Source organism: Osmerus eperlanus, chromosome 8 (genome assembly GCF_963692335.1).
Source record: "Osmerus eperlanus chromosome 8, fOsmEpe2.1, whole genome shotgun sequence".
NCBI classification, from domain to species: domain Eukaryota; kingdom Metazoa; phylum Chordata; class Actinopteri; order Osmeriformes; family Osmeridae; genus Osmerus; species Osmerus eperlanus.
In genome coordinates, this window is record NC_085025.1 from 13,703,732 (window position 1) to 13,757,733 (window position 54,002).

At 49.0% G+C, this 54,002-nt stretch overlaps 5 protein-coding genes across 8 annotated transcripts in view; 1 reads left to right on the forward strand and 4 right to left on the reverse strand.

The window, feature by feature from the left end:
* Window positions 1-2,312, reverse strand: part of slc35f1 (solute carrier family 35 member F1) — a 31,202-nt gene extending 28,890 nt beyond the window's left edge. Inside the window, exon 1 of the mRNA XM_062467618.1 lies at window positions 1,873-2,312. Within this exon, the coding sequence (XP_062323602.1) occupies window positions 1,873-1,982 (110 nt within the window). The 5' untranslated portion in view covers window positions 1,983-2,312. The remainder of the gene's footprint in view (window positions 1-1,872) is intronic.
* A 2,712-nt stretch (window positions 2,313-5,024) lies between these two features.
* Window positions 5,025-12,504, reverse strand: nus1 (NUS1 dehydrodolichyl diphosphate synthase subunit). Its single transcript, XM_062467602.1, has 6 exons — window positions 11,940-12,504; window positions 10,571-10,702; window positions 9,315-9,467; window positions 8,869-8,968; window positions 5,542-8,418; window positions 5,025-5,286 (listed from the first exon to the last, which is right to left on the reverse strand). Exons 1-5 carry the CDS (start codon window positions 12,307-12,309, stop codon window positions 8,328-8,330), a joined length of 846 nt encoding a protein of 281 aa, XP_062323586.1. The 5' UTR covers window positions 12,310-12,504; the 3' UTR covers window positions 5,025-5,286; window positions 5,542-8,327.
* Window positions 12,505-12,901: 397 nt separating this feature from the next.
* On the reverse strand, window positions 12,902-15,946 carry LOC134024878 (nephrocan-like). The gene is made up of 3 exons (XM_062467603.1): window positions 14,870-15,946; window positions 13,678-14,579; window positions 12,902-13,499 (listed from the first exon to the last, which is right to left on the reverse strand). Exons 1-3 carry the CDS (start codon window positions 15,068-15,070, stop codon window positions 13,043-13,045), a joined length of 1,560 nt encoding a protein of 519 aa, XP_062323587.1. The 5' UTR covers window positions 15,071-15,946; the 3' UTR covers window positions 12,902-13,042.
* A 209-nt stretch (window positions 15,947-16,155) lies between these two features.
* gopc (golgi-associated PDZ and coiled-coil motif containing) lies at window positions 16,156-25,617 on the forward strand. 2 transcript variants are annotated; one of them, XM_062467605.1, is made up of 9 exons: window positions 16,156-16,439; window positions 19,002-19,169; window positions 19,397-19,420; window positions 20,261-20,436; window positions 20,568-20,733; window positions 21,773-21,868; window positions 22,637-22,801; window positions 23,193-23,367; window positions 23,783-25,617. In XM_062467605.1, exons 1-9 carry the CDS (start codon window positions 16,167-16,169, stop codon window positions 23,899-23,901), a joined length of 1,362 nt encoding a protein of 453 aa, XP_062323589.1. In that variant the 5' UTR covers window positions 16,156-16,166; the 3' UTR covers window positions 23,902-25,617. The 2 variants fall into 2 exon arrangements, with proteins under 2 accessions (XP_062323589.1, XP_062323590.1); XM_062467606.1 differs by lacking the exon at window positions 19,397-19,420.
* Window positions 25,618-26,726: 1,109 nt separating this feature from the next.
* On the reverse strand, window positions 26,727-47,844 carry dcbld1 (discoidin, CUB and LCCL domain containing 1). Of its 3 annotated transcripts, none has more exons than XM_062467617.1 (16): window positions 47,428-47,844; window positions 43,828-44,046; window positions 43,096-43,239; window positions 42,610-42,661; window positions 41,928-42,000; window positions 39,567-39,700; window positions 37,221-37,261; window positions 34,777-35,031; window positions 33,289-33,398; window positions 31,008-31,155; window positions 30,527-30,631; window positions 30,332-30,416; window positions 30,208-30,254; window positions 29,515-29,634; window positions 27,288-28,996; window positions 26,727-27,246 (listed from the first exon to the last, which is right to left on the reverse strand). In XM_062467617.1, exons 1-15 carry the CDS (start codon window positions 47,498-47,500, stop codon window positions 28,416-28,418), a joined length of 2,187 nt encoding a protein of 728 aa, XP_062323601.1. In that variant the 5' UTR covers window positions 47,501-47,844; the 3' UTR covers window positions 26,727-27,246; window positions 27,288-28,415. The 3 variants fall into 3 exon arrangements, with proteins under 3 accessions (XP_062323601.1, XP_062323599.1, XP_062323600.1); XM_062467615.1 differs by having other exon boundaries at window positions 43,096-43,248; window positions 47,428-47,843; XM_062467616.1 differs by having other exon boundaries at window positions 26,727-28,996; window positions 43,096-43,248; window positions 47,428-47,843.
* Between the last annotated feature and the right edge of the window lie 6,158 nt (window positions 47,845-54,002).

Sequence of the window (54,002 nt, forward strand, 5' to 3'; positions counted from 1 at the left end):
TGCCAAATGACGTTGTGTCCTTGGGCAAGGCACTTCACCCTACTTGCCTCGGGGGAATGTCCCTGTACCACTGTAAGTCGCTCTGGATAAGAGCGTCTGCTAAATGACTAAATGTAAATGTAATATTTGATGACTAGGTGGTTGAAATAATGGGTCTTATTCAGATATAGACAATGCTGTCTTTGGGAGCTGTGTACCCAAGGGTCAAATACAAAGAAAACACAGCGACACATGCTGAAGCAGACGGACTGTTTCTGTGACAGATGGACTGTACCTCACACATTGTTCAGAAAAACCTCCTCAGATCTGCAAAGCTGTGAAGTCAGCACAATGTGGCAACACTAATATCAATATTTATATGGGCAGGTTCCTCAAGTGTTATTCTCCCTCCCTTTTCCCTTTCTCACTCTCTTACTCTCTCTCTCTCCATCTGCCAGTTAAAGCTTTGGGTAAATATGAGCTGAGTACATATCTTACTGTGCATAGCTTTTGGGAACACACTGTCAATCATGGACAACTTCCTTGTGAACCACTGACTACTGCACATTCATTTGTTAACTTAAAAGTTGTGTTTTAGCTCATTTGCATGGCCATCACACTTTTATTGGGGGGTTTTCATTTGTCAACAACATATTTGATATTCCTATGTATAGTGCGTTGATGTGAAATATGAATAGATTCAAGCATCTTTACACTCAAAAATGATTGTTGCGAACCAACAGTTAGTAAACTGTTTCTTCCCTTTCTTTACTCTCCACTCCTCTTTTCCCCTCTCTCCTCTCCTCTTTTCCCCTCTCCTCTCCTCTTTTCCCCTCTCCTCTCCTCTTTTCCCCTCTCCTCTCCTCTCCTTCCTTCTATTCGCTCCTCTCCCTCTGTCTTCTCCTCTCCGTGACAACAATACCCCCTCAGCATCACCATGGGCAACTTGATCTGACTCCACCTCCAGAGACATTGTTCCTGGAGGGAGAGAGAAGTAGCCAGGATGAAAGGAGCGGCAGATGGCAGGGAGAAGCAGGAGCAGGTCGAAGGGGGAGAGGACATAGCGCTAGATGGAGCGATAGGGAGAAAGAGTCCCAACATTAGCGCCACCAGCTGTCAACCAGAAGTGGAGCCTTTCTTCTCTCAGCTGGACCGCAACTGCTCCACATACACACCCGCACGAATACACACACACTCGAACACACATTTCACCGGAGCCCAAATGCAACACAAACCACCGCTTGAATCGTCCAGATGCACACAGATAGCATACACACACACACACACGCACGATAATTGTGGGACACTTGCAGCAGCAGTTTCTGTGGCAAGAATTACTTCACAGTAAATCTGTCTTTTCACGGCAAATTCCGACTGGTCTTCAGGGGCCTGAGAGTGAATGGGTCGCGGTGAAAGATCCCCGGAGGCGCAGGAATGCGACCTCAGACGGACGAGGACACACAGCTTGAGACAAAGGGGCGGGAGGGGCATTGTCGGCTAAAGCAGACCCTGCACTGACATGACATGATGCTGGCCAAGTCAACACAACGCGTTAACCGAATATGACCCCTCATAAGACTCCTTATTCGCGTGCAGTTAAAGTTAACGTATAGCGAACCTAACCAAGACACCACTGTTTCGGTAGATGAATATGACGTTTTTGATAAACGTGCACTGACTTCTAAACTTGGACCGAGAGAGAGGGAGAGAGAGAGAGGGAGAGGGAGAGAGAGAGAGAGACGGAGAGAGAGAGAGAGAGAGAGAGAGAGAGAGAGAGAGAGAGAGAGAGAGGTTTGCAGTCTGGTTAGGTGTCTCAAATGGACCGTCCTTTGTGCTCCCGTTCATGAATATGTATTGAGAGCAATCTCATATTTTTACTACACTATCTCTTACCTGTTCAGTACTTTTCTAATCCTCTGAAGCAGACTCGGCGATGCCGTGACGGTGTCGGGTGGGATTGTCTCAATCGTTGTGACAACATGATTTTGCTGAGCGGGTATCATCTCTGAGCCAGAAATAAAAATCTAACGATCAAAAGCCAGAACCGGGGCGCATTCTGTTCAGTGCGAGGCGGAGGTCTGAGACTACTGTGCTCCACGAGGGCGGCGGGGTCTGATTCTCCGAGCGCGCGATGGATAGACAATCTCAGCATTCCATGGCTCGCGCAGGTGCAGGTGATTGGCAGTATCCCAAAAAGAACCGGTGGGACTCGGAAGCTTGCCTGCGTTCAGCTCTCGGGGGAATCAGACACAGAACACCTGCTTCTGACACGCTAGCAGCGGCTCATCAGTGCGCATCTCCTGGATGCCTGCTTTGGTCTGCCGCGGACGAGCTGAGGGCTCCGGTTTTACTGCTGGTGAAGTAATGTACAGGTCCGCTAGGGGGTGCCTTCAAATCAGTCTGTCTAGTCGGACATCGGACGATGGGTCGTTAATGCTCCACGAGGAATTTTGTCTTGTTGTTCCAAAAGATAAAATTGGCTATTAATGCTGGGTACCTAATGCCAACACTAGATTAAAGCCACAAATTAAAGTATGTCTGTCCTGGATGCCAAGGTGAACCAGCTGGCATCTGGCCCAGCATCAAGGTTTAGGGCGTCCAGAGTATTTTTGTCACACAAACACATCGAATAGGGACACCCACACACACACATACCTACAGTTACAGAGACACACAGCAGTATAGGATTAGAGACACATCCAGGATAAGATCTACATCTGTTTTCTTACAGTAATGGCTGCAGAGTAGTGTGTGTTGCTTTGAGGGTACACAAACCAACACACACACACACATACACACAGGGTTTCCTCAGCAAAGGTAGAGGGGTGTGAGGCACCTGTTTGACCTGCTGACCTGCATACCCCTGACAACAACCACTTAGTAGGATGCAGCTGGGCCAAACTGAACACCTGTAGGATTTTAGACACCGACAAACAATAGCAGCCCCCCCCCCCCCCACACACACACACACACACATTACCAGGTATCTTATTGTGCTTTCTTGTCCTCTTAAAGGTTCACGGTTGTATCTCTCCTTTCTTCCTGTTTCCAGAGAGATGTAATTAGCCAATCAGGAGGAGGTTGACAAGGTGCCGGCAAACATTTTCATGCACCAACACTCCGGCGCCCTTACCTCTCTGGGTTGCCATGGCAACACAGGAGCAAGAGGCAGGGGGGAACCCGACAGGAACAGGAGCTAGCAAGAAGACACACGCATGCACACACACACCACACACACTTGGAGGTGATAATGAGGTTACGCCCTCAGACATCTCCGTGTTCACGGGTCACGTTAACACAAGGTATGTATGTGGGAACCGTCATGGAAAGGGATGCAGTGGAACTGGTATGTTCTTTACATGCATGTTCTGCGTGAGGCTCTGAATATCATCCAATGAATAGGAAAAATTACCATCTTCAATGTAGGGAAACAATTACAGTTGCACACCTGTCTCTTTGTGTGTGTGTGTATGAATTGCGGGAGAAATAGTGGGGAGACAGTCAGAGAGAGCGGGAGAGAGAGGGGGGAGACAGTCAGAGAGAGAGGATGAGCAAATGGATGACAGTTGAGCCCCTGGAGAGGAGCAACCTCTGCGAATCTCCTCTGATGCATGTTTGAGACGGAAGGGAGAAGAGAAGCCGTCAGGGAGGCAGGAGGGTGGAGAGAGATTCAGCCAAGGTGTGTCGGGGAGTGTCTTTGGTTCCTCTGAGTCCCTCTGGATGAAAAGGAAGTGGGAGGAGAGGGGGAGGAGAATAGGAGGAGGAGGTGGGAGGAGAGGGGGAGATAAGGGAAGACAACAACCCTGTAGTGTCTGATCTAAATATAGCCTTGCTCACAGATCAATATCCAGCAGAACTATGGCTCTCGGTAATAAAACCTTCTAGTCATATTCAGTGTCTTGTATCTCTGCTGATGTTACCTGGAATGAGACTAGGGTGGGATTCTATTAAATATAGCCTGCAGGGCAGCAAACTGTGGGGCTGGAACTGGAGCTTGACAGCGAAGGGGCTGGGACTACAGCTGGATATGGAGGACTAAGGGACTAGGTCTGGGGCTAGAGGGTTAAGGGACCAGGGCTGGGGCTAGAGGGTTAAGGGACCAGGGCTGGGGCTAGGGGATTATGGGACTAGGTCTGGGGCTAGAGGGTTAAGAGACCAGGGCTGGGGCTAGAGGGTTAAGGGACCAGGGCTGGGGCTAGAGGGTTAAGGGACCAGGGCTGGGGCTAGAGGGTTAAGGGACTAAAGATGGGGCTGGAGGGCTAAGGGACTAGAGCTAAGGTTGGGGCTGGAGATTGATACATGTGATTCTAACAGAACCATGTGCCTGGCTTTTCTTCAGCCACTCTTCAGGGATATTTAAATCTGGATCGACATGTCATGAATGATTCATGCGAGGCACTAACACATGCTGGTTTTGGGGTCCATTTGTTTCGATCGCATTGATCTGTTACTATTCCTGGAGATAACCTGCTGCGGAGTCTATCTAATGAAACCCAAATGAACACCTTCCTGCCAATACTGTTCTTGTGTATTGTATTTTATGTGAGTGTGGGTGTCAATATGGTATTGGAAGTGTGTCGATCCTTGAAACAAACTAGCTAATTAAAATTAAGTAGAATAATTCAACTTGAAAGGGCTAGTATAAGAAAATGTGAATGTTTTTTTTGGTATTACTACTTGGTTTGGATCTGGGTCTCCCACTTTGGGTTATTTTTCTAATAATGGTGTTTTATAAATACTCTAATATTGAATTGTAAACTAAGAATCTTGTATGAATATTGGAATTATTTCCCACTGTAAGAAGTGTAGGCTGTTTAACTTAGGATATAATAGGTTTAGGATGATGTAGGTGTGGCTGGTTTTATGGCTTCAAGTTACTGTAGGGTTTGCATCAGTGCAAGAATATTGTGTGTTTAACATTGTAGTATTTATATTGGGATAGTGCAAAATATTGTAGGTTTAACATTGTAGTAGCCTATATAAGCCTTTTAATGGTTTTCAATGAGTGTGCCTTCTAAATTCGGGAGTTCCTGTAGGTCTATAACTTCAGGCAACTTGGTCTCCTTGTTTTCTCATCTTTTATTCTCAGTCGTCATTTAAAATAGATACACAGCTCGTTTGTTTCCTACATATTGTTTTCCTTTGAATCAATAAAAACACTTTTACACGTTCTTTACAATCAGTACACAGATGAAGAGTCGCCATGGTTACACCAGCGCTCGACAACAAAACGTTCACGATGAACCCCACCCCAGCCCCTCACACAGCGGGGTTGGCACTGTACACTGGATGCTTCCACCATTAACCCTCGTGCTGCCTTCGGGTCACATGACCCAAAGGTTCATAACGAACCATCGTTGTGTTTACCCAATTTTACCCAATACAAAAACAAATTAAAATAATTTTCTTTTAACCTTTGCAATGTGGGGGGTCTGAGACAGCCTAGCTGTTAAAAGAAAATGCTTCACTTTGTCTTTGTATGCGGTAAATCTATCGCAATACGACGGTGGGTCACAATGACTGATGGGTCAGAATGACCCGAAGATAACACAAGGGTTAAACCTCCACCCCCCTGCACCGAAAAATGTAACTTTAGTTCACTACATTGAACGACCATTCGCCAGTTCACCTCTTGACAACTGCATCTGTTTATTCACTGGTTAGCTGCAGTCACATATGTACTGTACAGCTAGTTAGGCAGCACACAGATGGATTTAGCCCCCTCGTTCCTTTGAGGGACCTAGCGCAAAGACAGGTAGCCAGGAGGACTAGGAAGGGAGGGGGGTTGGTATCTAACCAAGCTGACTAACAAAGTAGGCATTTTGTTTCTTCCTACCCGTTTAAGCAACCGCTTAATATCGCAAACACATTCATTCTTGTGAGGCGTTTAACTTGCTAGAATACCACCGCTGAATTCCAAAGGGAGTCTGCTGTCGTTAGTGTGGCTGCGATAACTCGCAACCAACCATGGCATTGCAAAACAACAGAACAGCACAGAGCACTGAGAGCATCAATGTACCACACAAACACATCCAACATCCTGTTCCGCATGCAGCCTCTGCAGGCATTCATTCGTCCACAGGCTTTTTTTAGCGCCAGAGGGGGGCATTTGATAACCGTCTGCCCCGCTGGCTCTCTAGGGTGGCGAATAGGACAGGCTCGAGGGAAATGCTGATCAGTCCAGCTGTTACGCTGCTCTGCTGCCACCACTTCTAACACAGCAGGTCCTGTGGAGTAAGGGGAGAACGTCTGATATAACACACACACACACACACTCTGGGGGCTTTATACAGGCCCTTCGACTGGTCTTGTTGAGAATGTGTTCTTTGATCACTACTGTGGATTTTTTTTCCACATGCGAGACATTTTTTTTCTAATTTAACTGGCTCCGAATACTTTTTCCCCCTTCACAATTGAGTAATGTAAATTACTTCTAATGCTTTTGTGTTTGATTTGACAACTTTTTGCATCATCGCACCTTATTTTATTGACTGATCTAGCATGCAGTTGCCGCCAAATCTATGGCACATTACCAGACGCAGTCCTGCTTCAAGTCTGTGTACGGAAAGACTGCAGGTGAATAATCAACAAGATGTTCCTTAGTACAAAAAAGAAACAAGTGCAGACGCGAGATAGCTGCAACACACACCTTGTTGAAACACAGGACACGTCAAAGTGAGAGGGCCATGCAGACAACTTACAAAACACAACCGCGACCCCTGTGGTCGAACGCCTGTGAGCTGGGACCAGACAGGGCAGCCTACTCTGTTAGCATCACTGCTCCGTTTGATATTAGTGGTGAAATTCTGGAGCCACACAGCAGTTACATTAGTGTTCATGGGGATTTCAGTAACATTTATTGAGCATACTGCACACACCAGGCGACAACCAATGACAGCGCTGGGTTAGGGGGGTAGGTTGAACAGTGCCAGTAGTCTTCCGTGTGTGTGTGTGTACGCTCTGGCCAGCTCAGACAGTAGCACAGGAGAGTAAGTTTCGCTAGAGAGGGAAGAGGTCGGGTGGGGGGAGATAGTTCAAGCACAAACAGACACAAAAGGCAGGGCTATGTCCTTCAAACAGGAATTAAAAACAATGCGACAATGACAGATGTACAGTGCAGAGGACCAAAGTCACACAATCGGCTGTAGATGGCGTGTTGCCAGGACAACGGAGACACATGGCACCTGTACCCTCCCATCCACCCTCCCCCATTCCCCCCGGGGACGGGGGGTCGACCAAGGGGGGGCCCCTGCCCCCTCGTGGGGTTGTGCATATGGGTCCAGCGACTTGGGGACGTGTGGTTCTACAGATGGGGGGGTTAGGGTGGGAGAGAAGAGGAACTGTGTGGTGAAACAAACCGCCATTTTACGACAAAGAAAAAATCCCACACGCATTCAGATGGTTCCGAAAACGGAAGATACGCGGGGAAGAGAAAAACCAAATAAAAAGAGAACAGGGCAGAAGGAGAGGGTAGAGAGAGAGGTAGAGCACCGGAGAGACCGAAAGAGAGATGGAGAGCGGAGAGAGAGGGAGCGAGCGAGCGAGAGGAAGAGGAATTGTAAACATGCAGTCCTCCTCCTCCTCGCTATGGACGGAGCGCGGGCTGACTCTCTCTCTCTCCCACTCTGGAGCGATCGGAGAGGATGCTCTACGAGGTGTGTGTCACAATAGAGCAGCAAAGGACACACACAGAACACACACACAGGTTTAAGACTTGAAGCACTGTCAGTCACCCTTCCAATGAGTTGGTCACGAAAAACCATGTATCTCTGGGCCTTCTTCCGTCCAGTCGGTTGTCCCACGGTAGGCTAACCCTACACACACACACAGACTTGTGAGAAGGGTTTCCATTAGAGCAGTCCTTTACCGGTTCCTTGCTACAGGGAGAGATGGAGGCGAAGGGAGGCAATGTTGAGGCAATGTTGTGGGGACTCTCACTCTTTCAGTCTGAGAGCAGCAGGATTCTCTCCGCCTCCTTCCATCCTTCTCTGCGCTGGTGCTGGGCTAGTTGGGTGGGGGCAGTGAAACCAGGTTGGTCGGTATCAGTGGTGTTCCCTCAACGCCTCTCACGTGTTGCCCCATCTCCAAGAATGCCTTGAGAGGCGGCTAGCCGTAGCCTGGCGTGGAGAGGAGGGGTGAGGGATATGATCAGTCAGTGCTGAGGAGGAGGGCGGGTCATGGGTTAGGGCTTGTGGCTAGCTGGCTGTTCTGCTGGCTGCTCTCTGTATCTGGTTTGTAAACATTGAGCTCATGGTTGGCGAGGGGGGGGGGGGGGGGGAGTCCCCCTCCTGTCTGTCCCAACTTCCTCCCTCTCCATGGGGGGGGGGGGGGGGGGGCAGAGCTTCGCCTCACTTCCCCACTCGCTGTTCACAGGTGGCGAATAGCTGCAGAGCCCCAAAAACGTCCTCGTATGACACGTCTAGGTGGGTGGGGAGGGAACTGGGGGGGGGGGGGGTGAGGTGGAGGGAGAGAGAGAGACAGACAGACAGACAGTTAAGAAAGGACGCTATGGCCAACGCTACATCAGAGAGAAATTAAACTAACTCTCCCATCTGCCATGTTTAGTGCGTTCTACTGCCCCCTACTGCTGGGAGCCAGGTATAGAGGTCTACATGTCAGGTCCGGTCCTAGAATAGCCCTGCTTAAACCCCACACCAAATCCTCATCCAGCCTAGGGCCAGTCAGATACCTACACCTGCTAATCAGCTCAGATTAACACACTTGTGGGATTAGATCACTTACGCTCAGGCGAGCGAGCGCACACACACACACACACACCTCATTGTAATTTTGGTCTTGCCTCCAAGCACTCCTCCACACAAGAATGAGGCTGACTTGTTGAGCACATGAAAACTAACACACCATGCCCACACACACATAGATACTCACATGAACTCAGTGAGTCGGATCTGCCAGGGGAGAAAGCCAAGGGTGCTCTCCACCGGGCCAAATTTCAGAACCAGGTCTGGGTCCGGAATGTTCTTAGACTCTGGGGAGCACACCCAAAAACAACAACAACCCAGTGAAACACTCTTCCTATTCAGCTCATATCCTAGCACCGTCATCCATTCCTAGTTCCTGTTTCTTTTTTTAGGCGGCAGCTCATCTCAGGTCATTTCTAGAGGTAGCAGGAGTGGCCTCTCCCTCCGACAGTAGTCATAGAAACGCTGCTTTGCATTCGAAAATCTGAAGAAAAAAAAAATGCTCTCGGTTTCAGCCTGAATGCAAGGTCTAAAAACTCAGAATTCACTATGCTGTTCTAAATCCCGAACAGTCTGTCTGGGCCGATGGTAGTGATAATGATGATGGCGGTGGTGAAGGTGGTGTAGACAGACCTCTCAGTAATGAGTCCAGCAGGGAGACGCTGATGTCAGAGGAGCTCCTCTGCTGCCGCTCCACCTCTCTGCACAGCTGCTGGGCCGCCTGCACGATGCTCTGCTTCCCGTCCTCCGCAGACAGTACTCGCACCACGGGCTGGCCCCGCTGCACTGAGGGGGGGGGGGGGGGAGGGGGGTTCCAAGAGGAGGAAAGGGGGTACAGGGGGAGGAGAGGGGGTACAGGAGGAGGAGAAAAGGGTACAGGAGGAGGTGAGGGGGGTAGAGGAGGAGGAGAGGGAGTACAGGAGGAGGAGACGGGGGTAGAGGAGGAGGAGAGGAGGTACAGGAAGAGCAGAGGGGGTACAGGAGGAGAAGGGGGCACAGGAGGAGGAGAGGGGGTACAGGAGGAGGAGAGGGGGTACAGGAGGAGGAGAGGGGGTAAAGAGGGGCAGAGGAAGGCACAGGTGGGGAGAGTAGGGCACAAAAGGAGACACAGGAGAGGGGATTAGACGCACCCATATGAGGTGTCTGCACCAATGAACAGACACACAGTATGCCCTCACACACATGGATGGGCTTTTTTTAATTTATTTTTTTTATCTCCCAGCAAGACGGTTCTAAATACGCTGAACCCAGGACTCCCTCCCACACCTCATGGCGTAATCCTCCATGACTCTGTTCTACCCACACCGGTTCCACAGGTGGAACCTGATGATTGGCTGCAACAGTAGCAGGGACAATAGGTAGGCTGGCAGCATTGTCAGGGAGGAGATCAGTGCTGGAAAGACCAGCAGGGGTGTGTATCAGTGTCCTGCGTGACTGCTCTCTACCTCCTTCACTCTCACCTCACAGGAAGCAACTGTAACAAACTAGTCTAGTCTGTAGCCAGTCAACAATAGAGCTATGAGAGAGTTTGGCCCAAACTAGTATGGGTTTTTGGAAAGCTCTTTGTGACATTACGTGTTTAATATGGGTTTAAAATACAATTAGATTTGACTGTATCCTACTGTTCCATCCACTTGCTCACAAGGGATTAGGATTTATATTAGAATGAAGACCTAAACAATGGTTTAGATTGCTAGGAACCTGTCAATAGGAGTAGGAACAAGAATTCCAATGTGTTTTTGGCAAAAGGTAAATAAATATGAACTCCAGTGTTTACATCAGACGTTATCGTCTTACAAGATGTCCTCAGACTAAGGCGGATCCTGCACTAGATGTGGTTGATGACGAGACAATGTGAGACAAAGTGCTATTGTGTTCTGGTCCTGTACCTTGGTAGTCATGCTTGTCTGTTCCGTTGCTGAGGAACTCGACGGAGAGCTTAGAACCTTCTGGACCCAGGAGGTCCTGTTGTTGCCTAAAGATCTCTTCTTGGAGCCGGGAGTTGTTTCTCCGGAGTACACCTGCATGAGCGACAGATAATGGTCAAACAGCTGTGTCACCTACGCGACTGTCTTATCCCCCTGAGCCGAAGAACTCCTCGGGTTTGTTCCTTCTCCATCTGGAGGGCGAGGAGGATAACAGAGGAGGCCAGAGAGACAAAACAACACTAAAGTCTCTCTCTGGGTGTTTTTAACACTATGTTGAAATGCTGCCACTGTCACATCTGGTGTGTCCTTGGAAAAGGCTGCTTTAGTCTAGACGGTTGACAGGCTGTCAGCTGACTCAAAGTAGAGGAACCACTGTCATCTGACTGCACAGGAGGCTGTCTAGCATCACACTGGGGGAGTTAAATTAGGGTCACCTCTGAACAATTTAGTCATTTCTACATTACAGACCAACAACAAACTGGTAATTAACATACCTAGATGTGGAAATCAAATGAAGAGATGGTGAAGATATGCTGTCTGCAGACTGCTTCGTTCAAACAGAATCCTGTGTCGCTAAGTTGCTAGCACTGTCTGGTGTTCATATTCAGTAACGTTTTCTCAGTAAGCCCCAGTGAGATGACTAATGGAACTAGATCATGACGTAACATCGTTACAGCAGTAAGTAAGATAATGATGTGTGTTGAAATCTGTCCAGGTGTCCACATAATAGAGAATGGTTTTGTAGGATTATCAAAGCTGGCCAGACGGAGTGCATGCCTCAGCCTCCCACTCTACTTCGGTAGCAAGTAGCAAGACCAGAACTGGCTACCACCAGTCAGTACATAAGATAGTGTTCCCATATTAACCCTCATATGGTTTCAGTGACACGTCTTTCTCCCACCCTGAGGGGCAGTGCTTCATGGGAAACCGATATGAGACCCACGGCGCTGACAAGCTAGCTAGGAAGCTGTAACAGTAAGAGAGGATAGACGTATTCAGTCTAAATCGATTCAAGAGCCTAACCTGGACATTGTTGATAAACGACGTGCATGAATTTGTGCATGGCAGCCATAAACGACATGCTACACCCTGTTTAATTTCTCGGATCTTGTGTAACAGCTAAACACCGCTAGTTCCTCAACTTCTATTTGGCAAATAGCTATAAAACAGTCATAGAGAACAAAGTTGGACCTACTACTACTAGCCAGCTAAATAAATACCACGCCGTCATGTGACAGTAAGGTGTCTCTAACACGCGTGACTGTCTTGGGGTTCAAAAGGCACTTCCTAAAACTGATTGAATGAAATATGTAAATACGTCCATATGTACCTTGATTATCGTACACACTGACATAGGATATACCGACGGCCATGCACCACACGACCAGGTTGGCGATGTCCGTGTAGCTTGGTTCCTCCTCGGTAATCAATAAACCCAAGTGAAGAGGGAGCTTTTCCAGAGATTTACCGTCTGCCCCCCAGCGATACCGACGGCCGGAGCGTTTACCGGTAGCAGGGCCCATCTTCTTGTGGTGGTCAGGAAAACCAAGGGTGATGGGTACAAGGAGCGTAGCCAGAGCTCGCTTCCATAACCGACCGTTCCAGTTCCGAAGGCGGATTCGGAACCAGGTGATGAGCGTTCTATGTATGTGGAGAAGGACGTGCAGGACCCGCCACACAAACTCGTACACAAGCGCCATTACACAGACCTCCTCAACAGAATCTCGAAACTTGATTATTACCACAAATTAATAAAGTGCCGCATCCCAAGTGTAGTTGAGGTGGGCGTGCACTAATCTACTTCGAAACTAGACATTTAATCTACTGCCAACACCTCAGCTCGCCGGCCGCCATATTCATTCCTCTAGTAGCAACCTTTACACTCTGAACCCCACAGCACTACACGTAGCTCGCTGATTGGACAAGACAGAAGGAGGCTCTGCGAGTTTTGTCGCCCTCTAGAGGCAGACTGTGGATATTACTCCCGAGAAAGCTGCATGATTGTGCAAAGAAAAAATACATGGGAATAATTTAGTTTTAAAATTTATTCTGTAAAAGATGACAACGTACAATCCATGTAAACGTCCAAGCAGTCTGTAAATCTAAAATGTAATACAATAGTGTAGGACAGTATAGTGAATGTCATAGGTGTTACTCATTAACCCTTGTGTTATCTTCGGGTCATTCTGACCCATCAGTCATTGTGACCCACCGTCGTATTGCGACAAATTTACCTCATACAAAAACAAAGTGAAGCATTTTCTTTTAACTGTCGGGCTGTCTCAGACCCCCCACATTGGAATGGTTAAAAGAAAATTATTTTTATTTGTTTTTGTATTGGGTAAAATTGGGTAAACACAACAATGGTTCGTTATGAACCTTTGGGTCATGTGACCCGAAGGCAGCACGAGGGTTAAAAGTCAAGCTTTTGGTTTACATTCCGTCATAATCGTAGTATTCCTCGCTGTCGGTCTGTTCATCTTGGCCGTTAGCTGCTTCATCATCATAATCAGTGTCTCGGATCTCAGGCTCCTCCCCCTCACACCTGTGTCTCTCAGCCATGTAGAGTCTCCACCCAGCCCCGCCCCCCGTCGTGCCCCCCGCTTCTTTGATAGGCTCCTGGCTACAGGGCTCGTTTGGTAGCTCCACACCACGGTCGCGCAGGGCCCTTGTCAAGCTCTGGAGCACACAGGAGCAATTCCAGGGGTTTCCATCCAGGTAGAGGCTCTTGAGTCTGGGCAGCAGGTACGGCGTGGCAGGGGGCAGGGAGTAAAGACGGTTCCTGCGCAGGTTCAGCACCTGGAGCCTCTTCAGAGAGCGCAGCTCCTGCTCTTGGACGGTCTGGAGCCGGTTCCCTTTCAGGTCCAGACGAACCAGACTCTCTGGCAGCCTTAAGAGGGACAATAGGTTAAGTTGAGTTTTTATGGTTCAGTACTAAGTTACATGTACTGTTCTGAATGATTAAACGTATGCAAGTACTTCACAGTTAAAATAATCGATAAGCGATTTGTTCACTACAGCTTTAAAAGACGATACCACAATGATCAGAATGAATGAAATCCCCGTACCCTGCAGGAATAGACACAAGCAGGTTCTGTTCCAGAGCCAGGTTGGTGAGGTGCCCACTGTTCTTCAGGGCGTTGGTCTCGAAGCTACGGATGGTGTTGTTTTCTAGGAAGAGATGCTTCAGCTGCTTCAGCCCCGAAACCTGCTGCTGGGTCACTTCCTGGAGGAGGTTCTGCCTGCAGTCCAGCCTCTCCAGCCGGGGGCTCAGCCTGCTGGGAATGGCCCTCAGCATGTTCCCTGCCACCTCCAGCTCCACCAGGCTGGGCAGCCGGAGACCCCCGTCCACAGAGCCCAGGCGGTTGTGGGACAGGGAGAGGGAGGAGAGGTTACGGAGATGGGCCATCTCCCTGCTCCTCAGAGCCCTAACCTGGTTCCTGCCCAGGTCCAGGAGACAGAGGGACTGGGGGAGGCCAGGGGGCACCCGGGTCAGCAGGTTCCCCTGCAGACTGAGGGTCCTGAGAGATTTGGTTTGAGAAAAGAAGGCAGAGGGAAAGGAGGGGATCTTGTTGTTGGCCAGGCTGACCAGGTTGAGCTGGGGGAGCCTGAGAGAGCCCTGGACCGTCTCGATGCGGTTCCCCTCCAGCAGCAGCGTCTCCAGGCGCACCAGGTTGGCCAGGACGCCGGCCCTCAGAGAGGACAGGTGGTTGTGCTGCAGGTCCAGCAGCCTCAGCCTCCGCAGCCCCTCCAGGGCCGCCTCCCCCAGGCCCTGGAGCCGGTTGTGGCCCAGGTGCAGGATCTCCAGGCTGGGGGGCAGGCCGCGGGGGAGCTGCCGCAGCTTGTTGTTCTGGAGGTCAAGAGTCCTGAGGCCCTCCTGGGCTCTGAGAACGCCAGCTTCCAGCCCCTCTACCCCACAGGAAGACAGGACCACCTCCTCTAGACCCCCCAGGCTGGACAGATCTCTACCCTGGAACACACACACACACAGGGTGAGACACTCAATGCATAATGGGTTCCATTGTAATAGAAAAAACATCAAGGCACCTTTTTTGTTTTTACGCATCAAAAATCAATTTAGATGTTCACATTCTAGAGACCTTCAGTTAAGAACAATTAATATAAATAGTTTTAAATAGTAGTAATAACATGAATAATGATACGTTGGAATTTTTTATCTGAGAATAATCCAATAACCTATTCTTAGTCTTATTTTCTGAAAAAAAAACATTTGCAGTAGCTTGTCCACAGTTCTCCTACCTTTAGGTCCTTGATGTGGTTGTACGCCAGGTTGAGTCTCCTGGTGTCAGTTGGGATTCCAAAAGGAACTGCCTGCACTCTGAAACACTGCACTGACAAAACCTCCTTGTCGCACACACACTTCTTAGGACACACCGAAATACAGACGTAGGGAGGATGGAGCAGAGCGCTAACCACCAACAGCAGAAGAAGCCTCGTCATGACCTGCTAACTAGTTGGGCATTTCTGTTAAAGAGCAGCCGTCTCTCTCTCACTGGGGTTTAAATAGTGTAGCCGAGGCCAGGCTGGTGAGAGAGGAGTTGCTTTATTTAGAACAATGGAGGAGATGTTTGTCTTGGGTTAAAAAACAACATTTGACACAGACAAGGAACTGACACCCACAGTAACTGATAGGCCCTCTGTTTGCAGACGTGAGAAACTTGCTGATAAACCATTTACAACCCATTCAGTTAAAACAAATGCAATTTCCTCTGTCAGTTGTAATTCTGACTGTAAAGGAAAAGATGGGTTAATAGGACCCCTTTTCTATTGACTAGATTTAGCAATGATTAATTATACATTTTATTTATTTGTTTTTATTAAAATAAATAGTATACAGTGTCTTTTGTGCGTATACTACCTTTGACCAATAAACCATGAGGTTTGGTAAATCTCTAGTCAGACGTAATGTAAAACATTATGGCACACTTGCTCTGATCATCAAAGTCACAAAAATAGGGGAAAATCAGTAGGAACATGACGAGAAGGCTTTAATAATTGAATCTGCACGCGACAAGGCAATCCCTGTTTGGGATTCCCATGAAATTATATTCAAAACAGTGGCTCAACATCAACATGAACAATGGGAAAGGGAAAGAATGGAGGAAGGGGAGACATCAGAGACAGCCAATCTCATAAAATAAAGTGGGAGAGATGTGTCAGGAAAGAGGCAGGGAAGCCGATATACTGATTGCCTGGTCTTATCAATGTGGCAACTAGCTCTACAATCGATTGTTTTTCCTCAGCTGTGTGGCAGACTCGTGTAGTCAATTCACGACACAGATCCGTATCCGATTTCGGATTTCCTGGTACGAAATCGCCTGTGGTGGTCGAGAAAGACAAGCACATTTAATTGAGCTAATCACAGCTGAAGGACAACATTATTCGCATGTTTTGGGACGCTGTGTTGCATCTTCAGTATAACGAGTAAATCAACGGGGACGTTAATCATTTTATAACGCTGTCTTGAGGTCATTTTTAGCTTAAGTCAAGAGAATCGGCTAGCTAACGTTAGCTAGCATCAGTCTTCAGGCAGCAAATGTCTGCTTCGGCCGGCGGCGGCTCTCCTTCTACCCAGGGCACGGCCCTTGTCGGCCCCGGTACCGGGATGTCTATGTTCCGGTGGCTCGAAGTGTTGGAGAAGGAGTTTGACAAAGCTTTTGTCGACGTAGATCTACTGCTTGGAGAGATCGATCCAGACCAGGCGGATATCACATACGAGGGGCGACAAAAGATGACAAGCCTTAGCTCGTGTTTCGCCCAACTCTGCCACAAAGCTCAAACGATATTCCAGCTCAATCACAAAGTAGAGGTGAGTATCTGTTTATCACAATCTCACGATGTTGGTAAGGATGGGATTGATAACCTTCCCAAACAATTTGCGTGGGACTTGATTGACAGGTCAAATCATATGGACACTGCCTGGCCAGCTGATGTTTCGTTTTTCCCATAGACTGTTTCCAAACAACAACATCCGTGTTTTGTTGCCGGTGTCTTGCCACCCAAACTACTCTGTTGACATGCTGGCAGAAAATGACAGAAGCTGACAACCTAAGATAACATTGCTTTACAAAATTGCATTTTTGAAACGTTGGCTGTAATATAATATAGGTTGTAATTATATTTCGATTTTAACAGACAGATCAAAGGAGTCTATTAAGCTTGACAAAGAAATAAAAGTCCATTATAGTTAAATGAAGATCGGCCATTTACGACCAGGTAGACCGTAAATTAATTCATTAATTCAACTATAAAAATAGTGACAGCCCTAGGTCTAGTCATAATAGGTTTTTCAGTGGCTTTGGAAAATGTGGAGGGGAGCTAAATGAGCTCAGCTGATCTTAACCTTTGTCCCATCTGAAATCTCATTAAACTGCACAGCGGGTCTTGTTTGAGCAAGAATGAAAGTAGTGGACACAGCAAACATACTTTCCCAGCAGAGCCTCACTTTGTTCAGGGTCGTAGAGCTCCTATTACCCTCAGGAAATCAATACTGGAGCCTGTAGCTCAGCCAGCCTAATCTGCCAAGCAAGGCCAGTCTGGAACTGTGTCCACAGTCAGCCTGGCCTCGGCCCTCACCGCCCAGCTCGGCTTTGGGCTGCCTGATACTCCATTGGGATTCAAACATGTCGAAAAACAGGAATGTCTATGTCCTACATTTGTCGAATGGCAGAGCACTCTCTGTACTCAGTCTTAGTCTATCACTGTTTCCACTTAACAATACGACGCCTCAGGGCAGCGGCCTCGGATGTTGCGTTGGCAGCCTGGAAGAGGCGCTCCCCCCACCTACCGCTTGATCCTTTGTTTACGGTTAGGATGATGTCATGGATCTAGCCGGGCAGGGAAGTGTGAGGTCATCACTCTGACACCAGCATTGTGTGGTCTGGTGATATTACATAATCCAGAACCTATATCTTAAGTTAGCCCGAATTCTTGTGTTCTTAGTTGAAGCTCTGTCGACAGTGAGGGAGGTCTGGGTGTCAAACTGACATGCATGTTGTATGAGGAGATATTTGAAGGACTCACCGACACAGCCTGCTCATTGTACACAGCTACGGACGAGCCTGTTTTTCCTGCTGCGGCTCGTGCCATGTTGAGATTCCCATCTGACTGTTACCTCTGCTAGCTGAGCTAGCCGGGCAGACTTGTGGGCAGCTGCCTTACGTGGTGCAGCGTGGGCCAGGCCTCGCCTGCAGCCTCCGGGCGTCTCTGTGAGTCAGAGGTGCGTGGTGCATTGTTGTCGGCTCTGTTGTGCGTATGTCAGCTGTCAGTCGCCAGGGACTGACACATGCGCTGCTGTACTAAGCCCCTGAGAACTGTGCCTTGTCAGAAGTCCATTAAAAGGGACGCTTTATCACTGGGGGCTGAATGGAGGCATTATGTGGTTCGCTTTGTGTCTGTGTGTTTCTCTGGAGGACAGGAAAGTGTCTAAGCTGGGGGGGGGGGGGGGGGTGCTCTGAGGAGGAGGGTTTTGGCTGTCTCCACTTTGCTGAAAATGCAAATCCACTCGAGCCAGGGAGCATTTGCCAGGGGGGGGGGGGGCGGAGCTTTAGATCCCAGACATGATCACAAGACTGTTCGCTGACCAGGCACTTTGTCCTCAGAACTGTCTCCGTGTTCTGGTTCATGTTTGTTGAATTCCGAAGCACCGGAGGCCCCTCTCACAAACATGTCAAGATGGACCGAAGTGGAGGAGAGTCTTGGATCCGTGTTGCCTCTCTGAACAGGAAGTGTCCGGTCATATGCAGGGCATGTCACTTCCTGTGTCACGTCCTGTATTCCTGGCAGGCCTGGGATGTAGACCTGACTACCAGGAAGAGGTGGAGAAAGGGGAGAGAGTAAACATGCGGTCTTGGTGTAATATGATAATGTTATGTCGTCAGCCTTCATACCAAAAAACAGTTTCTTTTCGAACACAAGCAGGGCTGTTGCATTTTGACATCACTCAAAGCCTGAATAGCAACACGCTTTTCAACGTGCTAATCATGCAATTTCTCCACTGCCAAGTCGGTAGCAACCGAGAAGACCTCGAAGGCTTTTAGCACGCTCGCGTGAAACGAAATATCGGCGACGTGCAGTAGCCCACGTGTTCAACATCCACGCACTGTCCGACGTGTTTACTTCACCGCACGGCCTGGGTCACTGACATTTCACACCGACTTGTTCACCCATGTGCTCAGGTTTGTGCTCGAGGAAGGTGATGGATGGACACTGTATCAGTATCGAAAGGGAGTGGCTCAATGTGGGAGTGTGGGGACACGACCCCGTCTCAGTCCCACGATTGGAAACCCGACTCGCTCTCTCTCCAGTTAATCACTTTCATTTCCTTACAAATCCCCCTCCACCCCTCCCCCCTCCTCCCCTTCCCCCCCAGGCCCAGCTGGTGGACCTGCGCTCGGAGCTGACGGACGCCCAGGCGGAGCGGACCGTGGTGGAGAGGGAGGTGCACGAGCAGCTGCTGCAGCTCCACGCCCTCCAGCTGCAGCTGCGCTCGCGGGCGGGCCAGGCCGACGATGAGACGGACTCCATCAAGGACAGGATGGTGGGTTGTCCCCCACGCGCTCGCGCACACCCGCGGGCACACGCGTGCACACACATGCACACCACACAAGCGCACACAGCGCCACATTCAGATGTCTCGAGACGTATGCTCTCTGTCTCTCATCCACGGCTTCTCATCAGTCCTCGGCCTTTTGCCTCTTCTGCGCATAATGCTTTGGCCCGAATTGACCCCTGACCTCTCTCTTCTCCCTCCTTTTTCGCCTTAAGCCTGTCCTCACGGTGGACGAGATGGTAAGTCTGTCGAGGCCATGTGTGTTTTTTTCGTTTGTGTGTGTGTGTGTACCTGTGTACATCCCTAAGACACTGTTTGTCTTTCCGAAAGCCACCTTCTTCCTAACAGAAGTCCTTTTTCAACAAAGGACTATTGTATTGAATGCAGTTTAACCCACATTTGGTGTCCTGTGTATAGTTTGTGTGTGTGTGAGCTATGCATTTTAGAGTCCGACCAACTCACTCGTTGACAGATTTGAGTTGATATGGTTCAACTCGTCAACAGAGGATTGTGTTCTCTTAAAGTTTATGATCTGAAAAATGTTTCACCATTTTTGACAGATTTATTATTTGAATGTTCTTCTCCGGTATCAAAATAGGTCTCGGATGTCTAAAAACAAGTCCGGTCGGTCAGGCTCTAATATGTTGTCAGCAGTGTGTGTGTGTGTCGTCATCTTTCAGCTGTCTCCTTCAGCCCTGTCACCTTCCCTGTTAGACGATCTGTTTGCTGCCCTTTTTACCGCCTGCTAACTGGCCTGTTTGTCACCCTGTAAGCGGATCTGTTAGGTGGCCTTTTTAGCCGCCCATGTTAGCTGCCTCATTAGCTAACCTGCTCGCTAGCCCGCTAGATGACCTGTTATTTACATTTAGTCATTTAGCAGACGCTCTTATCCAGAGCGTTATCTGTGTGTTGGCCTGGCCGTGCTCTATCTCTGATCTGTGGAGACTGACCCTAAGTGGGCTGCATTCACACAGCCAGAGGCACACCGTCTCACAGAGCAGCACCACGGCTGGCTGGGAGATAAGCCCCGGAAGTGGAGCTAATGTATTTTTCTTTGCCTGTGCGTGCGCGTGTGTCAGGAGCGGGAGTTGGAGGCCAGTAAGAAGGAGAAGGTCCGCGAGGTGAAGCTGGACGCCGAGGCGAAGCTGCACAAGAAGGAGAACGAGGCCCTCCGCAGGCACATCGCCGTACTGCAGGCGGAGGTGTACGGGGCCCGGCTGGCAGCCAAGTACCTGGATAAGGAGCTGGCTGGGAGGTAGGGAGGAGGACTCCGGGGTGGGGGGGGGGGGGGGGGGGGGGCCAACACTGGTTTACTCCAGTCCAGCTGCTGTGGAGCTGGTGAAGCCCACTGTCTTCCTGACTGTGGTAACTCTTGTCCATCCCCAGGGTCCAGCAGATCCAGCTGTTGGGTCGGGACATGAAAGGCCCCGCCCACGACAAGCTGTGGAACCAATTGGAGGCGGAGATCCACCTGCACCGCCACAAGACGGTCATCCGCGCCTGCAGGGGGCGCAACGACCCCAAGAAACCGCTTCCCTCCCCCGTCGGGCATGTGAGTAGAGCCACTGTACAACCTCCTTCCACTTCAGGATGTTAGTAGAAACTAGGGATGGGCTTAGCAAAATATTGACACTGTTCAAATACTCATTCATTATTGTATATTCAGTTACCAACCAGTTCCTTTTGGTTTAAAAGAATAATATGGATGGATAATACGGATGGTGTTTACAAATGGTGCTAGTGGAACATGTAGATGAGACAGTTGAGGTCAAGTTGTGAGAACTTATGGACTCCAGTAATTCAAAGTTAGTAGGAAATGGCTACAATGGCGCCCCTGTAGATGTGTGAATCCCTGTTATTCTTGCCTGTACAATGCTGAGTAGACCAAAAATCTATGTCCTGTTTGTTAGTATGTGACATCAGTGTGACATGTCTGACTTTCGTGGTAGAGTTGAAAGCATAAAACCATCCGTGTCTACAGAACGGTCACCTGATTTTGATGGCCTAGTTAACGTCATAATAACCTGTGCCAAGGGAACATCATTCATAGGCACATTTTACTCACAGCCAGAAGCCACAATGTAAAAACGTAAAGGGCGTATGCTAGCGAATAATCATGCCTGTGGCTACTTAATGTACTGTTATGAGAATATCCATCCTGCTGATCGTTTGGAAATGAGATGTGTTGGCCTATCATTAATGTGCGCAAGTCAAAGGAATAATCAAAAATGATCCCTGTCATTGCGCACAATTAACTTGGCTTCACCTCTACGGGCCTCTGAATGGAGGGGGTTTCTTTCAAACTGCACACCATACCAGTTTTGCAATGAATGAGATGCCCTTCTGAATTATTGAATGAAATACTAATATTGGCTTTGACTTCTAATCCCCAGTAGAATATTCATATACTCTTGCCCATCCCCCAGTGGAAACCCTTCAGACCCACAATAGAACCCTCAAACCTCCATTGTATGAGATTCACTTGGTCACTATCCGGTTCATGTGAGGAGTTTTGAGAAAAAAAACAACAAGTAATACAGATTATATGATGCCGTTTTGACAGGATATTTGTGTGTGTGTGCTTCCTCCAGGACACAGACAGTCTGAAGAGGAGCCAGGGTGTGGGTCCCATCAGGAAGGTGGTTCTGGCCAAGGAAGACCACGAGGGCCTGGGTATCTCCATCACGGTAACCCCCTCCTGCTGTGTAGACTTGGTATTGGTGCGCAGGTGTACTGGATACACTCACTGGCCACTTTATTAGGTACACCTCGCTAGTACCAGGTTGGACCCCCTGTTGCCTTCAGAACTGCCTTAATTCTTCGTGGCATACTTTCCACAAGGTGTTCGAAACATTCCTCCGAGATTTTGGTCCATATTGACATGATGGCATCACGCAGTTGCTGCAGATTTGTCGGCTGCACATCCATGAAGCGAATATCCCGTTCCACCACATCTCAAAGGTGCTCTAATGGATAGAGATCTGGTGACTGTGGAGGCCCTTGGAGTACAGTGAACTCATTGTCATGTTCAAGAAGCCCGTTTGGGATGAGTTGAGCTTTGTGACGTGGTGCATTATCCTGTTGGAAGTAGCCATCAGAAGATGGGTACACTGTGGTTATACAGGGATGGACATGGTCAGCAACAATACTCAGGTAGGCTGTTGCATTTAAACGATGCTCAACTGGTACTAAGGGGCCCAAAGTGTGCCAAGAAAATATCCCCCACACCATGACACCACCACTTAGCTATTTGTGTTAACAAGCAATTGAACAGGCGTACCTAAGAAGAGTGGCCGGTGAGTGTACATGTTTGTATATGAATAATATACTGTGTGTGTGTGTAACACGGTGTGTGTGTGTGTGTGTGTAATATTATGTGTGTGTAATAGACTGTGTGTATGTGTAAATGCGTGTAGAATAATACCAATACACTGTGTGTGTGTGTGTGTGTTCAGGGAGGTAAGGAGCATGGTGTGCCCATCCTGATCTCAGAGATCCACCCCACCCAGCCAGCGGAGCGCTGTGGAGGGCTGCACGTGGGAGACGCCATTTTAGCCGTCAACAGCATCAACCTGAGGGATGCCAAGCACAAGGAGGCTGTCACCATCCTCTCCCAGCAGGTGTCTCTCTCACACACACACACACACACACACACATCCTCTCCCAGCAGGTATCTCTTTCTATCTCTCTCACACACAAACACCATCCTCTCCCAGCATGTGTATCTCTCACAAATACACACACAAACACCCACCATCCTTTCCCAGAAGGTTTGTGTCACATACACACACACACACACACAAACAAACACCATCCTCTACCAGTATGCATCTCTCTCTCTCACACACACACCCCCCCATCCTTTCCCAGAAGGTTTGTGTCACATACATACACACACACACACACACACAAACACCATCCTCTCCCTGCATATCTCACTCAAGCATACCATCCTTGAACTTAAGTACATTGTTGACTAATGTGTGTGTGTGTGTGTGTGTGTACGAGCAGAGGGGAGAGATAGAGTTCGAGGTGGTGTACGTGGCCCCCGAGGTCGACTCTGATGACGAGAACGTGGAGTACGAGGACGAGAGCGGCCATCGCTACCGACTCTACCTCGACCAATTAGAGGAGGGCTCCGCCCCTGCACGCAGCAATGGCACCACTGACCCCGCCGGCCTGCAGGGTATGTGACCTCTGACCTCGCCTGACTCGTGACCCCCTCTCAGTGTCACAAGTCATCATATCACATTTATACAAATGGAGCAAAGTTCAGTAGAACTGTTTGGTCTCCATGTTGGCTCCCAATGCAGCAGTAGTTCTTGGTGACAGACAGCCATGCGTGTCTTTCTATCTTATCTGGTTCTCTGTATAAAGTACAAACATGTATTACTACCATTAGCCCACCAGGCCTGAACACCAGCAATGATGCTAACTAAACACGACTTTCTATTCTCTCTTTCTATCTCGTTCTATCCTCTCTTCCCCCCTCTCTCTCTCCCCCCTCTCTCTCTCCACCCTCACTCTCTCCACCCTCACTCTCTCCCTGCCTCTCCCCCCCCCCTCTTTCTGTCTCTCTCTCCTTTCCTCTCCCCCCTCAGCCCTAGAGAAGCTGTCTGTGAGCGAGGCACCAGAGAACGGAGACACTGGCTTGTCCGGCGAGACCCCGTCGGAGGAGACTCCCTCCAGGGCGGCCCCCTTCTCCGACAGCTCCTCTTAGAGGCCCGGAGGATGGAGGGGAGGAGAGGAGGAAAGAGTGGATGTTGAGATGTGAGAACAGAGATATGGAGGGTGTGGAGGAGGAGATGGAGGAGAAAGACTTGGCAGCAGATGTGAGCTGCGTTGTTTTTGTACCAGACATGTCAGAGATCGATTGGACGGGAGAAAGAAAGGTTGGACCAATGACCATGAAGGACACACACAGTCCATTGTTGTCATGGAAGCACTCTCCGAGTCCTGTTGACTTTACCTGAGGAGGGGGTGGGGTCTCATCGAAAGCGAAGACCGGCGATTGGTTCAAAGGATTCGGGCTGTCTGGAGGAGGAGTGTGATTGGTATATTGCTCTGTGTATAGTTCCTGTTCCTGTTTCCTACACCACAGACTCCTCCCCTTCCGGTGCGCTAAGAGACCTGGGGAAGGACATGTCTGTTAAACACGACAGAGTTGACGCCCAAAGATGGCCTCACAGGTCCATCTTCACCTGCTTACCCATAATGGTGGTGGTAATTAGTAGTACTGATTTTCTTTATCTGTTTGCTGACCAGCTTCCAATCATGTCCTCACGGGTACACTGTCCTCCACCGGTCAGAGACAACAGCCCTGTTAACGCCAACCCAAGTGTCTGATGCTAGTTAGTCAGTCAGCTTTGTTATTGACGGATACCACGGCTAGTCTTAGTTTACCTGCTGTGTGTGTGACCCCCCCCCTTTCAAGTGCCATGGAGCCATTAACTGTATTGCTGCTCGGTCATTCTGACTTGGTCGCCCCGGATGTTGGGGGAAATCTGCATAATCGTGATGACGCAGCGACAAACGCATCATCCTCTGGTGAGGACGGAGTGTGGCTCATTCATCAGCCTCGTCCCAACACCGTCTAGAAGTAGTGGAACTCTGGCCATCGATGGAAAAAGTGCAATATCTGTCATTTATACCCCGACCCCACCCGCCAACATCTTCCCCTGAACTGGTCGTGTCACCCAAAGGACAGGTCTTGACTTGGTCGTTTAGGATTGTCGCCTGGGCGGTTCGGCTTTTTACTTTGGCCCCCTGGCTGACTCAAAAGATGGCCGACATCCCAGTCAGTCAGTCTGTTTGTGTGAACGCGGTATCCAGCTTTATTTGATGATTCCTAAAGAACCAAACCCATTTCGTATTCCGTTCATGATGGCATGGAAAGATAGGTGCAATAACTCACGGTCTTGTCTGTCCACTTATGACTCTCACAACTCCCACCAACACTTGTCCTGAGAGAGATTCTAGAAACCTGTATATAAACAATATAACTATTTGCTGTTTTAAACATTAAATCCAGTATGTTTATGTGAATTGAGGTCGTACAGTGTGATATCGGAGTCTCCTGTAGGGGGTGCTGTCCTGGGAGCCGAGGAACGGATGCTATTGAGCTAATGTTCGTGTTTTAATCAAACTTCTGTCTATTCAGCTTTAGTCCCCACTCGTGCTGCATGGTCCACGTAGACAGCCTGGCCACACACACACACGCACAGACACACACCCTCGGCTCACAGACGCAGCGCTCTGGCCCAAAGGAACAACAGGCTACTACACTTGTTTTCAGACTCCGTTTTATTCTTCCTGAAAAGATTTGCAGTCAAAAAAGTTGTTTCTGAACCATTGGGAGATTTGGTAAACATGTCTTCTATCTGTAGTTTCTGTATAGTTACAAAATCTTTGAATAAACCTACATTTATTTGCCCAATGTGGTGTGTACTGTGTGTGTCTGTCATTAGAATGTGATCACTAAGACAGGTTCTACTCTAGTATCCAGTACCCTGTAGTCGCACGATTCCACAGTCACACCTATACTAGTCCCACACTGTTACAACTACTAACAAGACAAAATAGGACAAGTCCACTGTTGAAGTCAGTCAGTTCCCTCACAGGACCACAAGAGGGCGACGTTACGTCAAAATCCAGAAATATTTCCTCCACATCCCACACCAGTTAGAAATACAGGTATTCTGCAACACTGTATTCATAGCATGGCTTTGTTGGATCCCATAGCAACCCATCAGGTATTAAATCTAGATAACACCCCCCCAAATAAGTCAACCACCTGGAATAGTTAACCAGAAGCCACCTGGAAGAGGAGTCAACATCACCTCGTATTTGACAGACCCTGATGTGGCTTGACGTTGGCACTAATGGATGTGTGGGGGGGGCAGCGGTAGCTTGCGGGGGTTCCAGGCTGGAACCGTGAAGGGTCCTGAGACTCAGGCCTGCATGAAGAGACATGACAGGAATGTGAGCAGAGCAGAGCGCAGACAGAGAGAAGGCTGGCTGCAGCTGCCTTCATGTCGCCCCGAGGAGGAAGAGGCTGTAAGCGAAGGTGGAAACGGAGGTCCACACTGCTGTGTGAACAGGCTGGACCTCACACACTCTCTCTCTCTCTCTCTCTCTCTCACACACACACACAGCAGAGCAGCAGGACTGGGCCGCAGTAGCAGAGACTGGTGAGAATCAGCTGCTTCACCGCTGACACCAAACTGTCACATTCCAGCACACAGACTGTGTGTGAGGGGGGGGGGGGGGGGGCAATGTCACATCCTCAAAGGGTGCCGAGAGGCCAGTGCTGAGGTCTACACCTCCACCAGATCCCGTCTCGACATAACCAAGAATAGGACCGAGAGAAGGACCAGACCGTTCGTAGTGTAGCAAGCCGGAGGCACAGCCAGAAGTCAAGGAGAGACGTCCTGAGGTTAAAGGTTGCTTTGGAATGCGGCATCCATTCTGGAATGTGGCGAGCTATGGGGTTCTGACGATCACGGCTGAAGAAAGCGCACGCACGCACACACACACACCAGGGGAAAAAACACAAAGGCAGGAGGTCGGTTGGTTGGTTTTTATTGAGGGCTCAGCTTACAGGCAACCGTACACAGATACACTCCCCTGTCCGCACACACACACGCACACACACACTACTCTTCACAGTCCTGAAGAACCCCACAATGCTTAAATACACTACGCTATAAATACGAGTCTATCAGTCTCTCCCCTTACTGAGGTAGTCACTGAGCTACACTGACCAGAGCAGCCATAGCCGCACTCATCGAGTCAAACAGTGATCTCTTCAAGGAGGGGAGGATAGAGAGTCATCCACACACACATTGGGGGAGAGCGTGTGGACAAGAGCAAAAAAATCATAATTTGGCAAATGAGACACAGTCCTGTAATAACATACACCCCCCCCCCCGTCCCCATCCCAGTCCCAGTGAGAAACACACCAGAAGTATTTCACAGAAACGCGTACATGTGGTGTGTGTCTCGTCGTGTGTTGGCAGGCTGCCCGTGTCGGCTCCAGGTGATTCTTGCAGCGTCAGCGGAAATCCTTCACGCGTACGTCAAGCCTCCTCTTGCCCAGCAGAGCACTCAGGGCTCTCAGGGCTGAAACTCGACATCCATTTAGAAAAAAGAAGTAGTCCGGATTCCAGTTCTTCAGGTAGGGCTGGTCTTCCGAGACCCAGAACGGCCCCATTAGGACTCAAAGCGAGACTGAACTCTACAGCGGTCCTGATCCAGTTTCTCCCAGACTCGTTTCCAGATAGTTCTGCTCTACTGAAGCGGGACTCAGTCTCAGCAGCTTGACAGGCAGACAGACTCCAGCACAAGGCCAGTCCAGTACAACATGAGGGGAATTTAAAAACATCTCTCTCTCTCTGTGTCTCTCTCTCTGTCTCTCTCTTTCTCCTGTCGTCCTGTCACAGACTGACCAATGAGCCTCAGGACGCATCCGGCGGAGAGAGACGGGGCACGGGACACAGCCGGACACAGATGTAAAGAGAGAGGGGGGGGAGAGAGAGAGAGACATAGATACAGTACACAGAGGCAAACAGAGGGAGCGAGAGAGAGAGAGAGAGAGAGAGAGAGAGAGAGAGACGCAGGCGTTGGCATTAGGCCCACCTGTGACGGCAGCCACAAGGGCCTGATTGTAGATGAGTGTGTCCAGGGAGACACTGAGCCTTTCAGCTCCCCTCCTCCCTCCTCCCTCTGTTCTAAAGACAGTCTTGTCCAGAGCGGTCTGCAGGGCGATGGCACAGCCTCGGCATCACGGCACGTCCACCCCTCCTACGACTGAGGCCCTCGCTGTGTTGACAAGATGGACGTTTCACGGGGAGGAAGGTTGGCAGCAGGTTTATGATCCCCCCCCCCCCCCCCCCCCCGAATGCCCCCTCCCCACTCTCCCAGCTGGCCACATTCAGCTCAGAGAGGGGGTCCGGTCCTGGGAAGGGGGGGGTGGTGGCAAAGAAAGCTATAAAGAAGGAAGCACATGGTACCTCACATCGATGGTCTGTAACTTTACCTTGGTAACCAATGTCCAGAATCCCTTCCTTCTTTATACACTCTATCGAAGATATGAATCTTACCCAGTGGAACAGATTTTTAAAATTATTTTTAAGGAAATAAATCACAGTAGAGGTCACCCGATCCGAGTCCACGCAGACCCGCCATGTCGATCCCCAGATCGTCTGACCTGAGCGAGTCAAGTACCCTCCAGACCTAACGAGTAGATCCCAGATCAGAGCCTCCAGAGCTGCCCTCAGGGCTGGGTCTGAGGGGGTTCACTCCTGGGTGGGCTAAGCCCGCCCTCACACAGTCCCTGGGGCTGGAGTAGCTCTCCAGGGCCGAGGGCTTGGCCTGGGGCCTCTGGTACTCTGAAGGCCCCTTGCCCTGGGTCCTTTTGGGGCAGTCGTACACCCCCTCAGAGTTCTGTCTCCCCCTGTCTGCTTTCACCTGGGGGGTCTGGTACCCCACTGGTGCCCCCACCCCTGGCCTCCTGGGGCCCCCGCTCTCCACGGCCTTGTGGGAAGGGCTCCTGGGCAGCACGGCGCCCGGCACGCTGTACGGGTCGGAGAGGAAGGCGACGTCTTTGCGGAAGGTGTGGCGCTCGATGATGGGCGTGGCGTATTCGGGCTCTTGGTTGGTCAGGGGCAGGGCGTACTGATTGGACGTGTGGAGGTAGTCGTAATGGGTCGCCGGGTCGTTGCCGTCGTCCCTGGCAACGTCGGTGTCCATGGGCCGGAAGGTGGAGCCTTTCCTGGATACGGTCCCGATGCCGATCATCAAGGGCTGCTGGCACTCTGGAGAGGAGGAGCAGAAGCACACATTTACATGTAGTCATTTGGGCCGAGATCTATTTAGTCCCCTGGAGGATTACGGATCGTTGAAGCACGGTGGCCATTGTTTATGATGGCTTTGATACATCGATTCATCTTCGGGACCTGCGTGTTAGGGTTAGGGTCACTCCTGTTAGCGTTGTGTTACATTTACATTTAGTCATTTAGCAGACGCTCTTATCCAGAGCGACTTACAGTAAGTACAGGGACATTCTCCCCGAGGCAAGTAGGGTGAAGTGCCTTGCCCAAGGACACAACGTCATTTGGCACGGCCGGGAATCGAACCAACAACCTTCTGATTAATAGCCCGACTCCCTAACCGCTCAGCCATCTGACCCCAGTAACCCACACATAACCACATAGCCCTATGCAGAGTGCGTGTGTGTCTGTCTTTCTGTGTAAGTGTGTGAATGGGGGGGGGGTGTATGGTGTGGGTCATGTGTGTGTGTGTATGGGTTGTGTGTGTGTGTGTCTCCTCTGACCTGCCATGGTGCTGGTGACCAGGTCTAGTTTGTGTGTGGGGTCCTGGTCGGGGCTGTAGCTGATGGTGAACTCTGCAGACTGGTGTCTGGTGCAGGGGTGCTTCACCTGCTTCCAACAGCCTGGGACCACAGGGGAGAAAGGGGTTAAAACGATCAGGGCCTCGTGGAGTCAGGGAGGCAGCAGGGCACGAAGTAAGGAGAACCTGCCTCCACACAGCAAACTGATAACACCCTGGGCAGCTCCTACATGTCCTGATGTCATGACTGGACTCTCTCATTTTCCACAGACAGACAGGCCCACAGACAGGCAGGAGGAGAGACAGACAGGCCACCAGGCAGGCAGGAGGAGAGACAGACAGGCCACCAGGCAGGCGGAGAGACAGACAGGCAATCATAGGAATAGACAGGCAGGCAGAAAAACAGACAGGCAGGAGGAGAGACAGACAGGTAATCAGGCAGGAGGAGAGACAGACAGGCAGTCAGGCAAGCAGAGAGACAGACAGACAGGCAGGCAGAACGACAAACAGACAGACAAAGAGGGTTAGTGTGTGAATCTGGCAGTTGGACTCACGCTGCCTGTTTTAGAGACAAGCCTGGGCATTCTCTGCTTTTACCACACACACGCGCGCGCGCGCGCACGCACGCACGCACACACACACACACACACCAATACAACGGTTTGAGATAACCAACCTGTCTGGACATCAGAGGATCCATAGGAGCTCTCTTTGGTCTTCTTCCTGTTTCAGACAAACACACCAGATTGAGCTACAGGGACAGACAGAAGTGTGTGTGTGTGTGTGTGTGTGTCACTCACTTCTGCAGCATTTTGCACACACACACCCCGGTCAATAACAGCACCACAGATAAGACTGTAGGAACGATGATGATCACCAGTTTCACTGAGGAGAGAGAGGAGAGAATGTGTCAGCTGGTACCATCACACACACACACACACACACACACACACACACACAAGTACACACACACCCACACACACACACCTACCTACCTAGGTCTGCATGGGAGGGAACAGGCTCAGTCATCTCTTGGCCTACCGTTGGTGGCTTGGGCTTGGTTGGCATGGTCTCCAACGTCACCTGGGACGACACGTTGACTGAAGAGGGGAGGGAGGAGGGGAGAACAGGGGTTAACACCCCAAACATCAAACACCACCTGATACTATCCTGCTTCCCCACGACGTTGAATAGTTCTGAATTCACTGGAAAGGTGACGTTCCTTGTCAAGGGCTTATACAGTGCTGTTTGTTATTCAATACTTCCCTTTTACCTCGATACCTACATGTGTAACCGCTGTTACAGGACCGGTCAACCTCTCACACTTATGTTCAGTTGCTCGTGGTTCGATGGAAGTCGGGTTGTGGTCAGAGTGTGGTCAGGTTACGGTTGGGAGTACGGTCGGGTCAGGGTATGATATGGTCAGGGTGTGATATGGTCGGGTCATGGTCAGGGTGCGGTCAGGAGAGGACGTACCTCCGAGGTGCGTGCAGCCCTGCAGCTCCACCGTCATGGCGACGCGCTGGTGCCAGGTGAGGGGGACGAGACGCAGGGAGCGAGTCACGATGGGGGGGTGCAGGCTGGTCCTGGTGTCGTGGACACTATCCTGGTTCCCCTCCAACACCTGAAGGAGGGCAAGGGTGGAGGGGGTTAGAATGCGTACGAAATATACTTCAAAGGGCTAGAAGTCAGTGGGTTAGGAGCTCCGAACTACATTTACATTTATGCATTTAGCAGACGTTTTATCCAAAGCGACTTCCAAGAGAGAGCTTTACAAAAGAGCATAGGTCACTGATCATAACAACGAGATAGCCCCAAACATTGCGAGCACCCAAAATATGAAGCATACAGTTAGGTCCATAAATATTTGGACATTGACACAATTTTCATCATTTTGGCTCTGTATACCACCACAATGGATTTGAAATGAAACAATCAAGATGTGCTTTAAGTGCAGACTTTCAGCTTTAATTTCAGGGTATTTACATCCAAATCAGGTGAACGGTGTAGGAATTACAACACATTTTATATGTGGCCCCCCCCTTTTTAAGGGACCAAAAATAATTGGACAAACTAACATAATCATAAATCTAATTGTCACTTTTAATACTTGGTTGCAAATCCTTTGCAGTCAATGACAGCCTGAAGTCTGGAACCCATAGACATCACCAGACGCTGGGTTTCATCCCTGGTGATGCTCTGCCAGGCCTCTACTGCAACTGTCTTCAGTTCCTGCTTGTTCTTGGGGCATTTTCCCTTCAGTTTTGTCTTTAGCAAGTGAAATGCATGCTCAATTGGATTTAGGTCAGGTGATTGACTTGGCCATTGCAGAACATTCCACTTCTTTGCCTTAAAAAACTCTTTGGTTGCTTTCGCAGTATGCTTCGGGTCATTGTCCATCTGCACTGTGAAGCGCCGTCCTATGAGTTCTGAAGCATTTGGCTGAATCTGAGCAGATAATATTGCCAGAAACACTTCAGAATTCATCCTACTGCTTTTGTCAGCAGTCACATCATCGATAAATACAAGGGAACCAGTTCCATTGGCAGCCATACATGCCCACGCCATAACACTACCTCCACCATGCTTCACTGATGAGGTGGTATGCTTTGGATCATGAGCAGTTCCTTCCCTTCTCCATACTCTTCTCTTCCCATCATTCTGGTACAAGTTGATCTTGGTCTCATCTGTCCATAGGATGTTGTTCCAGAACTGTACAGGGTCTTTTAGATGTTTTTTGGCAAACTCTAATCTGGTCTTCCTGTTTTTGACACTCACCAATGGTTTACATCTTGTGGTGAACCCTCTGTATTTACTCTGGTGAAGTCTTCTCTTAATTTTTGACTTTGACACAGATACGCCTACCTCCTGGAGAGTGTTCTTGATCTGGCCAACTGTTGTGAAGGGGTTTTTCTTCACCAGGGAAAGAATTCTTCTGTCATCCACCACAGTTGTTTTCCGTGGTCTTCCGGGTCTTTTGGTGTTGCTGAGCTCACCAGTGCGTTCTTTCTTTTTAAGAATGTACCAAACAGTTGATTTGGCCACACCTAATGTTTTTGCTATCTCTCTGATAGGTTTGTTTTGATTTTTCAGCCTAACGATGGCTTTCTTCACTGATGGTGACAGCTCTTTGGACTTCATATTGAGAGTTGACAGCAACAGATTCCAAACACAAATACCATACTTGAAATGAACTCTAGAACTTTTATCTGCTCCTTGTCAATGAAATAACGAACTCCCATGAGGGAATAACATACACCTGGCCATGGAACAGCTGAGCAGCCAATTGTCCAATTACTTTTGGTCCCTTAAAAAGGGGGGGGGCACATATAAAATGTATTGTAATTCCTACACCGTTCACCTGATTTGGATGTAAATACCCTGAAATTAAAGCTGAAAGTCTGCACTTAAAGCACATCTTGATTGTTTAATTTCAAATCCATTGTGGTGGTATACAGAGCCAAAATGATGAAAATTGTGTCAATGTCCTAATATTTATGGACCTAACTGTACATTGTGGAAAACCCAAAAAGTGCCAAAGGGAAGAACCATAAGAGCATGCAGTTAAATAAGTTACAATTGAACAACATGAACCTCCCCACAAGAGTGTACCTGTAGAAAAAACAATCAACAGTAAAATATTTCACAGCGAGTACAAGAATTTGAAACCAATACAACTAACCAACAAGAGCAAAAAGTCTCTCAATCCGAGTCATTGTGATCCTGGAGGAAACTAACTAGGGAACTAGGAGCTCACCGTGAAATCGGAGCTGCTGTTCTGCGTGTAGGTTTTCCAGCGGTTCTTCTCCTTGTACAGCACCTTGTAGCTCCTGACGTGGCCAGCCGTGGAACCGCTGGTGATGATCCCTGTGAGGACATCAAGAGGAATCAGAATCGACGGGACATCAGTCGTCAACACGGAGTCAGGTGGCTGAGCGGTGATGGAGTCGGGCTTGTAATCTGAAGGTTGCCAGTTCGATTCCCAGCCGTGCCAAATGACGTTGTGTCCTTGGGCAAGGCACTTCACCCTACTTGCCTCGGGGGAATGTCCCTGTACTTACTGTAAGTCGCTCTGGATAAGAGCGTCTGCTAAATGACTAAATGTAAATGTAACACGACGCTAACAGGAGTGACCCTAACCCTAACACGCAGGTCCCGAAGATGAATCGATGTATCAAAGCCATCATAAACAATGGCCACCGTGCTTCAACGATCCGTAATCCTCCATGGGACTAAATAAATCTGGGCCCAAAGAGGATCTGGTTTCTTACTGGTCCCTGGCCTTGCACATGATTAGAGCTCTCAGTTCACAGTCGTTTACACACGCACCAAATAAGGCAGAGCCTCATTGGTTGGGATCAGAGTTCCGGAGGGGGCGTGGCAAGCGGAAGGGGCGTGGCGATGGATGACTGGGTCCCTACGAGGTTTCACAACAAACATGTGCCAACCACAACAGAGCTTTCTCCTTCTCATCACATCACACTCTAATGGCATCCTTGTTCCCTCCGTAACCACGAATGACTGTGGTTGGCCACAAAGGCGGCCATTCTCTGATGGAGCCATGCAGCATGTCTAGGAGGCCGTGTGGAGTCAGTGTAGAGGAAGAAATTACAGTGTGGAGTCAGGGAGGGTAGGGTGGAGTCAGGGAGGGCAGAGTGGAGTCAGGGAGGGCAGAGTGGAGTCAGGGAGGGCAGAGTTGAGTCAGGGAGGCAGTATGGAGTCAGGGAAGCAGTGTGGAGTCAGGGAGGCAGTGTGGTGTCAGGGAGGGCAGAGTGGAGTCAGGGAGGCTCGAAGTCAAGAGAAACGGCCTCCACACAGCAGACTGACAAGACCCTGAGCAGCTCCTATATTTAAGCAGAGCCCAGGGACGGGAAGCATCCTCACAACAGGAGGACAGAGGACACATTGTGTCTGTCAACGCTGGAGTCAGGGGAGGTTCATAGGCATCCAAGCAGGAGGGTCCACAGTCTGTGTGTGTGTGTGTGTGTGTGTGTGTGAGCCCAAATCTCCATTCGCTGAACTCCCTTTGTGAAACAACATTCCTGGTCAAACCAAAACAAGCTAAAGCTCCCCAATCCTAAGCAGAGGGGTGTGAGGTGAGGTAGGGACAGAGGGAGTAGGGATCAAGCAAGGCAACAAGCACGGGAACCCGGAAAGGGAACAGGCAAGGGAACAAGCAAGGGAACAGGCAAGGGAACAGGCAAGGGAACAGGCAAGGGAACAAGCAGAGGAAACCCTCTCTCACCCGTGATCTTCTTCTTCTCTCCCAGGTCCATCTGGAGCCACGGCAGACTGTTGTTGTCCTCCCCTGCCCCCCAGGAGCGCCCCCTCAGCGCCCCCGCTCCTCCAGCCCTCCCAGAGGGCTCCGGGGCCTCCACCCTGGAGGAGTCGCTGCTCTCATTGGCTGTCCGGTCCTGTGTCTGTCCTGGCTCCGCCTCCTTGTGCCAGCGCGAGCTGAAGGTACGGGAGATGGGTCGCAGCACCGAACCGTTCCTACAGTCTGAGGAGAGAGAGAGAGAGAGGAGAATCTGGTTGAGTTATGGAAGTACCACGACCAGAGGCAGGAACGTGAAGAGAACCAAGATTTAAATGTTTGAAGGCTCTGCTCATAGTTCTCTAACTATCTGGAAAGAGGAAGAGGAGAAAATACCATGAGAATACCGATAGAAAAAATAAAATAAAATGGTAACTTGAATGAGTTGTTCTGTGTTTGGCTAGAGAGGAAGTCAGGAAAATTAATGCCCAACTGTAAACTCAATCAAAGCGCTGGTGAGGAAGGAGGGATGAAGGGAGGGGGGTGAATACCGTTTCTCTCCTTTATGTCGGCGGCGAATCACCATAATGGAAAGCATGTGGAAGCCATAACTCCACCACTTATGGCTCGTGTGGTGTGTGTGTGCGTGCGCACTGGACAACAACAGAGGAGACGTCTTAAAACTCCACATCTGCCTCCTTAACTGGAGTCACATGGCTGTTATAGCGGCACAGAACACTCCTAGGCTGTGTAAAAGATTTACCCCCCCACCCCCTCTCCGTCATTGTCCAACCCGCTTCCTCTGAGAGTCTTGTTGTCAGAGCAGTCATGGGATGTGACTCAACCCTCCGCCATGCCATACATACACCTAAAAGATATGGTTGAGGCCCATGACTCGTCTATGACTCCCGTAGGATAGAGCGTTGTGACGACGTAGGTGTGTAAGACTCGGGGGGAGGGGGGTCTGTTTGGGATGTTGCTCTGTGTACGGATCGGTGTCTTCGCGCCTCCGTACTGGGACTCTCGCCTACACTCCGTCGAGGCCGTTGTCGCCGGCGGTGGGATTCCATCGTGACCACGGTCATGCCTGACGTGGTCGACGGAGAGAAAGGCGGGAGGAAAACCAGGAAAGCCTATGAGTGACGTTTGCCGACTGTTTTGGAGGTGACGCGTGAAGAGCGCCAGTCCACTGGAGAACAGCTACGCGAGGGCGGACAGAAGAGCCTGTCGGAGCCGTTGTTTCTTTGAGAGAGACGCCTCGTGCTTGGGCGCCAGGCGTGTCGTCCGTGTTTGCAGACATTCGACGACGTTTCGTTTGCCCCATGGAAGCCCTGGCGCTCATCTCGTGTTTCGATAGATAAAACTAGCAGGCTGCATAACAGACTGCATACAAGGTCAGGTCAAGTCAATGGAAAAGGATGTTGGTCTAATGGAACCCCACGGTGAACACCAGTGAGACAGGGGCGTTGTTAGACATCAAACTCTACTGGGGCACAGGCCCCTATTCATATCCCTTTTTTTTTCTTCCAAGCGTGCCGCGCACAATGCACTACTAGGCTACAGAAACTCCCCTTGCTTAACTCACTACACAACAGTTCAGGGACGCAAGTTTGATATCAACTTTGGCAGGGACATCAATAGTTACTGCGTATTTTTTATTTTATTTTTTATTATCAATCTAAATTAATGGACGGACTAAAAGTAAATTGTTAAAACTCAAACTTTAGATTTTACTGGGGCACAGCAGATTTATACTAGGGCACGTAGCACCCAGTAAAAAGGGTTTAACGACGCCCCTGCCAGTGACTAGTCAAAGACTAGCTGTCCTGTACAGGTGCATTTTGACTATCTTTGCCATGAGGGCGGCGAGCTGAACATGTTATGGGAGTGTTCCTAGAGTGTGTGTGTGTGTGTGTGTGTCAGAATCAGATTTATTTGCCATGCAAGTTCACACAAACAAGGAATTTACTGTGGCATGAAGGTGCACACGATAAACATATAAGAATCTTAAATGTAAAAAGGAAAACAAGTACAACAGTGTGTGTGTGCGCGCGTGTGTGTGTGTGTGGGGGGGGGGGGAGTGAGCCTGTTTGTACAAGTTGAGAACAGTTCAACTGAAACACTATCAGACTCAAACATCATCAACCACATAGGAGAGATGTGATAAGAGAGTGTGTGGGCAGGGGGGGGGGATTAAACTTTCCCTTTGTCTTCAACCGTTCCTAACGTACAGTGCACCCTGCTTGGCAGCTCGTTGACTGTGAATAACGACTCTTCAAGCATTTTGATTTGATGAACTAAACAAAGCCAGGCGGTGTTTTATCCGGGGCTAGGAGAGCAGCTAGTGCTTGGTCTAATGAAATAACATGGGAGTGTAGATATCAGGCCACACACACACACAGAGAGCATTAGAGCAAGACTAATGATCCTCTTACCATCAGTGACGAAGGTGAAGAGAACATCGGACAAAGAGCCACTGAAAGAGAAGAGAGAGAGATATCAGTGCTGGCCTTTCAGTTTCCGTGTCCACAGTTCCTGAAATAAACGATGTGGTGCCATTGTGGAGGAACACAGAAGGACAGGCATTGTGATCTCAGTGGAACGGTTCCTCCCCCTCCTCCCCTCCTCTCCCCTGTGCTCTGGGTAGACCCTGCTCTCCTCCCCTGTTGGTGGTAGTGGGGGGGGGGGGGTCATTTGACAACTGGGAATAGAGCGGTTGTGTGAACACCAGTCTTCACCCTAACCCTCTCCCCTCCCCAGTCCCCAGACCCGAAGCAGGGAGGTCACAGTGGCACACACACACACCTCAGCTTCCCCTCATGCTCCTGTAATCCTGCATCATCTATCCTCCTTCTCTCATCGCCATCATCATCATCTCCTCCTCTCATCTCTTTATCACCCCCCCCCCTCCTCCCCACTCCTGTCATCCTCTCTGATCCCCCTCCCCCTCCCCCTCTCATCTTCACACGCGTCCTAGATTCGGGGGTCTAGGAAGCGCTTCCCACATCAGACGTGGTTGTTAACTTTATATCCGACAATTAAAGAGGTGTGGTGACGGCATGGAGTACTTTTAACTCCTGCCCCCCCCCCCCCACCTCCCCCCCCCCCCACCTCTCCCCCCCCCCCCCCCCACCCACACACACAGAAGATCAAACGTATTTGAGCGGGCGCCGACTTTCACCTTCAGCTGCCGCGTCAGATGGCTTTGATGTATCTGGTGATGGGAGGGGGGGATCTCTGCTGCCTATGGGGGGGGGGGGGGGGGGGGTGGGAAGTGGGGAGGGACGTGTCGCGACAGCGCCGCTCGAACCTCATCCAGACCCTCCTGGGAGCTTTTTGCACATTCCCCACGCTCGAGACGGCGTGCGGTGCTCCCAGGCGCCGTCAAGTTCTGACACGGCCCCGGTATTCTGCCGTGCCCCCCCCCCCTTCCCTACCTCGACCCCTCCTGCCGGGGGGGAACATTGCCGAGGAGACAGGGAGGGGCAGAGGGTTGCTGGGGGGTAGATGGGGACAGGATGAGAGAGAGAGAGTGGTTGGCGAGGGAGGAGGAGAGACAGGGGGGATGAACAGAAGGAAAGAAAGGATGGACAGACCAGGAGGGAGGGGAGTGACAGAACTTGTGCCGCAGGAGGACCGAACTCCATCAGCTAAACACAGGGCTGGCGGAGCCCTCTACTTCAGAGCCTGTTCGGACATGTCCTGAGAAATCAAGTGAATTGGAAGCTCTCACGCATGAGAGCTCCACGGCTTTGAGCCTTGTGTGTGTGTGTGTGTGTGGGTGTGTGTGTCCGTCTCACCCAGAAATATTATTTGATGTTATCAGTTCCTAGAGAGATATTGGCCTTGGGCAATTTAAGCGCACGCAAAATAAAAAATCTCCCACAAACCTGGCAACCCTGAGGGCCTCAACCCCCCCCCCCCCCCCCCTTCTGGTACTGTGGAGATTAGCTCCCCTGCAGACATGACATTAACAAGTTTGCAGAGTGATTGATCGGTGAATGCCGGTCTATACGTGTCAAGGAGGGTAAATCAATAAAGGGTCATTGGTGAAACCTGAGCCTTGAAATGTCACAAAATGTCACCCACCACATTTGCGTGAATGGATCCAGACACCATGTGCAACCGTCCGGACTCACAGACCTTCCATACATGTGTCTGACTAATCAAATCAGCCCAGTATGAATCATTCATCACTGGTGATTAAACCCTTACCCTCCCCCTCCCTCCCTCTTCTAAACACTCCCCTCCCTTCCTCTCACCCTCTCGGAATACAGGATATTTGAGGGAAGTGTGCCTCATTCAAGTTTTAACCTAATATTGTCGGGATTTTATTATGAGCCACATTATAATATAATAATGTAATAAAATTGTGACATAATATGCATGATATGCTTCTTAATCACCAGAGACGGACGAGTCAGTTATTCTCTTCCTCTTTTTCTCTGTCCCATCCCCCTCTCCTCTCCCAGACAACAGCAGCCATAAGTCAGACAAACCAGGTCTGGCGTTAGCGAGAAGCTACCTCGCCCCTCCACTGAGTTGAATGGAGCAATGCTACGCCTCCGTTAGCTTCTTCGGTCATCGTGTCAAACTCTTTACAACATAGCGGACAGGCCAAGCCAAGGTCAGGGTCGACCATAGAATTAACCTACAAACGACACGAGAGAATTAACTGACCGTGAGGAGGAGAAGATGGCGTGAGCTAGATGAACCTTCCCTCATAACCAGGACAGAAATAAGGGTGAAGTTTGGACCTCAAGCGATTGGCCTGTACTTACTCCTTGGACTGGATCCCATTGGCTCTGATGGCAGGGTAATGACTCAGGCCTTTGCGGGTCTCCACGTTGACCCATCCTCCCTGCTCATCCTGGATGACCCCTGCATGGAGTGCAGCCTTACACAGCACTGACGTCTGGGGGGAGCAGAGAGAGGGAGGGAGGAAACCGACAGAAAGAGAGAGAAAGGGAGAGAAAGAAAGGGAGAAAAAGAGAGAAATAGGAAGAAAAATGTATATATTAAACCCTTTAACATTGATTATCAAGCTCAGACCAACAACTGCTGCTGCTGGAAGTTCACACACACACACGTCCCAGTCTCTATACATATTACAGCAACCCCCCCGCTCACACACACACACACACACACACACACACACACACACACACACACACACACACACACACACACACACACACACACACACACACACACACACACACACACACACACACACACACACACACACACACACACACACACACACACACAGGGAAGTCAGCTACTTCCCTGCTGTTAGCGGTCATGGTAACAAGTGAACAAAACAGTCTGTTCCTCCTCAATTTAAGCTTTTCTTTCAGCATGGATCATCTGCTCTACAACCTCCGTCCCCACGGACCATTAGCAACAAGACTTCCTAATTGTGTTGCCACTTCAAACAGGTGTTGTAGCGCGCATGTTTTACGCCCCAATCTAACGAACTCCCGGTTTTCTGTCCGGTTGGTCTGATGCTGTTGACAGCCTTTATTGACAGTGTGCAGAGAGCGGATTATCACCTTCTGTTACCGTAGCTTCATCTCCTACTTATCTAGGCCAACCTTTCATCCCTCCGCCCTTCCCACCCACCCAAGCCAACTGGTACAATGGCCAATCTGGCCTAATCAATCGCAGGGACAAGGACGTGTGGAGGCTGAGGCATAGGCTGGGTGAGGGAGTGTGGGGGCTGAGGCAGAGGCTGGGTGAGGGAGTGTGGGGGCTGAGGCAGAGGCTGGGTGAGGGAGTGTGGGGGCTGAGGCAGAGGCTGGGTGAGGGAGTGTGGGGGCTGAGGCAGAGGCTGGGTGAGGGAGTGTGGAGGCTGAGACAGAGGCTGGGTGAGGGAGTGTGGGGGCTGAGGCAGAGGCTGGGTGAGGGAGTGTGGAGGCTGAGACAGAGGCTGGGTGAGGGAGTGTGGGGGCTGAGGCAGAGGCTGGGTGAGGGAGTGTGGAGGCTGAGACAGAGGCTGGGTGAGGGAGTGTGGGGGCTGAGGCAGAGGCTGGGTGAGGGAGTGTGGGGGCTGAGGCAGAGGCTGGGTGAGGGAGTGTGGAGGCTGAGGCAGAGGCTGGGTGAGGGAGTGTGGAGGCTGAGGCAGAGGCTGGGTGAGGGAGTGTGGAGGCTGAGGCTGGGTGAGGGAGTGTGGAGGCTGAGGCTGGGTGAGGGAGTCCCCCCCCCCCCCATCCCCATCTCTCTCCTGCTGGGATGCCTGTAAGCCAGGGGAACTGTTATTGTTGTTCTGCTGTCACACTGTCAATAGACATGATCACTCCCCAGAGGGAAGAAAGGGAGGGAGAAAGGGAGGGAAGAGAGGTAGAAGGAGGGATGTAGAGAGGGAGGGAGTGCTGGACCTAAGGAGGTTATATAATTACTGGACCTCAAAAGAGCCCTGGAAACTACCCTTCCCCCAGGCCTCCCCCCCAGTAATCCCCCCCCTCCCCATCCCCCCTGGCTAGACCAGAGCAGCAGACTGGAGCTGCAGATAGTGGCTCCCTCTGAATGACTTGAGTGTTTTTGATTGATTGGAATTGATTTTGATTAACTCTGGAAAAAGCAATGCTGGTGGAGCCTGCTTAAACTCAGTCTGTCCAATCATTCTTTTGAAAAATTAAGTATGCCTAAAGTAGGTGAAATAAGCCCTAAATGCTCTGCTGTGTTGGTGTTCCTGAACACCCTGAGTGGCCCTGAGCCCAAAACATCAGTGGCTGGAATGTTCTAGAAGATTATGTCTTCCAACCCTCTGTGCTGACACACTGAAAAACACCCGGCAACAGTGGAAATCTCCTCTTCCAAAACTCGGTTAGCAAACCAGAACAAAAAAACCCTCACACACACACACACACACACACACACACACACACACACACACACACACACACACACACACACACACACACACACACACACACACACACACACACACACACACACACACACACACACACACACACACACAGCCTGAGGCTTGACTAACTCTGTGATGTAACCTACTAAACAAGAACACACAGTACATATTAAAAGATTACACAGTCCTTTACAACTGGATGTGTGTGAAGAATAGAACCCAAGTGTGGTGATGATGATGACGAGGAGAAAGATGCAGTGTCACTTACATGTCTGTACCCCTGAGATATGTCCCCAGACACGTCCCCGGCCACACCTAGACATCCTGCCGGACAGTACTTCCTGTTTGGGTAGACAACAATAGAACAACAAGCGGTTGAGAGGGAAGCCTCTTCCTGTCAGGTGACCCATCCCTGCAGGTGCAGACAGCAGGCCTGATCTGGTCCCACCACAGAGGAATGGAGAAGACCAGAAGGTCTGGAGGACCCTGGTCTCAGGTGTGGTCCTACCAGAAGATCACACTTAGGGCCTCCTAGGGACCATACTGGGCTCTGAATCCACAAAAATCCATCATCTGCCCACCAAATTGATAACGTGATTTTCGGAACATTAGCTAAAGAGGGTCCACCATTTCTGTCCTTGAAAAACGCTCCCATATCACCAGCTAGACACTCAGGATCCTGTTTTGGGCTCCGTCCTGGCATTGGATGACCTCATCTCGTCAACATGAATACTTGTTAACTTGGGGCACCCTGGTCGCTCACCGGGTACAGCTATTGCCGATTGGCTGAGGCTTTACACACTTTCTCTCTACTCTGCTTTTCCTGTCTACTTCAAACTGCCACTTTCCAATAAAGCATAAAAGTGCCATACATTTAATCTGAAAAAGTCAAAAGGACTTGTTAACTTGTTGGCAACCTGGTGGGCCTCAGTACAACTCCAGTTCCGTACCTGTACTTGGAGGCTTGGAAATGGCTGCCTTTGTCCAAGCATGTCAGTAGATCTGAAAGGGAGAGAGGATGGGGGTGGAGTGGAGACACAGGGGAGAGAGACAATGAGGGTTAAAAATACTGTACCCCAGAGAGAGGAAAGGGAAGAATAAGAAGAGTCAGTGAGTGACGGAGAGAGTGAGAGAGTGAAAGAGAGAGAGAGAGAGAGAGAGAGAGAGAGAGAGAGAGAGAGAGAGAGAGAGAGAGAGAGAGAGAGAGAGAGAGAGAGAGAGAGAGAGAGAGAGAGAGAGAGAGAGAGAGAGAGAGAGAGAGAAAGTGGCTTCAGGAAGTGGGACCCCAGCAGGGGCACAACAACAGGACATGAGCATCACAACAGGAAGTCTACCCCTCCTTCCCTGGGGAACCAGCATTAGAAGAGGAGAGAACAGAAAGAGACTACGGTAGGCTAGTTTGTGTGTGTGGGTGTGTGTGTGTGAGAGAGTCCCACCTTTGGGGTCTCCTGTGTAGTAGGAGAGCAGAAACCCTCGTCCAGACAGGTGCTGTCCGCTCTGGAACTGGACTGTGACGTGACTGGAGGCGGTCAGGATCTCTCTGGGATTGGAGCGCAAGTTGCCGCAGTACTTCTGTCCTCCTGTAGGGTGTAAGCACAGAGGAGCCCAGAGCTGACATGTGCTTCTGACCGGGGAGGCTCCAGGGACTCGGAGCTGTACAGGAGCTGTGTGGTGGATGTCGCTAAGCTAGCTAACACCTCGAAACAAAGCAAACACAGCCAACACCTGTTATGGCACTAACACAGCTAACAACTGTAACACAGCTAACATAGCTAACAACTGTAACATAGCTAACACCTGTTATACCACAAACACAGAGCTCTAGTACAGCTAACACCTGTAACACAGCTAACATCTACAACACCTCTAGCCCAACAGGCTTTAGTTTAGAGTGTTAAGACAGGCCCGAACCCGGCCTGCCTTTAGCTTTAGAGAGTCAGGTGGCTGAGCGGTTAGAGAATCGGGCTAGTAATCAGAAGGTCGCTGGTTCGATTCCCGGCCGTGTCAAATGATGTTGTGTCCTTGGAGAAGGCACTTCACCCTACTTGCCTCGGGGGAATGTCCCTGTACTTACTGTAAGTCGCTCTGGATAAGGGCGTCTGCTAAATGACTAAATGTAAATGTAGCTTAAGAAAGCTACGGCCAAATGTCCAATACAGCCAACTCACCATGCTCCCCTCCGTAGCCCATCTTGACGACCCGGAGAAAGTCCCCCTCGCAGTCGGTGGCCTCCACGTCCAGGTCGGCCAGCGCCAGGACCAGGCTAGAGCCCTCCGGCGCCCGGATGCGCCACTCGCACCAGGAGTGGTTGGGGTAGGTCCCAGGGTAGTTCCTGGACGACAACACACCACTTTCTGGGCCCAGCACCGCGTGGCCACACCCGTCATCTGGGGGACAGACGAGGAATGAGAGAGTGAGGAACAGGGAGAGAGAGAAAGAGAGAGGGGTTTGATGGCATTCTGTCATCTACGACAGAATTACGACATTGGGCCATGGTCACAATGCTTGCTGTTCTGGGGGTTATTAACCAATGCTAAAGGAAAATACGAACAGCACCCCCTCTATAAGTATTAACGCTGGGTGGAAGACATGTTCAGACAAGTCTGGACCAAACGTTCTGCAACTACAGCATGTTGACATAGCCCAGGGGCTGTTGATGGGAAACTTTAATGCTTGATATCTCAAAGTTGTGCAGTCTGAACTAAGTTTTCAACATGCCAGTCTTATTTACTTGCTGTATGTGTTAAAGCCAGTTACGGGTCGTTTATCTATCTAGTTGTTGTGTAAGCTGTTTCAGCGAACGCCGAAACCTTTGTGTAGAAGGTGTGGAATTCATTCCCTCATTAAAGAACTGGTAGTGTTGTGTGTGTGCGCCATGGAGGTTCCCATGGTGTTCCAATAACACCTGTGTGTGTACTGTGTGGGTCTGTCTGTGAATGTGTGCGAGTGTGTAATGAGGTTCCCAGGGTGTGGTATTCACACCTGTGACAGAAGCAGTAACAGGCCTTTCTGGGCCTCACAGCAGCTGAAGATCCCTCCTTCTCTCTCTTTCTCACTCACTCACATACACACACACACACACACATTAGAACTAGCTACAACTACATACAGAGTCCTTCCCAGTTCAATAACCTCACAGAAACTCTCTGGAACCTTCACCTCAGCTGGCCCTGAGACCACAGACCAGAGTAGAAAATGAGATGGCAGCGAGAGTGACACACACACACACACACACACACACACACACAGACAGACAAACTAAGACACACACACACACATGCTGACAAAGTTGCCTTTGTGGTCCAAAATAGGGGGCTAAACTCAGACCAGATGCGAGGTGGGACCGGAAAAAAAAAGGAACACGACAGAGAAACATCAACAGGAAGTGATGTCGCTACCCACCATGGGGGCGAAGGTAATAAGCATGATGACATCATTCACACATCGGTAAGCTATGGTAGTATTGAACCCAGTCACACACACACACATCAGTTCATGTTAGAGACGGGCTGACTGACTGTGTGGGACACACAGGGGGCAAGCTGAGAAAGCGGGACATGGAGAACAATGATGGGTTTAGCAGTGCTTGGTGGAGTCCCAGCACTGGTCACAGGAGGTGAAGATGTGGACTTAACTGATTCCAGATCATGTTCCCAAAAGCAGCCTGGGCCAACCACAAACAGGCACTGGTCAGCGTGTAGTTATTCATTGGCTGGTGGCTAGGCCACATGGCCATAGCACGACAAATATGGGGCTTGTTTACAACTAGGCTAACACTCCATCTAGACGGAAAGACCCACGAATGAACAGGCCGGCAGACAGACAGACAGACATAGACACACTGGTTCTCTACACTGTTCAGCACACCAATAGGGCTGTTGCGTGATGTTGAGCACGTGGACCATTGTTTGAACCGTGCATGACCCATCCAATTAGGTTAGAGAAGCATCAAATCCTCCTGCCTCGTCGCTGTCTACCTCACTGACTCTCACATGCAGCTCGAGCCCTGGGAAGGTTCGACCTCTATAGTGAGTGGGTCTTAATGTGTGTGTGTGTGTGTGTGTGTGTTAAGGCATGCGTGGTGGCGCTCCAGGGGTATTGTTGAGAGGAGTTCCCTTGGTTCAGAGACAATGCCTCAGCAGCTTAGCCACAAAGACCTGCTCCGCTTCTCCTCTTAGTCTCTCTGTCAGGCTGAGGCGCCTGGGGGAGGCTGGGGAGGGTAGGAGAGGCTATTGGAAGCTATGAGAGGCTAGGGGGAGGCTAGGGGAGACTGGGGAGGCAAGGAAAGGCTGGAGGCTAGGATAAGCTAGGGGAGGCTGGGTGAAGATGGGTTAAAGAGGAGTAAAAGATGGGGAAGCTGGGAGAGGCCAGGGGAAGAGGAGTTTGGGATACTTAGAAGCAGATGATCGTAAGTGTCTGGGTGGATATGCTGGGTGTCACGGCCACAGCCGTGCACCCCCCGGTTTCAGTTTTTTGCCCTGCCCTAGTGTTTCCCTGTCATTGTCTTCATCTGTTCTCGTTAGCGTTATTGTGTCCACCTGTGTGTCGTTTGGTTCTGTGTATTTAGGTTTCTGTTTTGTGTCCAGTCTTTGTCTTGTCCTTACCATACCTGTCCGTGTGAGTACCCTATCTGTTCCCAGTTTTGAGAATAAAACCCTTGTTTCTGCCATGCCTGCCGACTCCCCTGCGTTTGGGTCCAACCCCACCTCACGTCGTGACAGCTGGGAGTGGAAAGACTTACATTTACATTGAGTCATTTAGTCGCTCTGGATAAGAGCGTCTGCTAAATGACTAAATGTAAATTTAATTTAGCAGACGCTCTTATCCAGAGCGACTTACAGTAAGTACAGGGACATTCCCCCCGAAGCAAGTAGGGTGAAGTGCCTTGCCCAAGGACAACGTCAATTGACACGGCCGGGAATCGAACTGGCAACCTTCAGATTACTAGCCCGACTCCCTCACCGCTCAGCCATCTGACTCCCACTGACTTGAGGTTGAAAGAGGCTGGGTGGGGGCTGGGGGAGGATGTGTACTGTATTTAGGCAAGATATGAGTACAGTACAGAATGTATCTATGAAATTGTGTGTCAGCAGAATAGATTATAGGATCTATGCAAATATAACAGGATACTGATGACACAATGTTTAAGAGAACATTGTTATCAGAAACGGACCTGTCCAACATGACACCACGAAAGCCAACTGGCTTCTCTCCAACACAGTAACTGCCAACTTAAAGTATGTAAACATATAGGCCTAACACACACACACACACACACACACACACACACACACACACACACACACACACACACACACACACACACACACACACACACACACAAACCAAGGCTAGTCATGAATACTGTAACAGCACCTTATGCTACTTTTGTAGCTTACTTTTACTGAGTGGTGTAGTAAGTGGAATTTGTGTTAAAGGATGCTACCAGTGTGTTATAGCATACGTTCGAGTTGAACTAAGCCGACAGTAGGCCATTTGTTGCAATATGCTGCATTTAACTCCAATAGCAGGTTACTAAAACAAGAACGCTCCAGGCTAGCTGAACATGCCACACAATGCGTTAACCCCTCATCTGCCGTCATGTCGAGCTAACTGAGCAAGCAAGCGATCAGGGTTTACAAGTTTACAAAACTACAGAAAAAGGACATTGCATTTTCCTCAACATATCCAATTTCATCTGAATGCTACATATACCACACACATCAAAGAGGGTAGCGCATTTCTGTCCTAAATACACAGTCGCTTACCGAGGTTTTCACCGAACGCTGAAAGTATCCACAAAACTACAAAGAATCCGTAAAGTTTTTCGTTTCCCGACATTTCAGCAGCAGTCCAGAGACACACAACGAAAGTTTTTAAGTGGGTGCATTTGCCTCGTCTTCACTTGGTCCTAGACATTTCGTAATTACTGAAACTGCACCAGCGCGCTCCGTGTTTCTCTCTCCCTCGGTCTCTCTCCGCCTCGCTCTCTCCCAATTTCTTGAATGAACTCTTCCGTGTTTCATCCAGAGGCGGCACCCAGTGGTCACCCGACCAGTCTGTACTTTGCCATAGACGTGCGTGCGTGTGTGCGTGTTTGAGATACCGTGCCAGTAGTTTAGGCCGTAGGTGATTCTTGTAACCCTTTTTTTCAAATCGCACCTTTAGATGGCAACGCTTAGGCTTATATCTTTCCTATTTGCTATTGGGCCGTGCTATTTGACAGTGTTGATCTAATTAAAGTGTGATCAGTCAGTGGAACAAAAGGGCAATCATTTTAATCCGTCACCACGTGCAGTCCATCCCACTCCTCACTCTTAAGATTATTGTTTTAGCCAAATAGTGAGTTGTCCTTTCAGTTCACTTGTATTTATCACTGATTGATACTGTGTTATAAATCCAATTGTGATAAGCCTACAGCACCGAGCAAGCACAGGTCTTGATCAAACTCCTGTCTCACACGTCACGAACCATCATGTTTTATCATTCTGACAATGCTCTGTTGGAGCTATGGATGAACCTGTCAACCAGTCAGCTAGTCAGTCAGTGATTGAGTAGGCCAATCAATCAGTTAGTCTTCTTTAGTATCAGTGACATATACTTTGTTTATAATTTCTTGATCACAAGTTACTGTACTACTTCGTGCTGTTGTTTGAAACAATAGAGCTATATCGCCTTCTACTGGCTATTTGATGAATGGCTTGTAAAATCGTTGGCCTACTCAATTGACACCAAAAGTGCGGTGAGGCCCAAGGTGAACTGAAATTCCCTGAACTGGTGAAAAAGTGAAAAATGACTGGATGGATGGTTTTAGACTGACTTCCCTCCTTTTCCTCAATACCACAATTTGCTGGGATTTCCACATTAATGAGCTCAGTGCATGTAAGAAGTGAAAGTGCTTCTAGACAGACAGTTAATATCTATTGTAACAGAGAGTGTAGCAAGTAAACACAGTGTTGCCAGATGTCCAGCTGGCCTATGGCTCTGACCCAGGCTAGCAAAACCTAGCTCAGGTTAACTCAACTCTTCTCTTGAAGGAAGTCTGCAGGAGTCCTGTGGAGGGCGCTGTTGACTGTCAAATAATTTTGACCGCAACTCCATTGACATAGCTTGTGTGTGAAACTTATGCAGACACACACGTACAGATATAACAGGTATCTAAAGTGAGCTCTATGTAGCCTGTTGCCATCCCTCATGTTAGAAATAGTGACATGTGAAAGGGCAGGGACACAGAAGGACTCAGAGATGTATGGCATTCAAATGTCACAGCCTTAACCCCCCCCCCCCCCCCCCAACACACACACACATACACGGCAAGCACTCTGTGTTCACCCGCCATTGTAAAACTTGTAAACAAAGTCTTGCATCACTTCAGTTCTATATTAAGCTACAAAGACAGATAACCACTTCATCTCTGACATCAATAGAACCCATCCCTAAAAAAAGCTCAAACAGTGAAGCAACACCCAACTTCCTTTGAATTCAACTTGAACTTTTTATTTTGATCATTCAGATGTCCATTTATCCATGATGCAATTGTTCTTTGTGGGAATTTTACTTGTTTTTAGAAATAATTAGATTCCTCTCACATTATTGTTTTTTTTGTGATAACTTCTGATACATCATTCATGACTCTGCAACTCCTGTTTATGAAAGAAATAGGAATTATGACGTTCAACAAGAACATACAGCACAAGTGTGGCATGTTTAATAGGAAACTAAAACTGTTACCCGACTTGCCTTTTCATTCACTAACCCACAGTACGAATCTATTTACATTTGAATGTTTCATGGCTCAGAAGATTTCAATGTATTGTCCTGTACTTCTGAGTTCAGGGTCACCGAGATCTCAGAAAGAGGAACACAATGGACGGTTGTCCTGGGATGATGAGTAGGGAGCCCACTTTACCATTCAAGGCTTGCTGCTTCGCTAAATCAAAATCCTATAATTAAACCTCAGTTTTATAAACCCAAACTCTTATTCAAGATGTTTCTTTGTCACATACATGAATATACATTTTACTGGAAAGACTGGCTAAAGATCTCTTCACGGCAGTCTTACAGGGCTTCATATAATTGTTTTGGATGCACTAAGAGTCAGTTTTGGTTGGAATATAAATGTCTTATAGCCATACCTGTTAGAGCTGTGTTTGTGAGGCAACAGAAAATAGAGAGCTGGTATCAACGATGTAGACAGTGGCTTCACACATACATTTACACACATAAAGGCTAACACAAAATTACAAACACACACAGAAGGGGAAGAACAGGAGTATCGTGGACCGGTTAAGCCTTTGTCTTCTTTACAAATACAAAAAGGTCTGGGTCAGTGTCCTGCAGGCAAATCCTAACATGCACCTTCTTATGAACTGGCCTTTGATACTTGAACAGACCTAATGTGCACCTCAGCCACAGTATACAAATGTGACAACAATATTCAACCAACAGGATGTACATCAGCCATATGACAAAGGACACATACAGCATACACATTATAAACACAATGAAAGCTTCAAATAAATCAAAGTGCAGGTTAGAATTCATCACACTAGAGCTTTAATTAATTTAGGAATTAATCTGAATAATTGCACAAGGGCGAAAATATATTTTTAAAGGTTTTTTGTTATCCGGGGTACCCAAATATATTACGCCTTCTAGAGCGGAGCTTGACAAAATCAACAAGAAGTGGATGTGAAGCATCACCCACAATTTTCTGTACTTTCTGCCTGCAAAAGAGCGCATATATCTCACTCAGCTGTCTCTGTGGTTTACCTATGATGTTCTCAGCCATATTCCCAATCCTAGATAGTTTAAATCTATTTTAGTACCAAGAATACAATACCACGTCGATATTAGTTGTGAATTTAGTGCATTTGTCTTTTATTTGTTGCATTGCTGACATGCTGAGGAGAGACCTTGGTGGCTTTGTATATTTTCTCCCTGTGTGTTGTCCCTCAGGTGCCCACTAGTACCAAAGATCTATTTATACAGTCTAGCATCTACTCACGGTCTAGGGCCTTAATTTTTCACATACCTCTAGTGTAATATCTATTCTAGCTCTGTGTGTAAGAAAGCTGTGCAGTAGATTAATAAACTCTGGTGAATCATTACCATATTCACTTTCAGCATGTATACAGTATGGCTCTGTCAGGGCCTTAAAGCTGCAATAGGTAACATTATAAAATAAATCCAAATATGAGAAATATCTTCCCCATTTGTAGTCTGAACGTTTATTTTCCCTCCAGCTCAGTTAGTTTGACAGTGGTTTTGTAAACCATGATGGAAAGCCTGCCTTGCCGAAGAGGATTGGCTGGAACAGGGTCGATGCAACATAATTTGCTGTAAAGTAGCGGCCTCCACAATTTGAAATTTAAATTCCACTCTGGCACTGAGCTGTCTGTTTTGCTAAACAACTCTCAGAGGGCCTCATTAGCTTACACAACATGTTCATGACGGACAAAACCTTTCTTTTATTTTTTACTGAAAAATCGCCTATGGTACCTTTAATCAAAAGTGGTTTACATTTTTGGGATGTTTTAATTAAAGTTGGAATATTGGCGATGGCTTCTGCTCTTGAACAAAGACATTCTTGCCAGAAAGAAGCCGTTATACTCTCATCTCTGTTGTCTAAAATAAGTGCATTCTTCATCTCAGCCAGCGGATCCGTCCTTTATAATGGCTACCAATTAATATTCACGCCCTGTGAAACTTTGACCGGATGACCCTCCGGTCAACACGCATTTCAGCCGGTCCTTGATACGTTGCAAAGAGTCAGACAGAGCTACGTGATAGATTCCTAGAAGCCGTGGAATTTGGCCGCGGAATTTGAAATCCCGTATGCTGAACCTCTCAAATCGGACAGTCTAGGCCTAGGGAATGCACACGGCGAACAGACTTTTTAACTAGGTATCTTAATTAGAAAGCTTTGATAAAAGAGGAGAAACTTAATAGATAACATATTTCCTTCACTTTTCAATCGACCAACACAAAGTTGACTTTGTTCATCAGCATGCTATTTCTGACGACAGTTAGTGAGTGAGAATTGTTTAAATACTTCTTTAAACCCAACTTATTTCACACCTAATTACATTAGATTTGCCGACTGTTCCCACGGGTACATTCTTGTCAGCAAAGACATTTCAAATATGTCTCAACTCATAAGATTTCTCAGATTTGTGTTTGCAACAGTAGCCTAAATCGTGGAGCAGGCTGTCTGTGCAGAGCTTAAACCATCAGAATACTGTCTAGATTTGGGTCATGTTCCATGCCTGCTGTGATATAGTAAATACGTGTATAGTAAGTATTAGGTTCTCATAAAAACATCAGACTTCATGCTCAAGTGTTTGTAACCTTTTCCTTAAATGTAACGCAATTCTCTGTAACTGTAGTCTGTTGGGTACAGCACACATCTGAATCAATCCCCATGAGAATCACATTCTTGCAGTGTTATGACAGTTTTTCTTCAGTCAAATTCACCTCTGTCACATCATATATTTATATTAATTTGGCAGATGCTTTTGCCCTAAGTGGCATACTGTACATGGAGTGTTGAACCCAATACACAATGTTGGCACTGTGCAGCATTGCATTTTACATAGAATTAGTGGGATTTGAACCCACAATATAGTCAAGACCACACGAATAGACCTTTATCAAAGTGAGCCAGCCAGAAGCTCAGTCACCCAGAGTCTAACTCTGACACCTATAAGTAGACAGTCAGCTGGCCAGACCAACCAGTCACACAATCAGACATTTAGCCCAACCAGCTATCCAAACAGCCAGCCAGCCAGCAAGCTGTTGTGATGGCCACCCAACCACATAGTGAAATAAGCCAACTAGTCAGCCAGCCAACAGTCAGCCAGATAACCAGCCAGCCAGCCATGCAGCTCTAGGACAGCTCAGGTTCTGGATCCACAGAGTGTCCTTGTTGTAAAAGACAACACTCCTCCTCAGAGCAGAGACAAGCAGGCCCAGCTGCCTCTCCAACCCTCACTCCCTCCCTCTCCGTCCATCCGCGCTGTAAGAGAATACCCGACCACTGCTAACCCACCACATAAATCTCCTACAGCTGACAGGAGCTATGACCACCTGTTCCCCGGAACCTGGTTCTAGACCCCATCTCTGCAGAGGACGGTGCAGGGTCACTTTGGGGGTAGAATCAGGTTTAATATTTGAGAGAGAGGGGTTCAAATCCTCACAAATCAGCGGCCTTCAATCGCAGCATTGGTTTTGGTCCGACTGACACGTATCACACTGAACTGGACGTCCTCTGCACCCATAGGATCTAGTCAGGGCTGGTCAGTGTGTGTCGCAGCCAGTAGCATGTTGTGTCGTCCTCCGTATGCCACAGCTTCTGTTGTCACCGTCTGCAGACGCTCGGCTTCACGTCTGTGTCACCGAAGTGTCATGACGGCACACCTGCATGTGCCCTTCATCATACGGACAGTCTCAGACCCTCAAAGGGTAGCATGTCTTTATGGCAACATGTATGTTGTCTCCGTACCATACAGAGTCTGTTCATCTTACTCAACAAACTTTAAATTGGATCGCTATCGACACGGCCGGAGCATTGAGACTTATTATGAATGTCACTAGCCCTGTCCTCTGCTCTGCTCTCCTTTCCTTTATTTAAGAGGATGTACACAACGCAAAATCGAATTGAAATCTATTATGCAAGGCATTTCTGGAGATGAGGGATGATTTGTTTCACATCTGCCGAAAAAAGCTAAATGTTTTCAAACGAAAGCTTTGCACACACTTTATGCAGGGTATGTAGATGTGTTAGCATGGGCGTATCTAGCCCTATTTTGGGCGGGCTGGAGCCCCCCCCAAAAAAAATTAAGCTAAATTTGTTAATTTCTATTCCTAAAACCCACTAGAGGACACTATTTAAAAGGATATTTTCAAAAATGTCTTCTGGGGGAACATGCCAGACCCCCCGAGTTTTGCTGGGTCACAGAAAAAATAATAGGTTTTATCTAGGGGCTCAGCCCCCCCCAAAAGTGGGAACCTAGATTCGCCCCTGTGTGTTAGGTTTCCTACTCATTTATATACATTGTCATTATGCTTGCATAGGATTCAGATTGATTTATGTAAGCAAGATTTGGAACATAGGACAGGTTAGTCTTGTGGCAAATGACGAAATAAATAAAACAAACTTGATCCTACCCATAAGCACAATCACATGGAAATCACATTCCATGACCTCCCAGTACACATGGGAAATGAACACAGATTTCTCTGCACATGTGTCTCTATTAAACTCCAGTATGTGTGCAAGCTCATGAATGAATCAAAAGTGGTTAGGCATTTGGTTAAAGACGTCTTAACTCTTCCACAAGAA

Bases quoted from the DNA above. Each gene is read 5' to 3' on its own strand.
- gopc (XM_062467605.1), top strand. From the start codon at position 16,167: ATGTCTGCTTCGGCCGGCGGCGGCTCTCCTTCTACCCAGGGCACGGCC. The intron at 16,440-19,001 runs GTGAGTATCTGT...CTTCCCCCCCAG, and splicing joins AGCTCAATCACAAAGTAGAG to GCCCAGCTGGTGGACCTGCG. The intron at 20,734-21,772 runs GTGAGTAGAGCC...TGCTTCCTCCAG, and splicing joins TTCCCTCCCCCGTCGGGCAT to GACACAGACAGTCTGAAGAG.
- nus1 (XM_062467602.1), bottom strand. From the start codon at position 12,309: ATGGCGCTTGTGTACGAGTTTGTGTGGCGGGTCCTGCACGTCCTTCTC. The intron at 9,468-10,570 runs GTACAGGACCAG...CCCCCCCCTCAG, and splicing joins AGACAAGCATGACTACCAAG to TGCAGCGGGGCCAGCCCGTG. The intron at 8,419-8,868 runs GTGAGTATCTAT...CCCCCCCCCCAG, and splicing joins ATCCGACTCACTGAGTTCAT to TTCCCTCCCCACCCACCTAG.
- LOC134024878 (XM_062467603.1), bottom strand. From the start codon at position 15,070: ATGACGAGGCTTCTTCTGCTGTTGGTGGTTAGCGCTCTGCTCCATCCT. The intron at 14,580-14,869 runs GTAGGAGAACTG...TGTGTGTTCCAG, and splicing joins ACCACATCAAGGACCTAAAG to GGTAGAGATCTGTCCAGCCT. The intron at 13,500-13,677 runs GTACGGGGATTT...GTCCCTCTTAAG, and splicing joins CTTGTGTCTATTCCTGCAGG to GCTGCCAGAGAGTCTGGTTC.
- dcbld1 (XM_062467615.1), bottom strand. From the start codon at position 47,500: ATGTCGGGAAACGAAAAACTTTACGGATTCTTTGTAGTTTTGTGGATA. The intron at 37,262-39,566 runs GTAAGTACAGGC...CTTCTCTTTCAG, and splicing joins AATGGGATCCAGTCCAAGGA to TGGCTCTTTGTCCGATGTTC. The intron at 35,032-37,220 runs GTAAGAGGATCA...CTCTCTCCTCAG, and splicing joins CTTCACCTTCGTCACTGATG to ACTGTAGGAACGGTTCGGTG.